Here is a 65,294-nt window from a genome sequence, read left to right on the forward strand (position 1 = left end):
ATAAATATATGTAGATTTATTGATTCAGTATTCAATCCCCAAATAATATTTTTTAATTATTTTACTTAAAGATTTAAAAAGTAAATAATAATAATATTAATCATCCAAATATTTTAATAATTATTAATCAAATTAATATTGAATTAATTCCTCACAACAACTCTTTTAAGTAGGCGCGAACTCACGGAAATCTATTGAATCATCTGGTCCATTTATACTTTTTTCATCGTTTACTAAAGCCACCAATTATGTTTCTCCAGTGATTTGGGAAAAAACCGAGGATGAAGGTGAAGTAATGTACCAATCACGTGCCAGAAGCATAATTTCCTTCAGATTTTATGCTACAAATTTATTGGGCAACAGAACCATTAAACTTACGGCGGGTAGGTAGGTGGGACGAAGCCTCAAAAGCAACCAACCAAAGGCCCACCCACTCCTCCCCCACCACCATTTTTCTTTGGAAGATTCTTTATTATCTAATTTCTCCTCTATTTTATTCTGTTTGATATCTTTTATATTCGTTTTATAATTATTTACAAATTTTAGTTTTTTTTAAAATATAATGTACTTTATAATTGTATCTAACGATTTTTATTTTTTTTATTTGAATTGTAGTACCAAGGATTTGGTAGCCGTTTGAGAAAGAAAGAATTTGGTTTCTTTCTTTTACTATTTTAATTGCTCATTTATACATAAATAAATACAAAACTTCATGCTCAGGTGTCCATTCTTGACCCACCAACCCCTCTCGTGGAAATGCTCGTTAACAATTAACCGTCCGATTGTTGTCCAAGCTGATCTAAGCTTCAATCCCGACCCTTGAAATAACATTGATCGCTGTACTAGTACTACTACGGAATGTTCATTTTATTATTATTAAAGAAGAAGAAAGAAGTGGTTCAAAAAGAAATACTATAGTAATAAAATTTCATTCGTATTTTAACAAAGCGGATGCGTTAGGTGAGCTGAGCTCTTCTCCCTTTTTCATTTCTGGCCATCTCCTCGCCGATTCATTTCTTAGGAAAGAAAAAGCTATATTTTGTCTACGTTATTTCAAAAACAGGTACGCTTGTCTCACGTCCTTGATCTGATTTGAATTTCATCCATTTAGCGTTTCTTTCTCACTAACCGGCCTTTTTCTGATTTAGATTTCTCGATTTGTTGTAAATATAATTGTTTATTTTGATCTGAATCATTTGTTAGTAATGGAGTCTATGATTTATTTATTTTTTAGAACTGAAGATCCTCAGTTAGTGAGTTGAGAAATGCACTTTTACAGAAATCAGTGCTCAGATTACACTTTTCTTCGTCTTTGATTTTTATGCAACTCGGATTAGCTTTGCAGTTAATGAAATCATTAACAAATAATGTCGTTGTTTGTTGATCAGAGAAAAGAAACGTTGAGGAAAGATGTTGGGAGTAGTAAGGCAAAAGGTGAGTTCGGGGACGTTCCTGCAGTCCTGCCCACCCATGTATCTTTACTGAAAGTATCAGTTATGATAGGCTACTTTTCTAATGTATGAATATTTTGCTTATTCAGATGTTGGGGCAGTCCTTTCCGAAGATTCGTCCGGCTGTGTCAGTATTAAGAAGCTACTCATCAGCAGCAAAACAGGTGATTCTTTTCACCTCTTACTTCGTTGATGCATTTTTATAATCATTGCTAGTCTAATGCTATTAGATATCAAATTGCATACTGCAAGTGTTAACTTGTATTCTATAGAGTAGTCAGTAGAGTAGCTGTGTTTAATCTTATGAACTTTCCTAGAGATTACTTGCTTCAATTCATAAAATGAGAACTGAGATCCTCATTTCAGATTAGCTTACACATGCACACAGAAATGGTCATGCCTGTAGTTGTGCGTGCATGTAAATTAGTTTGCTTTTCTTTCTGGTATTGATAAAGGTCTTTTGTAATTATTAGTCTATGCTAAAGGCAAGGATTAGCTTTCATTGAGTATTGATTTTTTTTTTGGGGGCATGTAATGAACTATACGCACAGATGACTGTGAGAGAGGCATTGAACTCTGCTCTTGATGAGGAAATGTCAGCTGATCCGAAAGTCTTTTTGATGGGTGAAGAGGTCAGAAAGTGTATACTGGAACTATTTTTAATAATCCTAAACCTGGCTGTTCTTTTTGTTTTTATGCACATGCACATGCTTATGCTTTATTTATTTATTTCTAAATATAGGTCGGAGAATATCAGGGTGCATACAAGGTTAGCACTAAGAATAAATTTCTTATTTTTCCATGTATATTAGAGGCAATAGAAGCATTGTTACATCTGTCTGAGGATTGGCTTTTGTTTCAATCTCCTTTAGATATCCAAGGGGCTTTTAGAAAAGTATGGACCTGAGAGGGTTCGTGATACTCCAATTACTGAGGTTATTTTTTTTGCCATGTCTATTCTCTTCTTTAGTCCTTTTTCTTAATTTCATTATTATTTGATCGTATTAGTGGTCTCACATGCTTATTATATGTTTGTTTATTGATGAATTCTAGTATTATTTTGCACTATTTTCTGATCAAAATTGTTTTTTTCATAGGCTGTTTTTGCTGGGATTGGGGTTGGCACTGCTTACTACGGCCTGAAGCCTGTAGTGGAGTTTATGACATTTAACTTCTCCATGCAGGTTAGAGGGTTATGTTTTGAATCTCTGCTTACACTGCTAGTCGTTTGTTGACTTACAGTATGGATAAATTTTGAAATGGCTTCTGAATGGATTGATGTGCATGTCATGGAAAAGAAAGAAGAGATAAATCGATAATGTACCGTCATTTTCCTTTTGTTTTAAAGTGCAATGGAGTTAAAATTGCTACTGTGATGTGCTGTTGAAGTCTTAGAAGTTTGTATAAATGAAGTATGCTTGTTTTCCTTGATGCGTGACAACTGTTAGAACTCATACTGGCTGAATAACTAAGGATAATATACATTATGCATGTGTTATCTTGATCTACTCTTTCTATATCAACAAGATGCAGCAATAAATTAAATTCTCAATGTGGTTGTAGGTTTACAATTGAAAAATGTAAATGAAAGTGATGGTTTATTGCATCAGCATGTTAACCTCTTTATCTGTAATTGGTTCTTATTCTTGTGGTTCTGATTAAAGACACCAAATTATGTTATTGGAATACAAGTTTGTTTAGCTGTAACTTATTCTCAGTTCTTGTTAAATTTTGTAATTGTCTCGGGTGATTATGTGCTTGCTTTGAGTCAAAACCCTGGCATTAAGACAAGCTAACATGAACTTTTCTCTATAGAAATATGAGATCTTTAGAGTTCTTCTGGTAACCATTTGCTGTGAAAGATGCCGTAGCTTTTGAAACTATGATTTGATTTCCCTTCTACTTGGATCTTACATTCCAATGTTCAAGAGTATAAGTGGTTCTGATATCATTTTAGTTCAAGAATATAAGTGGTTATGGTATCTTTTTAACTTTTGCAACATTGTTTATACTTGGACAACTGTATTTTGTTTAACCAATATGTAAAATTAGTGTGTTTGCTAGAATTTCACAAATTTAAAGCTAAATTAATATTGACCTTTCCATTGTAGGAAGCAACTTAAATGACTTAGGTTACTCTTAAACGTGCATGTAGGACTTTATTCTGGTGCACAAATTTCTCTGATCTGTTTCTGGATTTTATTGCAGGCAATTGACCACATTATTAACTCCGCTGCAAAGTCCAACTACATGTCTGCTGGCCAGATGTCTGTACCCATTGTGTCACGATAGGGAGAGAAGAGAGAAGAAGCGAAGGAGACAAAGAGGAAATTGGGGGAAATGGAAATCAAGGGTTAGGGATTGATAATGAATTGGGGAGGAGTTACCTGATTAATGATCACGTGAGAAGCACAAGGAGAGGAGAGAATTATCATCAGGAGAGCTGAGTCCAAGAGCAAGCAGTCAGCCCAGTGGGGAGCCCAATACCTGAAAAAAATAACAAAGCGGTTATGCAGGAATCTACAGCTGGCATTTAGTTAGGATTGTTGGTACCTTGTAAACAAATAAAACAACGTACTGTGTAAAGGCAATCAGGCATATTTTGAATGAAATCCTATTTCTGAATCTCTATTCTACTCTTTTCTCTACGCTTTCTTCTTCTCTAATTCCTTAAACTATCTCAATTCATCACAAATTGGTATCGAGAGCCTCGGATTCTGGCAAGCGGTGGAATGACCAAGAAAAATCAGAATATGGCAGAAGACTTAACTGGGTTGCAGAAGCATATGGAAGAATTGACAGCGCTGGTGAAACAAGGACAAGATGAGTCTAAGCCACCAAAATGGTGGGAGACTCAGGAAGAGAGGATTTCTACACTGGAGTCTAGATTGGCTACAAATCATGGATATGTGGAAGAAATTTTGAAGATTCTGACTGGTAGAAAGGAGGACCAAAATCAGTTTGAGGATCAGGTACAGACCCCGGATTCATCTAATATGAGTAACAAACAACCTATTAAGGTGACAGTAATCAATGATAAGACTAGGTTTACTTATAAACCGGATGAACCTGGTATTCTTAAGTCTAAACCAAACGTCTTGCCTGCTCATATAGCTAGCTTCAAAAATGATAACCAAATGGGGGAGAACAGTGCTGCTAGAACTCAGTTAATGGCTTTAGAAGAGGATAAAAGAGGTACAAGGGGGTCTTCTAGTATGTCAGGGATTATGCTGCACAGACCCAAAATTGAGCTACCTTTTTTTGAGGGAAGTAATCCAAGAGGTTGGTTACAGAAATGTAAAATATTTTTCATTATGTAGTATTGCTGATGAACAGAAAGTGGAAGTAGCTACAATGTACTTGACAGGTAAAGCAGAAATTTGGTTTGATGGGTATATTATGCAAAAACATCATGTGACTTGGCATGAGTTTGAGGCAGATTTATGTCATAGGTTCTGTGATAAAGCCTTTGTTGATATAGTAGAGGAGTTTACAAAACTAGTCCAGAAAGGGTCTGTAGAGGAGTATCAAGACAGATTTGAAGAACTACAACCTCACATGCTTCTGCAGAATCCTACTTTAGGTGAGGAATTTTTTGTCTCTTTGTTCATTAGTGGACTAAGGGATGACATTAAACATAGAATTAAAGCTCTAGACCCTAAAACATTGTCTGAGGCAAGCAGGCAAGCTAAATTATATGAGCTTTCTGTGGAATTTGAGAGCAAGAAGTTCAGACCTTTTGTTAAAAACCCAGCTTATTCAATTCCTATATATGGTTCTAAGCCTAACCAGCTGCTATCACCACAGAAAAATACAACCAATACTCCACAAAAACAGAACTTGATAGACTACAGAAGACAGAATAATTTATGCTTCAAGTGTGGTGAAAAATTTAGTCCAGGCCATCAGTGTAAGGTTAAACAGTTGAATATGATGATTGAGGAGGACAGTGTTATACCTTCGGAAATGTTACCTAATGATCTAGAACAACAGAATATACAGGAGGAGGAGAGCCTAGAGATATCAATGAATGCTATCACTGGGTGTATTGGTCATAATACATTAAGGATTCAGGGTACTATTCAAGGGAGACCATTGAATATTTTGATCGACAGTGGTAGTACCCACAGTTTCTTAACACCTCAGTGGGCTAATGCTGGTATTCTAATAAATACACCTTATCCTTTGGCTATTACAGTGGCTAATAGACAGCAACTTTATAGTTCAGCTAGGTGTAATAAGGTTGAATGGCAGATGCAAGGACATTCTTTTGGTCATGACTTTAGACTCCTAAAATTGGGTGGCAGTGATATGGTGTTAGGGGTTGATTGGATGAAGTTATTCAGTCCAATTTTGATGGACTTCAACAAATTGACTCTTAGTTTTGTCCACCAAGATGAAAACATTGTTATACATGGTCAGCAAACCTCAAATGTTTTGCAACAAATTTCAGGGGCTACACTGTTAAAAATGACAGCCTCTGATTCTGCTATTTTTTGACATTGGGTACTGTTATCTATGTCTGAGGATTCTAAGACTGTTCCTGCAACTCTACAACCCCTCTTAGACAAATATCAGTCTGTTTTTGATGAACCTACAGGTCTGCCACCTATAAGGAATCATGATCATGCAATTACTTTAAAACCTGAGTCTGCTCCTATAAATTTAAGACCTTACAGATTTCCACATAATCAGAAGGAAGAAGTGGAAAAACAGATAGCTACTATGCTCTCATCTTCTATTATTCAACCTAGTAAAAGTCCTTTTGCTTCTCCTTGTCTTCTTATAAAGAAGAAGGATGGGACTTGGAGATTCTGTGTTGATTACAGAAAGTTAAATAGTATGACTGTGAAGGACAAGTTTCCTATTCCTGTTGTGGAGGATCTCTTAGATGAATTACATGGAGCAGTTTACTTTTCTAAGATTGATCTCAGGTCTGGTTATTGGCAAATCAGAATTAAAGCTGAGGATATTTACAAGACAGCTTTCAGAACTCATCAGGGTCATTATGAATTCAAGGTAATGCCTTTTGGACTTACTAATGCCCCTGCTACATTTCAAGCTCTAATGAATGAATTGTTTAGTTCATTTATTCGAAAATTTGTCTTGGTATTTTTTGATGATATCCTAGTCTACATCACTTCTATGAAGGATCATATTACTCATTTAGGACTGGTTTTGGCGATATTGCAAACTAACCAGTTATTTGCTAAGATGTCCAAATGTTTCTTTGGACAGACTCAGGTAGAGTATTTGGGTCATATTATATCAGCTGCTGGAGTTTCAACTGATCCTACTAAGGTGGAAGCTATGAGGAATTGGCCTATTCCTAAATCTTTAAAGTCTTTGCGAGGATTTTTGGGATTGACAGGATATTACAGGAGATTTATAAAGAATTATGGAACTATCAGTAAACCATTGACACAACTGCTTAAGAAGGATAATTTTAAATGGAACAGTGAAGCTTTACATGCTTTTGAAGACTTGAAACAAGCCATGTGTGTTGCTCCAGTTCTAGCTTTACCAGATTTTACTAAGCAGTTTTATTTGGAAACAGATGCCAGTTCAGGAGGCATTGGAGCAGTTCTAACTCAGGAGGGCAGACCTATTGCCTACCTTAGTAAGGCTCTTAGCCCTAGACATGCTGCACTCTCCATATATGAAAGAGAGTACTTGGCTATTTTACTAGCAGTCTCTAAATGGAGGCATTATCTAGAGAGCACTCCTTTTATTATTAAAACAGATCATGAACCTCTTAAATATCTGTTGGAGCAGAAGTTAACCACTGCCATTCAAAAGAAGGGGTTAACTAAATTATTGGGCTTGGATTATGCTATTCAATACAGAAAAGGTAAATCCAACATAGTGGCTGATGCACTCTCTAGACAATGGGAAGATCAAGCTCACTGTTTTACAATGGGTACTACCTTGGTGATTCCTAGTTGGGTTCAACAGGTTGAGGACAGCTATAAGGAGGATTCAGTAGCTACTGAATGGATCTCTGTACTAACTGTCAATCCTAATGCAGATTCTAGATGGAAATACTCTAGAGGTATCCTTCGATTTAAGGATAGAGTTTATATTGGGGTTGTTGGAACTCTAAGATTGCAGATTCTTCAAACCCTACATGATTCACCTCATGGAGGACATTCAGGAATTCAGGCTACTTATCAGAAGATTAAAGCTTGTTTCTACTGGCCCAAGTTGAAATCTATGGTGGCAACTTATATCAGGTCTTGTTCTGTATGTCAACAGATTAAAGTGGAGCATGTTCCTAAACCAGGGCTTTTACAGCCATTACCTATTCCTCAGCAGGCTTGGGAGGTAATCACTATGGATTTTATAGAGGGTTTACCTAAATCCTGGCGAAAGAATTGCATTCTGGTAGTAGTTGATAAATTTACCAAATATAGCCATTTTTTAGCATTATCACATCCTTATTCTGCAGTTGATGTGGCTAAACTATATTTGGATAATGTCTATAAGCTTCATGGACAGCCTAAATTAGCTATTTCTGACAGAGACAAAACATTCACTAGTCTCTTTTGGGGAGAGCTAATGAAACAATTGGGGTCTAAAACACTATTTAGTACTGCTTACCATCCAGAGACTGATGGTCAAACAGAAAGGGTTAACCAGTGTTTGGAGCAATACCTACGGAGCTTATGTTTTTTTCAACCAAGACATTGGGCTAAATGGTTGTCTCATGCATAATGGTGGTATAATACTACCTACCATTCTGCCCTAAAGATTACACCCTTTCAAGCACTTTATGGGTACAAACCACCTACTATGATCTGTCAATGAATTAATGCGCAACAGAGAGGATATGCGAATGTTAGTTAAGGAACAACTTGAGATTGCAAGTAACAGAATGAAACAAAAAGCAGACAAGCACAGATCAGAAAGAGTTTTTGAAGTTGGGGATTCTGTTTACCTGAAGCTGCAACCTTATCGACAGACGACATTAGCCCTGCGAAAGAATTTAAAGTTAGCAGCGAAGTTCTATGGGCCATATAAGATTACAGAAAGAATCGGGGAAGTTGCTTATCGCTTGAGCTTACCTGAGACATCGAGGTTGCATCCTGTCTTTCATGTCAGTCTTTTGAAGAAACATATTGGAGACTCTGTCGTTTCCTCTACGGATCATCCTGTCATGGATACAGAAGATCAGTTCAAAATAGAGCCATATAGAATTTTGGGACGACGAATCATTAATCGTCAAAACAAACCAGTGACTCAGTTGTTGGTACGAAGGACAAACCTTGACGAAACACACGATACTTGGGAGGATTATACTGTCCTTCGCGGCCAGTTTCCAGGCTTTGATCCTTGGGGACAAGGATCGTCTCCAGCGGCGGGTATTGTCACGATAGGGAGAGAAGAGAGAAGAAGCGAAGGAGACGAAGAGGAAATTGGGGGAAATGGAAATCAAGGGTTAGGGATTGATAATGAATTGGGGAGGAGTTACCTGATTAATGATCACGTGAGAAGCACAAGGAGAGGAGAGAATTACCATCAGGAGAGCTGAGTCCAAGAGCAAGCAGTCAGCTCAGTGGGGAGCCCAATACCTGAAAAAAATAACAAAGAGGTTATGCAGGAATCTACAGCTGGCATTTAGTTAGGATTGTTGGTACCTTGTAAACAAATAAAACAACGTACTGTGTAAAGGCAATCAGGCATATTTTGAATGAAATCCTATTTCTGAATCTCTATTCTACTCTTTTCTCTACGCTTTCTTCTTCTCTAATTCCTTAAACTATCTCAATTCATCACACATTGTTTTTAGAGGACCTAACGGCGCAGCTGCTGGTGTAGGTGCCCAACACTCTCAGGTATAGTTTCTGCATTCTGTTACTCTCACTCTTTGTTTAGCTTATTTACATGTATTTACTCACCCCGTTCCCTAGATCATACTTAGGTTGACGAATGATTTTTTTCATATGTTCTGTGATTACTGCTTCATGCTTAATTATTTAAATTTTATAGAGGTGTAGCTAGGCTTCAATATAGGAAGAAGATGCTTGATTGATTATTTTGTTTTCTTGGTTACTCTAGTGTTATGCAGCATGGTATGCTTCTTGTCCTGGATTGAAAGTGCTGACACCATACAGTTCTGAAGATGCTCGTGGGATGCTCAAAGCTGCTATTAGAGATCCTGACCCAGTTGTTTTCCTTGAAAATGAGTTGTTGTAAGTGAATTGATGAAATATGATTCTTATATATTTGGGTCCCCATACCACTGTTTCCCCTTTCAGTTAGAATTTTGATGACAAACATTGCTCTGATATAATCATTTTGCTTTAGATATGGTGAACCATTCCCTGTTTCTGATGAAGTTCTTGATTCCAGTTTCTGCCTTCCAATTGGGAAAGCTAAGGTAATGCTATGATGCCCCAAAATTTTAGCATAACTGTTGTTATTATTACTATTACCGATGTTTCTGTAATCAGTGATTCTACATAACTCATGATGCTACGTTTTAATAGAATTTAAATTTAGTTTTTAATGGCCTACTAACAGATAGAAAGAGTAGGAAGAGATGTGACTATTACAGCCTTTTCAAAAATGGTGGGCCACGCTCTTAAGGTATGTCTTGTATGCAATATCTTTTTGAATATGTTGTACGTACTTATCATTTGAGATAGATTGTAAATGTAAGTAAACATGATTCCCTAGTGAAAAATAAACTATTAATCTAAGTGAAGAATGGAAAATGCCACATCCTCATGTTTTCATGTAGGATATGTATCCCACATTGACACCTATTTGACGTGACCAAATATGTTGTTATGTATGGCTCATAAAAAGTCTCGTTGTGGGGTTACGAATTATGTGGGTTGGGGGTGTGGGGGCGCAGCCCCCGCGGTACGGTACAGGGTTGATTTTGTAATTATGTACCAGGGTTTTCTATTATAAATAGAGATGTAACCTAGACCTAAAATATCATTGAATAAAACTTCTAGCGCCGCCTAGGCACCGAGGACGTAAGCACATTGCCGAACCTCGTAAAATTCTCGTGTTCTTTCGTTTTCTTTACCCGTTTTCGTCAACAATTGGTATCAGATGTCAGGAGCAAAATTCGAAGTCGCGAAATTCGATGGTCAGGGTAACTTCGGATTATGGCAAACGAGGGTGAAGGATCTATTGGCGCAGCAAGGGATCTTGAAGGCTTTGCGACCTACAAAGCCGGCGTCGATGGATGAGGAAGATTGGGAAGAATTGCAGCAGCGAGCGGCAGGAACCATACGATTATGCTTGGCGGACGAGGTCATGTATCACGTCATGCATCTATCGTCTCCAGACGAAATTTGGAGGAAGTTGGAAAGTCAGTTTATGTCCAAATCCTTAACGACAAAACTGTATCTGAAGCAGCGGTTGTTTGGGCTGAAGATGCAGGACGATCACGATTTGGCGCAACACGTGAATGTCTTCAATCAAATCGTTTCTGATCTGGCTCGGCTTGATGTGAAAATTGAGGATGAAGACAGAGCGATGATTCTGTTGTGTTCGTTGCCTTCCTCTTACGAACACATGGTGACTACTCTTACATATGGGAAAGAGACTATCAATGTTGAGGAGATTACTGCAGCCTTGTTGGCTCACAACCAGCGGAAGCAGAATGCAGGGGAAAGCTCTCAAGCCGATAGCTTATATGTCAAGGGTAATCGAGATCGTGGACGGAAGCCAGAGAAGGCAGGGTCCGGGAAGCGGAATTCCAGATCCAAATCCAGGGATAAGAAGACGATTCACTGTTACAAGTGCAAGGAGGCGGGACATATGAAGCGAGACTGTCCGAAGTTGAAAAAGCAGACCGATGAGAAGCGTGATGGCTCATCCAAGTCTGTGAACGTGGTCGAGGATGATACTTCTGATTGCAGTGAGGGTGATATGCTTTCTATTTCAACGACACAATTGACGGATGCTTGGATTCTTGATTCTGGATGTTCTTATCACATCACGCCAAATAGGGAATGGTTTTCGACATACAGGCCGGTTAATTCTGGTTCGGTTTATTTGGGTGATGATCGATGTTGCAATATTGTTGGTATTGGTGATGTCAGAATTAAGATGCATGATGGCTCCGTTCGGACGTTGAGTGGTGTTCGACATATCCCAGACTTGAAGAAGAATTTGATTTCCTTGGGCACTTTGCACAAGAATGGTTTTATCCCTAAGGCTGACGAGGATAGGGAAACCATTCGGATTGTTAAAGGAGCATTGACTGTGATGAAAGGCAAGATGACTGCAGGGAATATCTACAGATTGTTAGGGAGTACCGTTGCAGGTGGAGTTCACTCTGTTGAGTCCTGTGATGATACGACAAAATTGTGGCATATGCGCCTTGCTCATCTTAGTGAACGTGGTATGGCAGAATTACACAAGAGAAACTTGTTGCATGGTGTCAAAAGCTGTAAGCTCGACTTTTGCAAGTATTGTGTTCTTGGTAAACAGACTAAAGTCCGTTTCAAGACTGCGAAGCACACAACTCAAGGGATTCTTGATTATGTGCATTCTGATGTATGGGGCCTTCCACGACATCGTCTTTGGGTGGATCTAGGTACTATGTTACTTTTATGATGATTTTTCACGGAAAGTTTGGGTGTATTTTTTGAAACAGAAATCTGAAGTTTTTGAGAAGTTCAAGCTGTGGAAAGCTGAGGTAGAAAACCAAACAGGACGAAAATCAAGTGTTTGCGGTCTGACAATGGTACGGAGTACACAGATTCACAGTTCCTACAATTCTGTAAGGAGCATGGATTCAGAGGCATTTTACAGTGCGCAAGACACCACAACAGAATGGTGTTGCGGAACGAATGAACAGGTCGTTGAATGAAAGAGCCAGATGTTTGCGGTTGAATGCGGGGCTTCCCAAACACTTCTGGGCTGAGGCTGTTAACATGGCGTGTTACCTTATCAACAGATCGCCAAGGGCATCGCTGGCTGGGAAAGTTGCAGAAGAGGTATGGACTGGTCATGATGTTAGTTTTGATAACTTACGGATTTTTGGTTGTCCTGCTTATGTGCATGTACTTGCTGATGAGAGATCCAAACTTGATGCAAAATCGAAGGAGTGTATTTTTCTGGGTTACAAGAAAGGTGTCAAAGGATTCAAGTTCTGGGATCCAGTTGCGAAGAAAGTTGTGATTAGTAGAGATGTCGTTTTTGATGAACAGTCTATGTTGCAGCAGAAGCAAGACACGACAGTGGTAGATTTCGAGCAGTTTCCAGTTGAGAAACCAGAAACTTCTCAACCGACTTCTGGTGGTTCCACTACGGATGATTTGCAGGATTATAGTCTCGCCAGAGACAGTGTGAGACGGACGAATATAAAGCCTCCGAACAGATTGGGTTTTGAAGACTTGGTATCTTTTGCACTTACTGTTAGCAGTGATGATCCAGTTACTTTTCATGATGCCGTTACTAGTCAGGAAAACGACAAGTGGATGGCAGCCATGGTTGAGGAGATGGAGTCTTTGAATCACAATCGCACATGGGAGTTAGTTCCCCTTCCTGAGGGTAAGAAGCCGATTGGTTGCAAATGGGTGTATAAGAAGAAACCAGCAGTAACAGAAAAAGAGGGGAGAAGTTCAAGGCTCGTTTGGTAGCGAAGGGTTTTTCACAGCAGAAAGGAGTTGAATATGATGAAATCTTTTCTCCTGTGGTCAGGCACACTTCAATCCGAGCAGTACTTGCATTGGTAGCTAGTTGGGATTTGCATTTAGAGCAGATGGATGTTAAAACTGCTTTTTTGCATGGTGATTTAGAGGCAGATCTACATGCGGCAACCTGAAGGTTTCACTCAACCTGGAAACGAGCATTTAGTTTGCAGATTGAAGAAATCTTTGTACGGGTTAAACAGTCTCCGAGACAGTGGTATAAACGGTTTGACTCCTATATGATCAAGATTGGCTACAACCGATGTGAGTATGATTGTTGTGTCTATGTTAAGAGCCTTGATGATGGTTCTTTTATTTTTCTATTACTGTATGTTGATGATATGTTGATTGCTGCGAAGAACATGGATGATGTTATCGGTTTGAAAACTTTATTGAGTCAGGAATTTGATATGAAAGATTTAGGTGCTGCAAAGAAAATTATTGGAATGGAAATTTGCAGGGACAGAGACTCAAGGAAACTGCGGCTATCTCAACGGGGTTATGTTGAGAAAATGCTAGAAAGGTTTGCGATGAGCAGCGCAAAACCAGTTAGCACTCCATTGGCGAATCACTTTAAGCTCTCATCAGAACAGTGCCCCAAGACAGATAAGGAAGCTGAAGATATGGCAAAGGTTCCGTATCTAATGCTGTTGGCTGCTTGATGTATGCGATGGTATGTACTAGTCCTGATTTAGCTCATGCTGTTAGTCAAGTTTGTAAGTACATGTCTAAACCTGGTAAGCAACATTGGGAAGCAGTCAAGTGGATCTTTCGGTACTTAAAGGGTACTGTGGGACATGGAATTGTTTTTGGGAGTCAACGGATAACCCTTTGGTTGTAGGATATGTGGATTCAGATTATGCAGGTGACTTGGATAATAGAAGATCTACGACAGGGTATGTGTTTACTCTTGGTGGAGGGCCTATTTGCTGGAAGTCTACTGTTCAATCTGTCGTGGCACTATCTACAACTGAAGCTGAATACATGGCAGCGGCTGAAGCTGCAAAAGAAGCTTTATGGCTTACTGGTTTAGTGAAGGAGTTGGGTGTTCAACAAGGTGGAGTTCAGTTGCTTTGTGATAATCAAAGTGCTATTCACTTGGCTAAGAATCAGGTGTATCGTGCTAGAACTAAACATATTGATGTAAGGTTCCACAAGATCAGAGAGTTGGTTGCATCTGGAGAGGTTTTGTTTCAGAAGGTACATACTGATGAGAATGCCGCTGATATGTTCACCAAGCCAGTTACGACAGACAAGTTCAAGCATTGCTTGGACTTGTTGAATGTTTCGAGTTGTTAAAGAAGCAAGGTAACCCAACCCACATTGAAGTTTCCAAGGGGCAGGATATTCGCCAAGGTGGAGATTTGTTATGTATGGCTCATAAAAAGTCTCGTTGTGGGGTTACGAATTATGTGGGTTGGGGGTGTGGGGGCGCAGCCCCCGCGGTACGGTACAGGGTTGATTTTGTAATTATGTACCAGGGTTTTCTATTATAAATAGAGATGTAACCTAGACCTAAAATATCATTGAATAAAACTTCTAGCGCCACCTAGGCACCGAGGACGTAAGCACATTGCCGAACCTCGTAAAATTCTCGTGTTCTTTCGTTTTCTTTACCCGTTTTCGTCAACATATGTGTCGGTATTACTGGTGCCGGATACACCAAAAAAACTAAAGGAAAAGCAAAATTCTATCGAACATGGCATGGATGTGGCAATGAAGGGGCAAAAGGTTCTTGCCCATGGTAGTGAAGATACAAAAAAATGTCACTGCAAAATAGAAAAGGAAAGAGAAACATTTGAGAACAAACTAATCCTTTCCTTTTTGTCTTAGATGGAGTTTATCTTTGTGAACGAGACTTCATTTACTGATTGAAAGTTTGATAGAAGAAGTGAAAGGAAATGAGTACAATCTTCGGCTTTCTTAAATAGCTTATAAGCCTACTGGGCCCAATTTGTTAATAATATAATTCACTGCTGATAGTGACTGAGGTAGGCACTTCATTTATCTACTGCACTGCAGGCTCTTGTGATTAGGTCTTGTGATTAGTTATACTATCTTCTAATCTGTGGCGTCAAGAACTGCCTAAAATATGGTGTGAAATAGGTCCTTTCGATTGAAGGAATTAAATATGAGTGCAAATCTAGATATTAGAGCTTAGTGCTCTTGTTAATGGGCGTCCTGTATCATGCTGCACTGCTTAGTTCTTTCTCCTTGTTTGTATTCTCCTGGAAATCTAATTATATAGCATGTTGGACTTATAAACTAATAGAATATTTGTTGTTCAGGCAGCTGAGATACTTGAAAAGGATGGAATTGATGCTGAGGTAAAATATATAAGACGAAGAAGTCATATCCTTACAAGTTGATTTGATCATTCTTTAAAATGCAATGGCTGGTTTTGTTACGTACAGGTTATAAATTTGCGTTCTATTAGGCCGCTAGACAGATCAGCAATTAATGCTTCCGTCAGGAAAACCAACAGATTAATAACAGTTGAAGAAGGGTTTCCGCAGCATGGTGTTGGTGCAGAAATCTGGTTCGAGTTCTTTTCTTGTCGATCATTTAATTTCTGCTTACCAAACATTCTGGTACCTTTTATATTTACAATGCATACTTCTTTCACAGTGCATCGGTTGTGGAGGAGAGTTTTGCTTATCTTGATGCACCGGTTGAGAGAATTGCTGGAGCTGATATTCCCATGCCATATGCAGCGAATCTTGAGAGAATGGCTGTGCCACAGGTAATTCCATTTCCTTGTATTTTAACTTGTTTTTCTGACAACGAGGATCTTTAAAGCTGCTCCTTCTCCTCCTCAATACAACCTTTTGCAAAAACCCTCTAGTTCGATGGCCGCATGGATGCTATATTTGTACAATTATCACTATGTACCTATAGGTTAATATTCTTTTTCTTCTGTGAATTCTGCAGGTTGAAGATATAGTCCGTGCTGCAAAGAGAGCATGCTACAGATCTGTACCACTTGCTGCTGCTGCATGATCGAACCAATCTAGGTCAAAATTTCAGTTCTCGCCGTTTGCATGACGTTTTTTTTTCCTTGTTGCTTGTAGTGTTTAACTTCTACATTGCCTTGGGCCTGTGTATCTATTTCAGGGAATTAGAGGAATACGCGATTTTTTACCTTCTCAAGTGTCTTGGGGAGAGGCAGGTTCATTTAATAACCGAGACATTGTTAGAAAAGGCTGGAAATTGGGTGACTTCATTTGTGATGTGAACCCTGCTGAAGCCCAAGGTTCTATGTTTTTGTGATGCGAAGGGCTCTGCTACTGTTTATGTTGGTTCAGTTGAATGATTTTTAAAATGAATGCATTGATTTGATGTTTTGTTTGGGAATCACTACCAAGTAGTAATAAAAGGATCACCATTTACCCCTCTTTTTCCTACCCTATACTTTTCGTTACAGCTCTTAGCAGTAATGAAAATCGAATGAATTTAGTTGAAGTGGTTAAAAACAAGTTTAAGAAGTTCACTCAGATTGAATCAACAAAAATGGTTTTATATGTGATTTTTTAAAATTTTGCTTGTGATTGGTGAGATATGAGATTTTAATTGTTTTAGTTTTCTGTTTAATATTTATTTAACATTAAGGGTGTGGCTTTTTAAATTTCTTTTAGGAATGATTAAAACGACCAGAATCTAATACTCATTCCTTTTTAGTTTTTTCATTTCTTGGGATTATGTAGGTGTGACATAAGTCTTCGATCACTCAGAAAGTGTATGTTTAGAATGTTACATTTAAATACTTAAAGAAAATTATATAAATAATATAATATTTCAGTTTTTTATTTGATTTTGAGTTGTCAAAAGAAATTAATTTAATTAGACTCATATTAATTATTGAACTAAAATCCCAAATATTTTATAAGATAATAATTATCTTTAATTATCATATTCTTCATTTAAAACAGTTTTTTAATACAAAAGATATCATAGTATAGATTTTTTAGAATCTTTTGTTCTCTTCATTTACTCTTGAAACTATTTTTACCGACCATTAACATCATCGTATGAATTATCATTCACCTCCGTTTAACGAGAATTAGTCCCACGAATGATTAATGTGAAAGGGAACGAAAACAAAAAATGAAGAAAAAGAAACGAAACTCGGATGGCGGTGGCCGAAATTGAAATTGAAACTGAAACAGGGAGAATAACAGTAACAGAAAACACTTATTTCCTGGTCCTATACTTAACCCCCACGAAACACGGTTTATTGACCAAACCCTTTCTGCTGAGTGCGGCCATCTTTTTTCCGTGCTTTTCAGTTTTTTCTCTTAATATCCACAGTTAAATAATTAACAATAATGAAGAATTGACTTTGAAATTATGATACTGTTTTCTTTTATCTTTATTATATTTCCATATTGATTACAAAACCGTTTGGGGGTAGCGAATTAAGAAAAAGTGATGGATCGCATGCGAATAGAGTGATGGATGTATGCGAATGGAGCAAATTGGATCGGGAGGGTCATCTTTGTCTCTGTAGTATCTGATATAGATTAGTCGGTTAATAAATCGGATATCAGTTATTAAGAAAGAGTAAATTAGCTGATCACATTCTCATATATAATGAGGTAAGGGGAGGTAGGATAGTAGAATGCCCCCAATGCCAGGTTGAGAGTAACTTCCATGGGAGACCTCCGGTTATGAATTGTCCACCGTGAAACTCGATCTCACGACCACAAGGTTAAGAGTCTTGCGCTCTACCAACTGAGCTGGAGCAAATTTGTGTGTTCCTTATTTTTTAAAAATAAAATAATACACTCTTGATAAATAATATTACAGTAATTTCTTAATTTCTTGTCAAGTGTTTTCATAAATTAGATAGACAAACCAGGTTAGATAATGAAAAATATCACTCCAAACGAGTGAATTTCAATTTTTTACTTGCGTTAAACGTTATAAATTAAAATCGGCATAATAACAAAAAATGTTCCCAACATTTAATTAACTAGTTACTTTGGTCCTTTTTTTTAGTATTTTGGTCTCTAATATTTTATTTTTGGGCAAAAAGGTCCTTATGTGAATGAAAATTGTTAGTTAACAAACTATCAACGTTTCATAATAGGGGTATTTTTTTAAAATGAAATGTTGAAACCAAAGTACTTCAGAAAAGAATAGGGGTTAAAATGATTATTTAATCAAATATTAATAACTTTTTTACCCTAAAATAAAATATTAAAATACAAAACATTCTTTAAAAATATTATTATTTAATATAAAATAATTGAAAATATAAAATAAAAATAGAAAGTGGTTAGACGCCACCACCGACCACCACCGATCGTTGTAGATGGTGGCCATTCGGTCCCAAATTTCATGGGTCGTTTCGTCTTGATACCTTAAGTCTGAATCCACCCTCCATTTGTCATAACTTACTCTGAAGTCCACAAATTGGAGATTGAAAGTAAGGAAGTTGAAACGTTTCAGTCGAGGTTCATAGATTTTGAGACATTTTATGGTGAAACAACCACCAGATTCGAACTCAGGTGGTCGAGACGAACTGAACAACCACTATATACGACGGTCGACTATGGCCGACGGTAGCGTCCAACCATCTTATGTTTTTATTTTATATTTTCAATTATTTTATATTAAATAATAATAATAAAGGCCTCATCGTACAAAAAATAATAAAATAATTTAGAATGATCATAAAGGAGTAATTCAAAAATTTAGTGAGTAAATTAGAAAAAATTGAAAGTACGATGAGAAAAACAAGAGATAAAGTATAGTTCATTAAGGAATAGTATATTTTACCCTTAAAAAATATAGAGTCAAATTATCATTATAATTCATTAAAGAAATGGATTATTGACTTTTGACTACTCGTTCTGTTTTTATTTTCAAATCGAATTCTCCATTTGATAAAACATAGGGTAAATTACAAATTTAATATTTAAACTATCAGTTTTATTTTGTTTTAGCACCTAAACTTTCATTTGTTTCAGAATCATATTTAACATTTAATTTTTGTTTTATTTTAACACCCTACCATTAAAAACTTAACGGAACTACCACACATGACAATTTTTATGGATAAATTATATAATGTATCACTTAACTATCTTCTCACTGTTATTTGGTCACTAAAGTTAAACAAATTTCAATTTAATTACTCAACTTTTAAATTACTTTTATTTTAATCATTATAATTTATTTTATTAATAATTTTTGTGTGACATGAAATTTTTATTATTATTTTATTAATATATAATTAAAATATTTTTTTTGAAAGTTAGAGTGGTTAAGAGTAATTTGAAAGTTAAGTAATTAAGTTAAAAAATTAAACTTTAGTGACTAAAATAAAAGTGAGAAGATAATTGAATGAAAAATGATATAATTTACCGATAAAAATACAATGTTTTAACAGTTTGCTAAAATTTTAACCACGAGGTACTAAAATGAAACAAAAAGTAAACATTAAATATGATTTTAAACTAAATGAAAGTTTAGGTATAAAAATGAAATAAAATTAATAGTTTAGGTTATAAACGTGTATTTTACCCTAAACTATATTACTATTTATAATATATCTTAATAATTGGGGGGGGGGGTGGGAACACGAAGAAGTCAAGAAAGAGCAGATTCCAGGGTAGAAACCATATACGTAGGCGACTTGATTTTTTATAAGCTCTAGTACTCAATTAATGAAAGCACTGCGAAGTTGAAAGAAGAAACATAAACAAAGAGGAGAAGAAGAAGTTTGGGGGATATTTGTTCTGCAATTTTGGAAACTGAATCGAGCATCTTTTTTGAGGTAGAAGAAAATGAAGACTTCTTTCAGAAGACTGCGAGGGTTAGCACATCACAAGCACGACGGTGAAGCCAAGGAGCGAGCAGATATTTTAGCTTTGCCTCAACTCGACGAGCTCGCTCAAGCTTCCCAGGTCTCTCATCTTCATTTCTCTTTAAATTCTTTAAACCTTCAATTAGGGTTTTCTCTCTTATTGGGGATGAACTCATATAATTGAAGGATGGTGATTTTGTAGTTGATGTTAAAGCTTATTCATCTAGGTTGTTTTATGATTTGCAGGATATGCAGGATATAAGAGATTGCTATGACAACTTACTTGCTGCAGCTGCAGCAACTGCGAATTGTGCTTACGGTAGTTAATTCACATGTTTTCTTGCGTTTGTCAATATGTTGTATATCTTGTTTAATTTTCAGTAAAATAACTTTTTTTTTTGCTGGTAGTCATTTATGCTATGTTTAGAGATATGGATTTGAGAATTCGGATTTAGATTTTATTTGATATATAGATTATGAGAATGAAACATACATTGTATAAATCAGTTAAGGTTTTGATATGCTTAATGTTTGAAAGGTTTATAAATATGAATTTCAAGTTCTTAAATAATTATATGTATACAGAGTTCACCACTAAATATGCAACTAACACTTGCATGTCTTTTCTATTCTCAGAATTCTCAGAATCATTGCGTGATATGGGGAGTTGTCTTCTTGCGAAAACTGCATTGAATGATGATGAAGAAAGTGGTAAGTAAATATGTTTTGCTATACTTTTGATCTCAGTGTTGCCGATGAACATGACCAAATAACAGATGACTTTCAGTGTAAGACCTTACATTTGAACTCATTACCTTTCCAGTAAATAAGATTTTCCACCACAAACTGCCAGTTTTAAAGTACTTCTTGAATTTTAATTGAATCAAGTAAAAGTCTTAGCTTATTCAGTTTTTTTACATCCAAATTTGCATTGCATCCTTACAGTTAGTACCTTAAGTCACTCATGTTTTAGTAAGATGATGGTTTGTTCCTTCTGTAAATATGATAGCATAGAAACCATTTGACCTGCTTGGGTACATCCAGATAGAATGCATTTCATTTCTTATTGAATAAAACACAAGCTCTGTTATAGTAAACCATTTCAGAAATGGATGTCTGAAAATAAGCTGCTTTTGTTCCTGGGCAGGCAAAGTATTACTAATGCTTGGAAAAGTACAGTTCAAACTCCAGAAACTTATTGACAGCTATGTGAGTCCTCTTCCTTTGTTTTTGTTTTTTCAGTTATGATTTGGAAGTTCTCATTAAATCTTACTTCTTTACTGTGCTACTGGATTATCACTTTGCATCGTTCAGCGGTCTCATATAACCAAGACAATCACAGTCCCATCAGAGTCTCTTCTTAATGAACTTCGAGTAGTTGAGGTTTGTTCTCGAGAACTTCATCCAATTATTTGCACATTTTATTTGGTCTTATGCTGCAAATTTTGCTATTTTTGATTGTTCTATCATCTGAGATTTGCCTTATAGTTCTATATAGTCAATGTGGTGCTCCATTATTTGATCGTAATTGTTATTTCTTTTAATGTCCTTTACTTTCTTATTTTTGGACATTTACATACATACTAAGATGATGGCCAGAGATCTGACTAAAGCTTGAAGATTAAGTAATTAGATGTCTTCTTTTAAGATTATTACCCCACCTTTTTCCTACTAACATAAAACAATTTTGAAAGTTGGAAACCTGGGTATTGTCTGAAAAAGTGAACAACAGCAGGGAAAAGAAGCTTTGTTATATCTGTTTATTTATTAATTTCAATAAAGTGAACTTATTCACCAATCAACACCAAGAAATGCCTGAGTTCGACACCATGTTTTCTTTAATACATATGAATCCCTTGGGATGAAATCCAAAGAGTTCTTAAAAGGCCTACCCCTTGAAAACTTGCATCATATATTGGAATCATTATTGGCTTAATTACATTCAAACTCCTTAAGGGCTGAGATAATAATCCAACATTCAAACTTTCTTTTTTCTTCAAAAGCATTAATGTATCGCCATTTTCTTAGGTATTATGTCAATATTATTTTTTTTTGATAAGAATTTCATGCCTCATTAAAAACCCCCTTCTTGATTAATGGAGCTTGTAGAGAAGCTCCTTAATCAGCGGAAGGAGGAAAAGAGTGTCTTAGGATTTTATTGAAACAGAAAATTACATAAAATCCACACAAAATACAACCAAGAAAACACCCCAACAGAACCAAATAAGCTGAAAACACCCTTAAAACATCCAAACTAAAAACACAGAAACAACGAAAACAACAATAGTAACCCCCTAACAAAACACAGAAAAAGAAGAAACAACCATCAACAACTTAACTAACTCAGCCTATGCCTTCTTTAGCTAAGGCATCAGCCTCTAAATTGGCTGTCCTATTAACCCATCTATCAACACCTTCAAAGGCCTTAAGCCTATGAACAATATCTTTAATCAAGAAAGCATATACAACAGGACATAATTCCACCCCCTTTATCCAATCCACAGCGACCTTACTATCACTCTCTATAATCAGACGGTCCTTGATCCTCTCTCGATGGGATGCAAAGAAAGACAACCCCATAAGAATAGCCTTTAACTCCATCAACGTAGGAGGTCCTGGACCAGCAGTTTCCTTGAAATAGGCTATAGTAGAACCTGATGAATCTTTTAAAACACCTCCTAGTCCGCTTTTCTTCCAATCCCATGTAGTGGCAGCATCAACATTTAATTTAACAAAACCTAACGGAGGAGGAGACCAAGGCAGAGAGGAAGTAATCTTACTCGAGTTTAGAAACTAAGTCCCAAGAGAAGGATCGGAAATGAGTGAGTCCTTAGGAATAGGAACTTCTTTATACTTTGCTAAGAACCAAGAAGCAAGCCTAAATCTAGCTAAAAAGAAGAATTCTGCCTTATCAAACTTCCCCTTCAAACACCACGAAATTCCTCATTTCCAAGGTCCAAAGAACGACCCCTGGAATAAAAGGCCACATCAAAGAGTTGACTTTAATCCATCCCAAGCTAGAAAGAAACTTTTAGCATCCGTAGGTAAAACAGAACAAACCTCCAATAACTTAAAAACTTATTCCAATGGACCACACCACCGAACAAGAGAAAACAAATGAGAGGGGACTCATCCGACAACTTGCATAGGGGACATAATACATCTCAATTCCCTGAATACCTCTTTTGACAAGTTCAGTCCTAACAGCTTCCATGAGCGATCTGCCAAAGAAAACAGTCTACTCTTGGAGGCAGTAGGCCTCTCCAAATAAACTTCTTCCAGAAAGTACCTCATCCAATCCCAAAGTCTCCGATGAACATAGCCAGATGAAACAGTAAAAACCCATCTCCAGTCCCTTCCAAAGCACACGATTAGGAAAATCCGGAGAGAGCGAAAAATTCGAAATGATAGCCAGCAAGTCAGACCATTGTTCAAGTTCCCAGTCATGAAGAGTTCTTCTAAATTTAACATCCCAAGTCCAAACGGAACAGATATACTCACCGAATTCAGATAATTTCCCAAACTGATTTAAGGAAATAGTAAATAGTCTTGGGAAAATGACAACAAGTGGAAATCCACAGCCCAATCTTTCCAAAACCGAATATTTTTACCATCACCAACATGAAAACTACACATGCTTCTAAATTTAGTGCCAAAGAAGTCTTCTTTAAAATAATTATTAAGCAATTATCTCCAAATCCAGGATACTTTAGGAGGAACCTTACTGTCATGAGTTAAAACTGAAGAATCGAGTCTATATTTGGCACAAACAACTTCCCTCCAAACTGCGTCCCTATCATTGGCAAACCTCCAAGTCATTTCCTAAAAGCACTCTCATCAAGTGAGATTAAGAACTCCTAAGCCCCTTCACTTCGGCTTGCAAACATTGGACCAGCTAACCCAGTGGATTTTTCTAATGCCAGTTCCCCCTCCCTAAGAAATTTGACATGATAGAGTTAAGGGTTTTTAGGATCGAAGCTGGAATTTTAAAAATGGAAAGGTAATATGTAGGAAGCGAACAAAGAACCCCTTGATTAACACTAGCTCCTGCTAAAGAGAGAGATGCAGCCCTCCACCCGGTTAGCTTGTTAAAAAAATTATTAATGATGGTTCCAACTAGCTGCAGAATTCCTAGTAGCCCCAAGGGGAAGCCCTAGATATTCGGAAGGAAATCTTCCAATTGAACATCCAATAGAATTAGCCCATTCCAGCAGTTCCCCCTCATTAACATTAACCCCAAACAGTTTGCTCTTCTTCAAATTCAGTTGTAGACCAGAAACCACTTGAAATACTTAAGCACCTTTTGACATTCTGAATTTCCCTTTCGAAGCACCAGAAAATAATCAAATCATCCGCAAACTGTAAATGAGACACATATGCACCCCTGTTCTCTGCCAATCACCATTCCAGAAAATAAACCTTGAGACACAGACCTTCGTATCAATAGATTAAGTAGCACCCCTAGTATAGAGCCAGTTAAGCATATTATAATCATGTAATATTGACTTTTCCCCCTCTTTTGATACAGGAAATGAAGAGACAATGTGATGAAAAAAGGTCCAAGTTTATTTATTTATTTTTTAACTAATAGACACACAAGGAGTTCATCTTTCAAAGATAATGGCTTCTGATACTTGGTCTGTTATCTACAGAGATGTGTACGAGTACATGGCAATGAGACACAAAGAAAAAGGAAAATCAAAAGGTCGGAAAGGTGAGAACTTTTCCAGGCAGCAATTACAAGTAGCACATGATAAATATGATGAAGAGGCAACTTTATTTGTTTTCCGATTGAAATCTCTAAAGCAAGGACAATCAAGAAGCCTTCTTACGCAAGCAGCACGGCACCATGCTACTCAGGTTTCTTTTCCCTCCTATTTTATTGAAATTTCTTATTCCTTCTATTGTTGGTTATTGATCTATTTCGTTTTGCTTGAAAGCAGCTGAACCTTTTTAAGAAGGCCCTTAAGTCTCTTGAAGAAGTGGAGCCACATGTGCAGAAGATCACTGAGCAGCAGATATTGATTATCACTCAGTGGACTTGAAGATGATGGGGACGATGGTGATTATGATGAATTTTATAAAAATGATGATGACGATGAGGTGATATGAGCTGAGCTTTGACTATAGATGTTGGTTATTGATCTATTTCGTTTTGCTTGAAAGCAGCTGAACCTTTTTAAGAAGGCCCTTAAGTCTCTTGAAGAAGTGGAGCCACATGTGCAGAAGATCACTGAGCAGCAGCATATTGATTATCACTTCAGTGGACTTGAAGATGATGGGGACGATGGTGATTATGATGAATTTTATAAAAATGATGATGACGATGAGGATGATAATGAGCTGAGCTTTGACTATAGACAAAATGATCAAGATCATAACATGATCCCTGCTTCACGGCACTCCATGGAGGTGACTATTTAACATGTTATTTGTGGATAAGAAAAGCCAACTTCTTCCCTGCCAAAATGCAATTGTTGTTATGCTCTTTTGTGTGTTTCTGTAGAATGGATTTCATTCTTCGGATTGTTTTAAAGAAAGTTCTATGCACCTCGAACAGGAACATGGATAAAATATGATTTATTCTATTTGTGCCTCTAAATGAATTAACTTTTTTTTGATAGGATAAATGAATTAACTTTAGAATGGATTTCATGTTAGTTTTTCTTGAGCGATAATTTTCCATGTGATTTTGCAGTTGGATGAAGTATGCCTTAAATTTCCCCAAGTTGCAAAGGTAAAGAACTAGTTATATTACTACATACTGCAAGTTTGATTGTGTAAATGTTCAAATAGAGCAGTCAAGTAATCTGGTTCATGATAATAGTCAGAACTATAACTAGTTGGCTGTAGATGGAGAGTTCCAACTTTAATATGAAACTACTGGGGGAGAATACCACGTAACACTTCCCTTTTTTTTTTATAGAAACCACGTAACACTTCCCTCAATATAGTGCACAAAGCCTATAGGTGGGCAACCTTACTGGGGGTCGCCAACCCCGCTTGGGTTAGGCAAGAAGAACAACATAATAGAACTTGCACTTTTATACCATGTGAAAGCATCCAAACTAAAACCAATTGATTATAGATGGAGAGGCCCAAAATCTAATACAAAAGACCATAAGAAATCCAATACTCAAAAGGTGTAGGATAAAGCCACTTATAATTTTTTGAAACTAATCATACTATTACGTATCAGTTTTCATTGGACTAATTTAGCCGTGCAAGTCCAGTAACGGACTCTAATTGGAAGAGATTTATATGCATTGACGTTAGTGAATACAAATTATGTAATGCTTCCACAGAAGAAACATTATAACCTCATTTGCATTTTATTTTGTCACCTCCCCCCCCCCAAATTTGCAGCAAATATCTACTTTATTGCTGGTATATTTACTGTTCCTTTTGTTACAGGAAAATCCAGAAAGAACCCATCGTCATTCTTTTTCATTTGGAGAGGAAAGAAGGAATATCAGCCAATCAGCCCCTCTTTTTGCTGAGAATAAATCTGAGTCCTCTGTGAAAATTCAACCATTACCAGCACAGAAGTTCAGCTCATATGTATTACCTACACCAGTTGCTAAACAAGGCTCTATTGGGTTAGGTAATCCAGCTCCTCAATCTTTCAAGACAAGTTTGAATGAGTCTTCGAACAATTTGTGGCATTCATCTCCTCTTGAACTTAAGAAATATGAGAGGATTTCAGGAGATGTAAAAATTTCTGGATCTGCTGTTATAAACGCAGAGGTAGTACTGGGAGAGAGCAATAATCCTGCTTCGCCAACTCAACTACCCCCTCCTTTGGTTGATAAGTTTTTATTTTCACAAGTTAGTCCAACTGCTGCTTCTGATTCCAAGAAAATTAAAAGACAAGCCTTCTCTAGTCCATTGAGAAGTAAACCATCGCCCAGCAAACCAGTTTCAGTGGAACATCCTCAATTGTTCTCTGGGCCAATTTTGAGAACTCCAATGTCTCACATGCATGGAGTATCCCCAAAAACATCACCAAATACTTCCCCTACATTTGTGTCCACGCCTAAAATTAGCGAGCTTCATGAACTTCCTAGACCCCCAACCACTTCAGCTTCCAAGTCTTCAAGACCTTCAGGCTTGGTTGGTTATTCAGCCCCCTTGATGCCTAGAGGTCAAGCGTTCCCTGCAACAAATAAATCAGCAGTGTCAAAAACTGCCTCTCCACTGCCAAAACCTCCAGACGTTGTAACTCGCAGTTTCTCCATACCCTCATTCGGTCATAGAGTGATGTCATTACCTGTTGTGTCCAAACCTCCGGAAACAGCTATCAGTTCAGGGATGTCTCAAGATCTTGCCTCACCTCCTTTGACACCGGTATCTTTATCACGAATCCATCCATCATCAACTAATTTGAAGACCACTGATAGGTAATCAAAACACAATCCTTTTGTTTCCTTTGATCCATTTTGAATAACTTATGCCAAAACGATTGAAGTTCCTGCTTCTCTTTCCTATTCCTGACTGTTGGCTTGTGATTGATGCAGGAACTGATTGGTTATATATCTAATTCTAGTACTGATTTCATTCCTAACTCATGGGGGCCACGATTGTCGTTATCGTGACATGCAGGTCCAGATATGTGCATATATTCTTTGTCTACTTATTCTTTCTATATCATTGTTACGTACTTTATTCACTTGTGGTCGTGGGATCGAATCTCACGGTGGGCAATTCATAATTGTCGGAGGTCTTCCACGGAAGTTTCTCTCAACCTAGCGTTGGGGGCAGCCTACTACCATACCTCCTCCTTACCCTATTATATATGGGAATAGGGTCAGCTAATTTTTTTTTATTCACTTGTCTATCTGTTTTGATGAACGCTTGGCATGAATCAGTCAAATACATGCCATGTGTTCCATCATTTTTGAGGAATTTTGTATTTTTTTCCGAGGCAGTAATAGGTAATACAATTCTTTTACCCTGTGCAACTTACTATAATACCAAGTAATTTGGTATTGAGAAATTGGTTTGAAACAGGAGTCAGATGGTGTTGTATCAAATTAAGAATGGTAAGTTTTGTCAACTGAGAACTTTCCCTATTACCATTGGATTTGGATGAAACGTGTTTAAATTGGAATGGGCAAAGCTTAAATGTTTTCCCACGAACGGTTGCTGTGTTTTTTCTGCAAAACGTAATAAACCGGCATTCTTGGACAAGTAAGGTTCCTTGTCTGTTGCAAATGTAGAAGATAATCGATAATGATTAGATAGGGGCATATTCGATAATGATTAGATAGGGACATATCTGGTTGACATACCCCTATACCCCAACTCCTTAATAAAAGTCGTACAATGTCATAAGCTACTTATTTAGTCTATCGACTACATAAATGATTTTAGAATTACAACTTATTTGAATCAATTCATTTTTCTTTATTCAAATTTCAAGTTTCAATCGAGTTTAGATTTTCAAAGTTTAAAATAAAAAAAAACTGAAAATTGAATTTTTTTTTTAGAATTATTTATAAATAGAATATATGGGTAAATTAGTCTAGGAATCAAGACTATTAAGCTCATTGTTTACTAATTTTAAACGGCGAGTATATTTTACCAAAACCTGTCGTACATTTGTGATTTTTGAGCAAGACCGTGGTGCTGGACAAATTTTTTGGAACCAGAAATAAACAAATGCTAAATTGCATTTTCCGTGGAGTAACATAAGAAATATATACAAGAAAAATGAAGTCCATCTTTATCCATCAGGAGATTCAGAAGCTTTCACAAATCGACCTTCACTCGCTTCCTACTATCGGCTCTCGCCTTCCTAGATTCATACCGTATGTGTTTATCGTACCTGCTCATGCCAACCCTCGAATTTTAATAATCTGAAACCGGTTATTAGATGACAACAAACAAGCAAAACCACCAAGGAAAACCAACCTTCGTGTTTTCTTCTTCTCTTTGTATCGTTGCATGGCATTGCCTCTGTTCTGCGCCAGCAACTCCAGATCAGCCTTGGTAGGTGCTGCAGCTTCCCTTGCTTGGAGATGTTGTTCCATGAACACAGCATCGTTGGAACTGCAATAGCCTGTCGGTCCACCAAAAGTCGAACCCATTGACGGCCTTGGTTTAGGTAGGTTGTCGCTCTCAGATGTGGTTGCCCCCTGACTCACACCTGGGTTATTCGAGTTTATCTGCATTTTCAAATACAGAGAGAGATTTCCGAGTCATATGTTACAACAATTTCCAATCAAAGTTCTAACTTGTTATGATCTCATCCTGGCATATATATCAAACAAAAGGAGCATGGTGCAAATAAAACCATCAAGCAATAGAGTTAAGTACTTGGAGTTTATCACGGCTTCCATTTCAATATATGAATTCTGAAATTCCAAAAGAGAGTATTAACTTTAGATATATATCAAAACAGGCAAAGAACGAACAGTGTTTTCTAGAGCTGATCACCAACACCAACCAATCCTATCAGATTAGGATATACTACGAAAAAAATAGAAAGGGAGATTGAGGGGGTGTTGGGATGAGAACGTATCCCTACAAATTTTAAATTCTTATTTAATTTTTATATTTTCTTTGTATTTTTCATTGATGATCTAATATCACACCCACTAGAATTGTCTTAAACTTTTAATATAGTTTATACGCTGACGTAAAATCTTGCATTTGTAGCTGAAGGGATATTTATAAGAAACAGTGAACTGGTTGAGGAACAATACATTGATTGAATCCATATTGTCTTGTGAAGGAGTGTAGTTCAGGTGGCACGCATCTCCCAGCAATTTTGCACTCAAAGACGTCTCATCCATGAAATTCTTAATCATGAAAACAGCAGCATCGCTTCCACCATACCCATCTTCTTCAAATTGGGGTTCATCACCCCACAGCTCTTCCGACTTAAAATCCCATATCTGTAACAGTTTATAGAATCGATTTTCTGTTAATATTTTAAATTATACTCTTGTTAATATAAGTCAAAAGAAAGATCCAAGTACCTGAGGAGTTTGGTCAGTTGGATTACCATTCCACAACACATCTCCTCCATCCACAATGTGATTGCTCTCCGGCGTTTGCATCATCAGCAACGAAGTAAAAGGCGTTTGCATTTGTTGTTGCGGCTGCATAATTTCTAGTGGAGCCAAAACGTTGTCGTTGGCTTCCACATTCTGCACCAGGTCCTCAATCTCTCCGCCTCTTCCACCGCCATCGTCGTCGACAACGTCGGCCATTAAATTCCGTTTCATCAACTCCACAAGCTGTTTATACCAAACCTGCTTGTACTTTCCACTCCCGTGATTCTTCTTCTTCAACACCGTCTGCTCGTAGGGTTCCATCAAATCTCGTACGCTCGTTTTGTTCAACCACGCCTCCTCGGCCGGCATCGTCAACTCTTGGTTCCACATCTGATCCGGCGGTTTCTCCTCTTGGAGGTCGAACCCCCAAATGGAAGCCAGCTCAAGAGCGGAGGGACAACCGGAAAAACCATTAACGGGGATGCGATCGTGAGCGGCGGAGACAGAGCAAGTACCATGGGCATCATAATCACACTCTTGACAGAGCACCAAATTATCAGTAGCGCAACGAACGGAAACGGGTTCGGCGCAACAATTATCGCAGATCCGAGAGCGGAGGTGCTTGAGGGAGAGGAGGTTGGCGGAGTGGACGTGGTGGTCGCACAACAAACAGAGGTTGGCGGAGTCAGCGCGGCAGTAGAGAAGGGCTGTTTGGGCATTGCAAACATCGCAAGGCTGGGGTGCCTTGCAGTCGAGTTTTGGAGTAACCATAGGGAAATTCGGGTGTAAAATTGAAAAAGAAGAAGGATTTGAGAGCAGAGGAAGGAGGAGAGAGGGGACATATTTGAGCTTTTAGATTGGAGATAATTAATTTCTAAATTTGGAAGATAATGAAATTGAATTCAGCACATGAAGTTGGTTCCAGTTTTTGCTGCAATACTCAGTCCCCCCACTCTCTTTTTCTCAATATTTCTTATTTAACTTTTTTTTATTATAATTAATTTAGTAATTAAATTATTAAAAATTTGATTTGAGATTAAGACGATATTGGTCTAGTATTATGTTTGGAATTATTAAAATATAGTATTACATTTTTGGGTAAATTATTGAAATGGTCACTTATCTTTTTATATACTTTTACTGATCAAGTTTAAAAAAATTAAATTATGATCACTTATGTTATCTTATTAAATTTTATCAACGAGACATTACAGATCGTTAGTTAATTTAATGACGTAGCAGAAAATGTTTAACTTTTATTTTAATCTCCAAAACTTAAAATTTTAATATTAATTCAGGGGATTTTTTTAAATCAAAACAAATTAGGGACCTCTCTTGTCTTCTTTCTCCCTACAGGTCTTCCTTTTTGGTTTCTTTTTTTTGGGGGGGGGGTTTATTTTCTTTATCCGTACATGGGTTTCTTTGCTTGATTTCAATCAGCTAAGCTAGCTCGAGGTTGGTTTTGGTATGGCGTGGCCTGTAGGGCTTGAGGGATTCAGATAAGTGAAAATATACAGGCTTAAGCTAGCATGGAAGGTCAAAACTTCGTTGTTAATGGAGTGGTGAAGATGCCCATTGGCTATAGGTTTCGTCCTACGGATGAAGAGCTTGAGGTTCATTACTTGAAGAGAAAGGCTTTGAATCTTCCTTTACCTGCTTCTGTCATTCCCGAGTTCGACGTTATGCAGACGAATATCATTGTTAATATTGTGTGGGTTTCAGGTGACGTGAAAGAAAACAAGTATTTCTTTAACAAAAGGTATTGAAATGACACACAGCAGATGCAAGAGAGTATCTGGACAGCTGGTTGTGGTTACTGGAAGCTCATAGCCAAATAGAAAATCAATTTAGGCTTCTGTAACCAATCAAGTGATTGGGATGAGAAAAGCTTTGATTTTATGTGAAACGAAGCGTTCTAATGAGACCAAGACTCGGTGGTTCTTACATTTATTTCGCCTTGTTGGCTCAGCAGAAATCCTTTTATCCAACACATGTACGGTATAATCAGGGATTTATGTAGAAATATATGTCGGGTAGTATAAAGTTATGAAGTTTTAAAAATTTATATCAAAGTGTATTAAGTTTTAGAAATTTAAGAAGTGCGAAATTATAAAATTTTAGAAGACGACCGCACCCTAATACTCTCTCGGTCCATTCCTAAATATAATATAATAATAAATTTATGTTATAGCAGCAGTCATTAAAGTTTTCATACTTAGTTGGGCTTCTCTTGGCTATGAGTTTTCTATATTGCAGGTGTTCGGGAGAGAATGATTAGTTTTCAAGGGTAAATTGAGATTTTATCTTAAGATTATTTTAAGTTTTTGTAAAACGGTCATAATTAATATTTTATTTAAAGTTTATAGATTAAAATAAAAATGAAACATTCTATCAATGTGACGCATCTTTCGAGTAACGAGACCAAAATTTAATAAATGATAACAAAATGGACCAAAATTTAACTTTTTTTTTTGGATTGAGCACACAAACGTAGACAAATATGAAAGATAAGTGATCATTTCAATAGTTTACCTACACTTTTTGTTTCTAAAGGTGGTGGAGCCCAGTTATGAAATATCTTTGAAGCTTTTTGCTTGCGCGGATTACCGCACTGGACTCAGCTTGCTTAATATAAATCTGAAGTATAAATTAGAATGGACTTTTAACGTCTAATAGAAGGAAGAGAAGTGATCCTTGTGGATCTAGACCCATGACATAAGGAAATGGAGAGAACAAATATGAGTAGTTTGAGGTAATGTTGATATACGATAGTCTTAATATACGGTTAAGGAAAGATTCTATCGAAAATGTTAATAGTTTTTTAATATTTTTGGAAAACACTTCCTAAAACATTATTTTTTTTACCGGAAATGTTAATTTCGCTACCTTATTTCCGGTAAAAAAATAACATTTTAGATAACGCCCAATATTAATATTTTCGGTATAAAAAATAATGTTTTAGGTAACGCTTTATCGTGAATGTTAAACATTTTAGGTAACGCTCAATATTAACATTTTCGGTAGAAAAAAAATAATATTTTAAGCAGCGTTTTACCAGAAATATTAAAAAAATATTAATATTTCCGGTAACGTATTTCCTTAGCCATATATTAAGGCTGCCTTACAGGAGACATCTTTGCAGGTTGACCAACTGACCAAATGTGCTCGTTCAAAAATATATTTTCATAAAATTTAAATAATATAATGATTAAAATAATTTTATAAATTTTAATGTTAAATATTTGTAATTTAATATTAAAAGTTTAACTTATTAAAAATAGTACATATGACAAAATAATTTGATAAAAATATACATTTAAATAATATTATATTATTAAATTACTATCCAATAAATCAAATAAAATAATACAATATTTTTTTATAATATATCAACTAATATTATATTCTAATAATTTTATTCTGAAAAATAGTCTTCTATTCCATAAACTAAATCATTACTCGAAATAGGAAAACCTATAAAGGGCGGTCAGCCAGTGGGCCTGAATAAGATGCTAGTGTTCCGAAACGTATGTCGACACGGGTGAATCCACGAGATAATGTTCTCGAACTTTTTTATTCACGAGATAATGCACATCCCAGATTAATTGCTGAAATAGGGTGAATTTTACAGTGAGCTTGGAGGTCGCCATGACATCCGAGCGACCTTGGAGGTCGCCATGGCATCCGAGCGACCTTGTAGGTCACCATGGCATCCGAGCGATCTGTGGGGTATTTTGCAAAGGATAGGTCGCCATGCAATCAAATAGTGTGGTGTTTTCAGATTCAATTTTTAAAGTATTTTTTAGTCTATATTGTATTTTATTTACATTATTTATAATATACCTTTAGGCATCTTTGTTTCTCTGTTAATTTTAAGATTAGAGTTGTGTGTATATATAGAAATTTATTATTGAATTTAGAGAAAAAAGATTAATCATGAAGTCTAGCATTTGTATTGGAATGTCCAGCGTGAAACGTTGTTGTAGGTCGCCATGCACGTAGGTCGTCATGCACTCCGGGCGACCTTGTAGGTCGCCATGTACTCCGGGTGACCTACCCTCGCACGGTTGCCCTCGGATGCCCTCGCATAGCTCGTTCGGATGGCCTCGGATGCCCAGCGTGTTGGGGCGTGCATGGCGACCTGGTAGGTCGCTGGGCGTGCATGGCGACCTACCCCAGGGACTGTAGAGATCACCCTATCTGAGCAATTAATCTGGCTAGGGCACTATCTCGTGAAAAAAAAAAATTCAACGCATTATCTCGTTGATTTTGCCATGTCGACACCTCCACGGCTCCACCTTCTGAATGAACTTTTCCGCCCATTCCAAGGACTGCAAAATGCTAGGAAAAAAAAGTGTGAAAAACACATGCAATCCAATTATCTATTTTATTCCATCTTTCTTGAAGAAGCTTTGGCATAAGAGTTCTGACCTTCACGACTCCAAGTCAAAATGGAATAACCACAATCCAAGTCAACTGACATCCAACCCTTTTACCGGAATTCAAAGAAACCATTATACGACTGGCTTATCAATGGTGATACGGGTTGATGCTGGAATCCAACCTTTTACCGGAATTCAAAGAAACCATTATACGACTGGCTTATCAATGGTGATACGGGTTGATGCTGGAATCCTAATAAAAACATGATTTTTCATGGGCCACAAATCGTATATTGCTTTCAAGATTTTGTTCTAATTCTTTTGTCGCCCTTCGAGGGGTAAACCCCAAAAGAAAGTCAGCCATAATGATCCACTAACACTAGCAACATATCCAGAGAAGCACGGGGGGAAAAGATACTGAAAAAGAAAACACGCAGAATGGGCGTAAAATAGCCCTTTCGAAATGGCCAAGAGTCACAGTGGTGAACATGCAAATGCAAATAATAAACAATCAATGAAATGTGAGCGGTGGTTTAAGTATTTCTTGGAGTTTGAAAATTGGATTGGATCAATGACTAAAAAGACAAGGGTGGCATCGTCTGAGCCATGCAAAAAAGCGGAATATATTCCGAGACACGATCGATACGATGATCCGATTCGAATGTCAGTCATTGGTTATATAAATAGACGCCTTCAGCCCTCAAGCATTGCATTGAAGGATCATCCCATTGGAGAAAAATGAAGAAGATTAGGGTTTCTGAATTTCATGAGGAAGAGAGGTCCTACATGAGGATCGGAGTCTTCTTGTATTGTAGCCAAGGATGACTTGCCTGCGACCTGGCACGAGTTTTGAAACTCAAGCTCTGGGGTGGTACACAGGCAGTCTCCTTGGATAATAAATCGGGCTCTTGTCATTCATGCCGGACCTTCTCTTCTTTTTCTTCCTTGTGCCACTTTCATTTGTCCTTTCGTCTGCAGTTAATTGCCAGAGATTTAATGTATTATTTTATGTATAACTTGCATACACGCGGAAAGCAATGGTTTCACTGGTTTTTGAAGGTTTGATTTAATGACAAGGTTAATAACTTTGAGATATAAGTTGCAATCCATCATGAATGCCTGTTTGAGTTCAATTTTTATAATGTGCTGAAATAATTGTTATCTTTTAAAAAAATTTAAAGATTTTTTACATTTATTTTACATATAAAGGTTTGAATGGCTCGCACTGCACCGTTGATTTATACTCCTACATATAATTTTTTTTTTTTTACATTTATTAAACCAGAGCCTGGCTTACCGGCAAAACTTTCGAGATAATGTTCTGAAAGAAATTAATTCACGAGCTAATGCACTCCCAAGATTAATTGCTCAAATATGGTGAAATCCACAGTATTGGCCGTAAGTCACCATGCACTCCGGGCGACCTACAAGGTCGCCATGCACTCCGGGCAACCTACCCTTGCTCAAACAGAGAGAATGAACGTTCAAACAGAGAGAATGAACGTGTTGCATGGCACATGCACGCCCCAACACATAGGTCGCCATGCCCTCCGGGCGACCTTGTAGGTCGCCATGCACTCCGGGCGACCTACCCTCGCTCGGCTTCCCTCGGATTCCCTCGCATAGCTCGCTCGGTTGCCCTCGGATGCCCTCGCATAGCTCGTTCGGATGGCCTCGGATGCTCTCGGATGGCCTCGGATGCTCTCGGATGGCCTCGGTCGGATGGCCTCGGATGCCCAGCGTGTTGGGACGTGCATGGCACATGCAATCTCTTGTAGCTCGCCGAGAAGACATGGCGACCTAGTAGGTGAATTAATTTTGGGAGTGCTTTATCTCGTGAATTAATTTTTTCCAGAACATTATCTAGAAAGTTTTGCCGTGGCTTACCTTTCTTCTCCCTAATTCTTTTCCTCTCAGATCCAATGTTTTGTTTTGATTAATTCGGATCGACCCACGCCGCACAACTGATTTTGGTGGTGAAGTCTCCCAATTAGGGATGACAAAAAAAACTCGAACCTAACGGAGAAAACCGAAAACCGAACTAAACGGGGATGGTGAAAAATCGTTTATGCTAAACGGGGACGGAGAAAAACCATTTATGTTAAACGGGGACGGGTTTAGTAATCCCCGCCCCGATTACTCGGCCTAATACCCAGCCCGATAAATATTAAAAATAATTATATATATATATATATACTATTAATAAATTTAATTTAAATTAAAATATATATATATATATATAATATTTATATATTTAATTTAAATATATATATTCGGCCTGATACCTGACCCGATACATGTTTAAATAATCGTTTATACTAAACGGGGATACCCGTTTCCCCATGATTTTCCCCGATTTCCCGATGGGGATCCCTGTTTAAATCCCCGTGGTTTTTTAAGCGGAGACGGGTACGAGTTTTTTAAACGAGGATGGGGACGGGGACAAGGGACCAATACCCGGCCCGAACCAGACCCGTTACCATCCCTACTCCCAATAGGGATTTTTTACATACACGGATTCGAACTCGAGACTTTGCTTGAGTGATATCAAGTTGTTTACCACTTAAACTAATCTCTGTTGGTATTTTTTTCATCTTTGATTGGCAAGACCAGGAATTAATTTTAATATTGATAGTCGTTGATATTTTATTTTATTTTTACCTTTTTATATCATAACTTAACTTTTTTTTATCTTTTAACTTTTAACAATTTTATCTTTATAACATGTTTTCATCTAATTTTTGGCATATTTTTTATCTATCTTTTGGCACATTTATGACTTTCTTTATTGGTCGTTTAGTTTTTTTATCGTGGTTAGACTTGACGTTATCTCGATTGATGAAGATGGTACTTATTTTTTATATCTTCCCTACTTTGAACTTTCAAATTGGATTTGGATACAAAATTTATATTCGTGGATAGTTTTCTCACTTCGTTTGGCTTTGATTTACAATTTATCAATGATATTTCAATAGTTTGATCCTCTATTATTGGTCGTTTATTGATGCTGAAAGATATGTTTGTAATTATCTTTTGTTAGAATTTTTTGATTGAATTTTTAACATTTCCCTTATATGGTCATTGAATGATCTAAAAGATTAATCTTTTATGCCAATAGTTATAGGAAAAATTCCTAATTATATGTTTAATTTACAATTATGAGTGTAAACCTTTATTATAATTTTAGATATTTACTATTTCTAAAAATATTAGCTAATTCTACATAAAAAAACAGAAAGTGAAATTTAATGAATTATTTTAAGTGATAATAATGAGCATTGTCTAATCTGCAATTCACAATATAGTAAAACTCTCATTCATATCACATGTCCTTGTATAGACATAAGCTTATTTTCAGAAAATATAGAAAAATACGTATAAATTAAACAGGTAGAATGCTTTATCATGCAGGCAAAGCAAAACTCTTCTGCCACCATTGCGGCATATCCACCACAGCACAAGCATCTGATTTCTCAAAACTGGCAATCTGAAACAAAACAAAACAAGCAAAAAATAAAAGGGTTAAGAATTTTGTAACCAAGCAAAAAAGAAGAATGGATAAGTGGTGAAAAGACTCGCCTTTTCATTGCAGTTTGGGCAATAATGATATTTATGCCAAAGACAGTCCATTGAAGGGCAAAGGAAGCAGATTCCTAGCATGAAGGGCATCATGCATCCCACCACCGCTGCCAGGCTAGGTTTGGATCTGAATTATCACACAGATTCAGAGCAGGATCACACTAACATAATCCCTACTAAATATTATCATACTATATGACAAAGGCCTAACAGGGAAACAAGACATGCCTTTTGTTTCGCCCAAATTTGACGATAGGTTAAAAATTAAGAACTACGATATCTCGGTTTTTTATGAGGAAGAACGATGGTTCTTAAATAGTTTTTTTTTAAAACCATGTTTTATAAAAAGTTAAAGGAATGAATAAATAAATTTGTAATATTGCTTTTTATTTATATGAAATTTGGTTTTTAGTTATTTTTAATTTTATCGATAATAAAGTTTAGATATTATTATAAATTTTGTATACGGATATTCGTATTAAAAGATAATATCATTGGGGTCAATATTATGCTTTGTTTTTATATATAAGCAGAAGGATAAAGAAGGGATGGTTCAAAATCGAATCAGAAATTCAATGGAAATAAGATTAAAATAATACTTTTTAATATATTATATGTTTGAATTCATTGAGTGACCTAAATAGTAAAAAATTATTGTTCTTTATAGAAGTTTTAAGTTCGAGCAATTAAGTAAAGTATATATGGTATCAATAACTAAAAAAGATTACTTATAATAATCTTAGATTATTAAAATATATATATATCACATGTTTGGTAGATACTATTATCAATTTATTAATAATATATTACTTTTATCAATTTATTTAATTCAATAAAAATAAAATATTAAATATTAAAAGGGACGGAAAAAATTTTGAAGTTAAATTTTATTTTGAAAATTTCAAAAACCAAAAATTTTTAGTGTGGTTACTTTTACTATTATAGTGCCTATAAAGGTTTTTATGTATATTGTTTTAAAATTAAAAATTAATATTACAATGACTGCCAAAATAGTGTCTTTGTTTTGTGTGTTTTAATTTTAGATGGTAATAAACCACAAATTTCAGAAGCAAGACAGGAACCAGAGACGAGCAGGACAACTGTGATCATATAATCGACCCTCACCATATGCATAAACAAATACTAGCAAGTACTAAACTATGCATAAACCAACAAGGAGATCACGTGCAACCCAACTGTGCAATACGGAATCATATATATCGAAGAAAATATTAAAAGGGGACCGAAAATGAATCGGGAAAAAAAATACCTGACAAGGGTGAGTCCCGAATTACCACAGTAAGGGCAATTGAAAGGAGCAGGAGTATCACGATACATGGTTTGCTGAATCGGAATCCCCTTTGGGTCCCCGTATATCGCGTTCGGCGGTATCCTCCCCTCCTGGTAACCATCCACCCTTGGCCCTGCATAGTATGGGACTCCGACCACCGGCTCCTCCGTCTTCGACATATTATTTAACTTCTCTCCGCAATTACAATTCTCCGTCAACTAATTCGAGCTTTGATTTTAGAAATAATCAAAATCTCAGGTATTTTATAATGGCCCATACGCCGTTTGAAGCTGCCAATGCGATGCCGTGTTGATTTATTGATAGATTTTCCGCGTTATGTTATGAGAATTGAGAAATGAAGTTACGAGGAAGGTGGGCGTGACTTCATGTTCTAGAAATGGAAAGATATAATCGTTTGCGTTTTTCAAAGCCCAATGGGCCCAATAAAGTACGATTCGCCTCCTTTTCTTTTGTTATATTTTTAATTACATTCCTATTTCGCTAATTAACGTTTTGGGTAAAGTACATTTCTATTTTAGTTCTGTATTATCAAAAAAACACATTAATTATTTTTAAACATTTCTTAAACAATTCTAAACTTCTAAACTTAAAACAATGAGCTAAATGCATCATACATCCTCAATCTATTACTCATTCGAAATTGATATCCAATTTTTTTTAACATTTTAATTTCAGCCTCGAGCTATGATTCCCATTCTAAATTGATCTCAAACTTTTGAATATTGCAAATTCATCTCCAAACTATGAACCTCATTCTAATTGGTTCCCCTAGCTTTTGAATATTCTAATAACTTCCCCTAAAATCATCCAAAAGATTGGGGATGAAATTGGGACATTCAAAAGTTTGAGGAATAATATGTAATAAGAGTCATAGTTTGGGGATGGATTTGAAAAATTCAAAAGTTTAGGAACTAATTTAGAATGAAAATAGTATTTAAGATGAAGTTAAAATATTTAAAACTTTAAAAATTAATTTAAATTGAGAATCTTAGTTTAAGGATGTATAGTACAAGAACTCTAAAATAATCTAGAAAAAAAAAACATGTTACATATAAGTATAAGAGTAACTTACACAAACTACCACAATTGTTTAAATAAAATTTTGTTTTTCTCGTTAAAATTTTAAAAATAATAAATTAATCATTGACATTATTGATATATAACAAATCAATCCGCGAATGTTTATCATTACCGTATATAACAGAAATCTGACATGATTGATCAGCCGCTCACTTAACGTCAAGCGCGCCACACTGGAGATCTCGTTAGACTTCCGGTTGACTCACCTCTTTAACTTCAGTTTCTTCCCTTACCAAAACAAATTATATCTATGCTTCAATTTATAGGTTTCCTTGCTCCTCGGCTGCTTCACAAGAAACAAACATTTCGCTAACTTCCTCAAAAGATTCAACTTTGCTTTCTTCTCTTTCCACTTCCCCTGCACGAGAAAATTAAATGCCGCAGTTTTTATTTGTTGCCTAAAACAAAACACGTAGGATTCTAGTTTGACGACATAGAAGCAACACGCAAGCTCTTCTTTTCTCAATAATTCTTCTTCTTCTAAGCTTTCTTCGAACAGAATGGACAGAACGACACCAATTAACGACTGAGGAACGAAGCTAGCATGAAATTAACCACGCGCCACCCCTCCAGGAGTGCTTCTTCTCTGGACTAGAAGTTCTCTCAAGTCCTCGGCGAAAAAAGGCCGATAACAAAATTCAAGACGTTTTTGTTTGCTTGCATGGCCACTGCTCGGCTGTTTCTTATGGTGTGATTGGTTGGGGGAATAATTTCCATGCGAATGAAATCGATATTCTGTCGTTTGGTTAGTCGGGAATGTCATTCCCGATAATCTTATATTACTAATAGTCAATTTTTTTAGGTATATTAACGGAAATGTTATTATCTCCCTTTCCTTAGGTATTATTGGATTATCGGTATTTTGGACTAAAATACCCTTAATTTTTTTTCCAAAAATATCATTATTCTGTAATTAAATAATAAAAATTCTACAAATATTAAATTACAAATTTATCTTAAATTATTTTAGATTTACCAAAAAAAATCTATAAAAATTTTATATGAAGTTCAAGGGTTAAAATAAAATTTTACCCTTTCATTAAATCTTTTTATATTTTTAATTTTGTAAAAAAATTATATAAATTTTATAAATTTAAAATTTTAAAGAAAATATATAAATATTTTTCAACTTATTAAAAAAACAAATATATAATAAGGATAATTTGGTCAAATATACATTCTAATAATATTTTATTCCTTTAACCAAATACGATAATATTATATTTATGCTAAACCAATTAAACACAAAATATAACATTTCAGTAATCATATTCCCCGGTAATCTTTTATTCTCACTAGTAATCTTACGTTCCGAGAACCAAACACGCTCTTATGAGTAATCATCATTATTTTTTTAAAATTTAAATTTAGATTAGAATTGAAATTTTACTTGTTTCAAATTTAAATTCTACTCTTCGAAGAGTAGAGATGTTTTTCTTTTCTTTTTCAACTGATATAATATGGGCGGTTGAATTTGACAAGACTGATAATTACGTTACAGTTGGAGATTGAAGCAGTCTGATTGTGATATTTAAGACAAAAGGATGGGAAAGATGTGAGATTTTCTCAGTTTTATCGCAACTTTATCTTCAATACATAAACCTCGGCTTAGGTTTGTTTTCATTGTTATACACAGTTTTTCGCTTTCTAAAGCAGAAAACTAAGAGCAAAATGTGAATATCTACTTCAATAAAAAAGAGTTCTCTTTTTACTAAGAAAACACATGGTTTTACTGTATCCATTTGCTTTTTTTTCCCCTAAAAAATTTGGCCTTATTTTGCTTTGTAAGAACTTTTGGGAATGTAGAAATGTAAATACCTCAAAGCAATTAGCCAAAGTAAAAAATCAAATGGAGACGTAAGTTCCAAAAGAAAAAAAAAATCCTTATTTGTCTTTGTAATATGATTAATGCTGCTAAAATCCAACGATTTTAGTAATAAAAAATTATTATTATTCTTTGAGATCATAGTAATAAAATAATTTTTATTATTCTTTAGGATTTGAAGTTTGACGTGTGCCCCATTTCTTAGTTTCTTCTTCGGATGGTGGTGGTGCTTTTGGTCGTTCATGGGCTACTTCTTCTACCTTAGTGTTGACTTGGGGTGTTGCTGCCATATTTGGTAATATGGGTTACTGCTATCAAGACGTGCAATATATAAGTGAGAGGATTCAAGAAAAAAACTTTTCTTGTTATTTTCTTTGCGTTTATGTATTCTCTAGAAAACTAATCCTTTTGGGTTTTAGAAAAGCAAGCAGGATATTTCCAGAAGGGGTATTTAGGTAAACGGATTTGTATATTCTAGCACCTTCAGTTCATGCCTCATGGTCAATCCTGAGTAAGACCAAACATAGAAGTTTCTAGTTTAATCGGCTGTTTTTATATCATCAGGACTGACACGTGGGAGCATGAATTGATGACGTGTCGCTTAGCTGACTCATACCGTTACTTCGCATGATCTCGAAACATTTCAATCTCTCTCTATATATTAGGAATTACAAATACAAATATAACTAATATGCTAGATCATTATAATTTATTTATAGTTAATTGTAAATATAAATTTATAATTATAGGTAATAAAAAATTTGAACTCATCTAATGAATTTAGTAGTTGAAAAAAATGTTATTCTTTTTAAATGTTATAAATTCAAACAATTACATTTACAAATATATATACATTTTCAAATAATTAAAATGTTTTTAATTAAAATTACCTTATATTTACGATTAATTAAAATTTTAGAATATACCCTAGTCTTAATTAAGACAAACGTGCACAAACCATACATTTAAATAAAATTCAAAAGAAATATAAGTATACTTGTTAGATATAGTACGATGACTGTAATGGTAATTTTACCTTTAAAATTATACATTAGAAAAAGAGAAATAACGATATATATCACAACTGTTCGGTTCCCTTTGTCTTTTACCTGTTCGTTTCAATCTTAGCTAGAAAGAGTTGTATTCTAAACTCAACAAAAGGAAGCCTTCCTTCAATCGTGCTCATTTTGCACTCTTCTTAACTAGATTAGGATTGCATGTGTTCAGCTCATAATCTTATAGGTTGATGACTTTCTTTCAAGCCGCACTTTTATTTATATCTCTATATCATGATCTGTAAATGTCGATTTTATATATTCTCATTGTCGGAACCGTCTTTTGGTTGGGTCCCGGAATTAGGTTTTGACTTGGATTAAACGAATTGGAGTCGTCACCGATCATTTATTTTAAAGCAAATGGGTTGATCGGACACCTTATTTCTTACCTGATCTGCGTCTTACCAAAGATGTATCGGATTCGGGAGTCAGTTACAGTCAAGGAAAGGTTAGTACCCTTGAACTACCCTTTCGGTACTACGCAATTTTCAGTTTCTTAAATTAAGAAAATTGAAAGTTAAATTTTAAAGGTAAAATAACGATCCCCAAATTGCTCACCATAGATTAATTTGAAATCATCCTTAAATAATATGCAACATGTTAGATAAAAAAGGCAACAAAACAAAAAAATATAAATGAATAAAAAGGATAAAATAAAAAAGTAAATAAAGCTAAAAAGGATGATAATAATAAAATGAAAGAAAATATAAAATAAGCAAAATGAAAAAGAAGAAACATAAATAAAATAGAAAAAATGAAGAAAATAAATAAATAAATAATAAAGACGAAGAAAAAATGAAATAAATAAAATATAGGTAAATATAGTAAAAGTAATATTTGTAATAATAAATAAATAAAAGCAAGGGAAAACAAAAAAATATAAGTATAAAAGGAAAAAAATAATGTATATATATATATAAAGGTAAAAAAAATAAAAGATAAAATAAAATATAATATGATAGTAAAAAGAAAAAAAAGAATATAATATATATATATGTACAATTATAAGATATAGTAATTAAATAAAAAATAATTAAAAATATATATCTTAATAATAAGTATACAAATAAAAAAACACGTATATAACAAAATAAATAATATAAGGATTAAATTGAATTAAAAAATGAGTTTGGTGGCCAAATTAAAAGAGAATTGGGGTCAAAGTGGGCGTTTTAAATTAAGATGGACGAAAAATGTAGTTTATCCCTTTTGAAACAGAAACACGCGGGTCGTTTAGACCTATGGGTCAAGTCAGGCGTATGATGGGTCTGATATATAAGTAAAAAAAATTTTTGACTCTCATTTGAAATGAAAACAACCCCCCAAAAGCTTTTCTCTCGTTTGTTTATACGCTGGGGATGAACACTGCCGTGGGGTTCATGTGAACCCAGAAACTGGTTGTCGCGTCGCCTCGTCGTCCACCGTTCATCGGCGGAAAAAATATTTTTTTTGTTTTCTAAAAGCTTTTCTCTCCCTCGATCTAAAAATCAAAATGGTTTTTTAAAATCGACCTCGGGGTTGTGTAGATCTAGGAAAAATAGATTCGAATGCCACCCCCTTTTCATCGGTCGTTCGATTTCGGTTGCTTCCGAGCCAAATCTCACACAAAATCAACATGCAAGGGCATCAAACGAATGAATCAAGGTAAAAACAAAACACTACCTTTTTATTTCTCTCGAAACGGTACAATAATGCTTCGATTTTACTACTTTTTCTTGTGGTATTTCTCTGGTATTTCGTATATAACTCGTGTGTGAATTTTGTGGTAAACTCTCGTGTTATTTTCCTCTCCTATATTCGTAGTGTGTTGCATTTATTTATAATATGTAAATGCCTATTTTTAGCTAGAGATTAGAGTCCCACTTGGACTAAAACGCCTCAATCTGACATGGTTTGTTGTGTTTGTTGCTTTGTGGGTGTTGGTGCCGAGAGAACGTCGTCGGGAAAACCGGATTTGTTGGTCGACCAGATGCCTGAGGCATGAAACAAGCGGGAAGCGGCACTGAGATTGCTAGGGTTCTAGAAACCCTAGTTGTTGTTAGGTCTGGGCTACTTGGGTCACGTGGCTGTTGCAACCTTGGACCACTGTCCCCACTTGTAAACACACTGGGCTTGGGCCTGTATTAAAAGAAAACATGCTATGTAATTATAAAGCATGACGTGTATACATTATATAATATAACATATACACCATATATTATAAATAACATGCAAATTAACGTATAAATGTAAATGCCTCACGGACGAAATTAAGTGTCTACAGTTGCCACTTTTTGTCCTTTTTCGTGGAACGAAAAATGGGACAAAGACAAAAGGACACAAATTTCGTTCGGTGGAGTTGAAAATTGATTATGATATTTCAATTAAGAATAAATCTCTGTCGATTTGAGTTGCAGATGGCTCATTCGTTGTGAATTCGAGTCCATCTTGAAATGATATGGAATTGAAGCCGTAGTTCGGAATTTGAATAGGAATGCAGCTTCTTATTGACAAATTGTAGTCAACTCCGGTCTTCTTCTCGGTTTAAAGACCTTGGTTTGAAATTCGACTGGAAAATAATTCTTTGAGTTCACCAAGTGGTTGATAGGCACTCAAGCTGAAACTCGAAAGATCTTCGTTGACAGATAGTTTTCCTCAACTTAAGCTATGCTGCAAATGATGTGCCTTTTAGCTGGGTGAAACTGAACTCGAAGGTTTGGTGTTTTAAGAGAAATATTTTCGAAGGTTTTTTTTAAGTGAAACTGTCTCAAAGGTTTTTTGCGCTTCAAGAGAAACTATCTCGAGAGAGACAAAATTTGTTTAAAGGAAAACAACTTCAAAGATTTTGTTTCAAGGGAAATCGTCTCAAGAGAGACAAAATTTGTTTTAAAAGAAACTGTCTGAAGGGGGACGAAATTTGTTTTAAGGAAAACATATTCAAAGATTTTATTTAAGGGAAACCGTCTCAAGAGAGACAAATTTGTTTTAAGAGAAAATGTCTCAAGATAGACAAAATTTGTTTTAAGAGAAACTGTCTCAAGAGAGACAAAACTTTGTTTCAAGGAAAACAAATTCAAAGTTTTTATTTCAAGGGAAACCGTGTCAAAATAGACAAAATTTGCTTTAAGTGAAAATGTCTTAAGAGAGACAAAATTTGTTTTAAGAGAAACTGTCTCAAGAGAGACAAAACTTTGTTTCAAGGAAAACAAATTCAAAATTTTTGTTTCAAGGGAAACCGTCTCAAGAGAGACAAAATTTGTTTTAAGAGAAAATGTCTTAAGAGATACAAAATTTGTTTTAAGAGAAACAGTCTCGAGAGAGACAACACTTTGCTTTGAGTAAAACAAATTCAAAGTTTTTGTTTCAAGGGAAACCGTCTCAAGAGAGACAAAATTTGTTTTAAGAGAAAATGTCTTAAGAGAGACAAAATTTATTTTAAGAGAAACTGTCTCGAGAGAGACAAAACTTTGTTTTGAGTAAATTAGTCTTGAGCGAGGCGATCCCTTGTTTCGAGAGAAACAATCTCAAATGTGATTGATACTCTGCTTGTTCATGCATGTTAAAGAAATCCTTTCAGAAGCTTTAGTCATTGACTTAAGGAAGTCAAATATGCGAATGACATGTTTGTTGTGACACTAAATCACTTTATCTGGCATTATATCCTTCTTCGTGAAGTTGAAATCGTGGATGGCTCATTCGCTGTGAAATTGAACTTTTAATTGGATGTTCTTCGTCGTGAAGTTCAGATCTACACTTGTAAATTGCACTTCTTTTGAGTTCAATATATTTCGCTGAGAAGTTGAACTTGACTCTAGCATGAATCTGCAAAATTATGCACATATGCGATGCTCTTATGTATGCCTAAAATGTATATGCAAAATATGTTATTTTAGGGTTTGGATAGAAATCTCAATCCCTGGTTGTCAGTCTTGATGACTATTGATGCTGGAATCTTGAATTTCTTATTCTTGATCTTGGATTCTTCAATAGGCTTAAAATATAATGTTGATTTGTGAAGGGGATAATTTCATGAGCAGTCTTCATTCTCTCAGTTTGTCTTCATTTCCACCAGGGTGTATTCTTGCAAACCTCAACCTAAGACAATTTATTTTCCTTTCTCCAACAAATTTTTGCCCCAAGAATTTGGTTTCTCTTGTCCCAGTTTCAATCTTGAGCTTCGGAGAGATATTCGTTGATTTCCATGACATGCTTCCAGAGAACTCGTCTTGTTTGAAAATGCTTTTTTCTTTGAATTTTCAAAATTTTGAAAAATATCAAAAGGAGTTTTGAAAAATATTGCCTCCTAGGTTTTACAATTTAAGCAAATCATAAAACTGGAGTTCATTGGTTATCAAAAGAATTAAATGCTCTTTTAATCTTTGATAGCTTAAACCTTTGACAAATATCAAGATCGAAATGTTGGTTTAAAGGTGGGTTATTAAGGTTTGTTTCATCGATTCGGTCATCGTGAAGATCATGGTATACCCTTTTTCTTGATTTGACATTTTGATCGGATGCGAACAAAATGACACAATTAGTATAATCAATGGCTAGACCTTTCAGAATACTTCTGTTTCAGTTCTCTGAAATCTTCCATTTATTCAAGTTTTGTAAGCTCCTCTAACAAAGGTAGTGTAGAAATATCGGTCTAAAAATGAGATTTTTGAGTACTCGTGTATATTTGACTATAACCGGTGTTCCTTAACTCCCTTAGTCCATTTTTACCGAAACTCCTTTTTTAAATTTGCCATTAAATGACTAGCTAGATCCATAAAGCCGGGGCGTTTTACCAATTGCTCTAGAGGGACAGCTTAATATGTAAATACCTTTATCAGGTTAGCTGAATCTTATCCATAAAGCTGGGGCGTTTAACCAATTGCCTTAGAGGGATAGCTCAAGCTTTATTGTATAGTATAATCATCTTTATCAGGCTAGCTGAATATTATCCATAAAGCCGGGCGTTTAACCAATTGCTCTAGAGGGACACTCAAGTTTTATTGTATATAAATAATATTATAATGTGGGTATACGGGTCCAATTTCTTAAGTTTGTTAAGAAGAACTTGTTATAGTCTAGGTGTTTTGGAAGGTCATAAAATCTCATCGTTAGAGTTCAATTCCCAAGCAACTGACCGAAACTAGATTCACATACTTGGTCATTCCATCTGAGAAGATCATGATCATCATTGAACGTCTTAAACAAAAGTATAAACCAATTAGTTTTGCAATCTCATGTTCTAGTTGCCCCATTCAGTTCGCTCCTAACACATACCTGAATACCAAACCTTTAACGGACTCTTCATGAGAAGAGAAAACTAGTTCGGTCCCTGTAAGAGAAGAACATGTAGTCTGATGTATCTTTTAAATTAGGACCAAGGGGTCTTTGTTTTATAGGGTTCAATCTTGTCATTTGTCAAAGATTTACAACCTCAATTATTAAAAAGCTTTTAATTAAGGTGATATTCAATGAATTCAAGATTAAAATTTGCTTATTTCCTAAGAAGGAAATATTTTATTTAAAGTGTTTAAACGTCAAGTGACTTAAAAACGTTCACGCACAAGAAGTACGAAAGAAAAACAAGTTCAAACAAGATGATACGCTTAAAAGTGCAACAAAATTCCTGATGGATGCCCCATCCGACTCTCAATTAGAATACCCCATTACATATTGATAGTAAATGCCCCTAAATCGATCAGATCTTGGACCTTACGTTTCAATGCCCCACAGTTCTCAGTGGTATGTCTGGAGCTCCCAATATGATAGCTGCATATGGCGTTAACATCATGGCCTTCAGGATATGGGGCTTCTCTAGGTTTGGATTGAATCGGAGTCACAAGATTCTTCTCAACTAGCATTTGGAGCAACTTCTCATATGTCATTGGGATTGGATTGATGCGAGTCTTTTTATGGAAGACATTATGAGGTCTAATCCCCAGATTAGTCAGTTAAGATTCCCTTTCATTCATTGGTTCTATCTGAGTTCGTTTAGAAGTACCGGATGGTACAGCTGCAGTGGTTGAGATCGTAACACCTTTGTTAGCGTTATAGGTGTTGACATTGTTGATCTCTCGCTCTTTGTTCTTCATGGGAGGCTTCTCACTGGAGTCTCCTCCTTCGATCTTTCCTTGTTTTATGGCTAACTCAATCATCTCACCAGCCATAACTAGATCTGAGAAAGTTCCCGATGTAATTGCCACCAGGTGCCCGAAGTAAGGCGTCTTCAAGGTCTGTACAAACAACTTTCTAGTTTCCTTTTCATCCAAAGGTGGATGAACTTGCACAGACAGATCCCTCTATCGTTGTTCGTATTGTCGGAAACTTTCATTGTGTTTTTTCTCCAGGCTTTGTAGCATAACCCGATCTGGTATCATATCGTTAATATGTTTGTATTGCTCCAAGAATGACTTGGCTAAGTCTTTCCATTTCTTAAAATGAGTTCGGCTGAGCTGGTTGTACCACCTAATAGCTGAACTGGGCAGGCTCTCTTGGAAGCAGTGGATCAGGAGTTGGTCATTTCCCACATACCCTGTCATTTTTCGACAGAACATAATGATGTGGGCTGAGGGATAATTGCTCCCGTCGAACTTCTCGAACTCATGGACCTTGAATTTTGGAGGAAGAACCAAGTCAGGGACTAGACTGAGCTCCGCGGTATCGATTCCAAGGTAGTCTTCGTCTCTTTTAAGTACCTTTATTTGGTCTTCCAATTACTTGATTTTCTCTTCATCTTCTTTGATTTGTCCTATTCGTCTGAATTCGGTATGTGGTAATAACTCGGATTGTTCTCAGGGTTAACTACAGATGATGAGGGCTTCGCTTTTGCAGCATATGAGTCCCTTCGAAGTTCCAGTATGATCCCAGGTGAGACATCCACTTGTGGGGTTGGTGGTATAGTAACTCTTTCAAAGAAACCTACCCCTGGTATATTGGCTTGTTGGAGACTCGATAATTTGGCCATAATTTGATCGACCAAGGACTTCTGGTTCTTCTTGATGGACTTTAGGGTACTTTGACTGTTCTGAGCCATTTTCTCCTCCAACTCTTTATGCAATTTTGCCATATTCTCTTCGATTTAAATGATTCTGGCCTTCATTCTCCTCGTTTTCAAGCGGGTGTTATGCAGATGGGGTGTGTCCAAAGCTTGAGGTGGTGTATCCAGTATTTATTCCTTTTATTGAAGCATTCTTCCGTTAGTTAATGCGAATGCAAAGAAAATAACAAAATGTAAAATGTGTTTAAATGCATGATGCATGAAATGTCTGAGGCATTGATGCATGAAATGTCCGAGGCATTGATCCAAAAAATGTACATGTTATTATGAATAATCATTATTGGGGACAAAAGTGTTTTATCTTTTAAGTGCCAAAAATATCATGATAGCTTCTGACATGCTGACTAGTCTTCTGCGTTCGTCTGTCACCGGTTGAACAACTTATCATACCGCTCCGGCTTATCTGGTTGAACCGTGCAAATATTGAGTTACTTTTTGTGTTGGCCCAAGAAATCTCAAATGACTACATCTCAGGCATTTATCTTTTTGGTAGATCAACACCTCTTTCGAATGATGTGAATGATAAAAAAACAAACATGAAATCAAAAGAGTTAGTAAAATAAGAAAAATAGTAATGAAAGTAAAAAGGTAAAAAGGAAAAGACAAACAACACAGTTAGGGTAAAAACATCTTAGGTTTTGGAATGTGGTTTCGGGGTAGGCTCTAATTCTCCACAGTCTCCCGATTTAGGTTCTAAAAACGGTACCCGAGTTCTCCTTATCGGTGCCCCATTGGGCTTGCCAGACCCTTAGTCCTAAGCCCATCACAAGCTTATGTGAACTAAGTTAAACTCGAGAGGACACATTCCCTTATGTCTATGCGGTGAATAAATTCACACGAAGACATAAGGTATATGAATCCTGAAGGCTACTTGCTAGGCCTGTGTGGTGAATAAATTCACACGAAGGCATCGCTTTCACACCCACTTAAAGCATGGTTTGGAGCTCGGGTATAGAGCCTTAGAGGAAAAAACGAGTTTGGAAGACTGAAATCATTAGAAAATAGTTAGTACAACTATTTACTCGAAAATATAATCAAAGATAAGCGATAAGGATAGAAATGTTACCTTAAAATTCAAACTCACCCTTTTTGTAAAAAAGACAACTGAAAATTACCTTAGCTTGACTCACTTACATGTGTCCCCAGCAGAGTTGCCAAGCTGTCGGAACCGTCTTTCGGTTGGGCACCGGAATTGGGCTTCGACTTAAATTAAACGAATTGGAGTCGCCACCGATCATTTAATTTAAAGCAAATGGGTTATCGGACACCTTATTTCTTATATGATCTGCGTCTAACCAAAGATGTGTCGGATTTGGGAGTCGGTTACAGTCAAGGAAGGGTTAGCACCCTTGAATTGCCCTTTCAGTACTACGCAATTTCCATTTGTCTTAAATTAAGAAAATTGAAAGTTAAAATTTAAAGGTAAAATAACGATCCCCAAATTGCTCACCATAGATTGATTTGAAATCATCCTTAAAAAATATACAACATGTTAGATAAAAAAGGCAACAAAAATGATAAAATTAAAATGAATAAAAAGGATAAAATAAAAATGGTTTTTTTAAAAATCAAGCTCGGGGTTGCGTAGATCTAGGAAAAATAGATTCGAACGCCACCCCCTTTTCATCGGTCGTTCGGTTTTGGTTGCTTCCGAGCCAAATCTCACGCAAAATCAACATTCAAGGGCATCAAACGAATAAATCAAGGTAAAAACAAAACACTACCTTTTTATTTCTATCGGAACGGTACAAGAATGCTTCGATTTTACTACTTTTTATTGTGGTATATCTCTGGTATTTCGTATGTAACTCGTGTGTGAATTTCGTGGTAAACTCTCGTGTTATTTTCCTCTCCCTTATTAGTAGTGTGTTACATTTATTTATAATCTGTAAATGCCTATTTTTAGCTAGAGATTAGAGTCCCACTTAGACTAAAACGCCTCAATCTGACTTGGCTTGTTGTGTTTGTTGCTTTGTGGGTGTTGGTGCCATGAGAACGTCGCCGGGAAAGCCGGATTTATTGGTCGAGTAGCTGCCTGAGGCATGGAACAAGCGGGAAGCGGCGCTGAGAACACTAGGGTTATGCAAACCCTAGTTGTTGTTAGGTCTGGGCTACTTGGGTCACGTGGCTGTTGCAACCTTGGGCCACTGTCCCCACTTGTAAACACACTGGGCTTGTATTAAAAGGAAAACATGATATGTATTATACGCATGATTATATATAACATACGGTCTAACACCATTTTATCATGATTCTGTTATTTACGGCATTCTGACATCTATATATTTAACGGAAAGTATAAAATATAACCGGTTAATATATGATTAAAAAAAGAATATAATTAATTATAATAATTTTTTTTACTAAGTATGTATCTCTTCAAATAAATTATGTAGCATTTTAAGTTGAAATTGAAATATTATGTTATCTATAATAAGATATATTATACAAATCACATAATTATTCTAGTTGTAATATAAAAAGTTATTGTCAAAAATTTACTATGACATTTTCGGTTGTAACCGAAATTACTATTAATTATATAAATTTTTAGAGTAAACAAGAATAATATATTATATTAGAACTCACTATAATATAATATTCTTGATTATAATTAAAATTATAATTAATTATATTTTTAAAATAAATATAATAACATTTTAAATTAAAATTTGTTTCATCTTTAATTTTTAAATTTCTCTATTTCACAGCAGAACTACCACGCATCTTATATTATAGCGAAACGAGAGGATTAGGTTGAAACATAATTTAATTCACATGTAACATGTGAAACTCCAATTCGCTGCGAATGCTGGTACATCAACCAGTTTGATGGCACATTGGAAGCACACACAATATTAAATAAAGAAAAGTTCAATTACATTTCAATTTATCGAATTAGCTATTAATATTTTTATTTCTATTTATCGAATATATTTTCTTCTTTCCAGCAAATGAATTGAAATTCAAAAAAAAAACAGAAAATGATTATGGGTCAAAAGTTTTGGAAAAAATAATTAGAAAATAAAAGAAAACGTGGAAACATGGTTGGACCTACTCATCAGTACCTGTCAAATTATATGCTACACATTTAAATATCTTTAGTTTGATCCTCCAATCACATCACATTAAATCCACATCCATCACGAGAAAGAAGTGCAATACAAGCAAGCAATGACCCAACTAACATAAAACTAATTTCTTTTTTCAATTTTTAATATTTTAATTTCTTTAAAAAAATTATAAATTTACCATTTCTTTAAAAAAATTATAAATTTACAATTTCTTAAAAAACTATAAAAAAATTATCTAAAGAAAATTTTACGTTCGTCTCAACATATTCTTGACCCAACTAACATAAAACTAATTTCTTTTTTCAATTTTTAATATTTTAATTTCTTTAAAAAAATTATAAATTTACCATTTCTTTAAAAAAATTATAAATTTACAATTTCTTAAAAAACTATAAAAAAATTATCTAAAGAAAATTTTACGTTCGTCTCAACATATTTCTATAATCATTCTAATTTCATATCAAACATTCTAAAAATCAACGGTCTAATAATTAATTTTAATTATTTAAACATGAAAGAGGACAAAATAATTTAATATGTAATTGTTAATCAATGAAAAAAATAATACATTATAAGAATTTAAAAAATTATATTTTTAGATTGACTAATATATTATGTATTCATTTAAATTTTATTTATTTGTAAAGAGAAATGTTAATTAGTACATGTAATTTTGTTAAACGAATTTTTGTTCATAAAATATAATATTATTTTCGGGTATAGAAATATCATATTGCATAATAATATAATATTTTTTAGTTAACACCGTTTAAGAATAAAAGGGATAATTTCATTCTCATTCTTATATTTCTTAAATAATGTTACACTCTTATCAAAATATTAGTTTTAAACAATTATATATAATCAGAATTAAATTTAAATAAAATATTTTATTTATTTTTAAATTATATTCAAGCTGAATTGAACGAGTCATTTGACTCATGGGCATTTCTAATTTAGAAGAAAATTAGCTTGCTATATTAATAAATTTATTAATACAATTATCTGAAAATAAATATTTTCATAGAAATGTTCTATTATCTAAAAAACAAGAGGTTTACATTTTTTATTTTTAAATATTATTTATCATTAATAATCCTAAACCATTACCCGTAATCGTATAATGTTGCGAGATTAAATGGAATGGTGATAGCCTAAAATCTTTTATAACAACACCCCAGTAATATAACATTATTCAGATCAAACACATTCTATTTCTGGGGAAAAAATCTCACCAATAATGTATCTTACAATAATTCTATAAACCTAATAAATATTATAAAGTTGAATCATGATTTTCACATGTATCCCACTCTATTATTTTAGTTGGAGCCTATGCTAAACTATAGGATTAGTGACACCAAAAGAAGTACAATAAAATTTGTACTCTAATTTAACAAAGGTCGGTTCTCTTATCATCACCGTTAATATTATGTTCTAAATCATTAACACTATTAAAAGATTCCAATTGTCGGTTGATTTTTTATATATAAACTATAAGATTTAATTGCATCCCATGTCCTTAAAGTATGTCACTCATTATAAATTAGTCCCTAAACTTTAGATATTCTGATTTCATCCCTAAACTATGACTATCATTTTAAATTAGTCATCAACATTTCAAATATGACATTTATTCTAATTTGGTCCCACACTTTTTGAACATTCTAATTTCATCCCAAACTATATGTATATACTATTCACATCCCTTGCTAACCAAATTGTTAGGCCAAGTTATATTATTATATGTTTGAGAAAAAATTAGGTTAAACTATGGTTTAAACTAATTACATGTGTGGATGAATTTGGAGATGAAATCGGAATGTTCAAAAAGTTTGGGGACCAGTTTAGAATAAAGGTCATGGTTTATGGATGAAATTGAAATTCTCCAAAATTTGGGGACCAATTTAGAAATAGGGTCATAGTTTAGGGATGAAATCATAATATTCAAAATTTTAAGGACTAATTTAGAATGAGAGTCATAGTTTGTGGATGAAATTAGAATATTCAAAAGTTTAAGGAACAATTTAAAATGAAAGTTATAGTTTGGGAACATATGATGCAATTAACTCAAATTATAATTGTTGATATAATTAAAAATAACAATATAGTTGACTAAATATAAGTAAGAACTTCAATAAAAATTAAGGTTGTAAGTCTTATTAACCACTCCGTTTAATTTACAGAACAAAATACTTATGCTTTATCAATGTTAATAATTCCAGTGGATGCACAAAATCGATAAATAATAATTGTCATACTTACTGCAAATCTTTTTCTGGAGTCTTATATCTCCGATTTGTTACAACAATTTAAAATGATTAATAGCAATTTTACATAATTTATAATTTATTATCTGATAATAAATTTATTTAATTTGTCAATTTACGAGTAATTATCGTGATTTTACAATTAACGTCGATATTAAAAATCAGTATATAAATACACATGACAAGTAGAGAGATTATTATTCTTCATCTTCTTCCGTTACCAATTATTTTTCCTTTTTAGATTTTATAAATTATACGATCTTTTGTATGTAATTTTATTACGAATCATCGAATGTGACTTTTTGTTCAAACTAAATAGAGTGAATCACTAATAGTTAATATAACTTATTTGTTTCGGTAACACTCAAAGTCAATGCACAAACCCTCATCACAAGTAGAAAGGATACTTATTCTTATTCATCTGCTATTTTTATCTTTAAAACTTTATAAATCCATTTATTTAACCAACAATAATCAAATTATATTGGTATAACTTTTCATTCAAATTAAAATGTTTGACCATCAACAATTGATATAATCCATTTATTTAACCAACAATAATCAAATTATATTAGTTTAAACTAAATTCACAAATTGAATAATCAGACCAGTAGTAATTTTGCGGTTTAGTAGTTTAATTTAATACAATAATCAAACTAAAAAGTTATAAATATTTGTAATATTTTTTGTTGCAATTGAAAAATTATATTGTAAGAATTTAAATCTTACAACAACAAATATTACAAAGAAAGTAACTTTTTCAATTATAATATTGTTTAGTTAAAAAATTATTCTATTAAATCTAAAAAGTTATCATTTTCATAAAATTTTCAATTATAATCAAATTTTTTATTTTTTAAACATTATATTAACAAATTATATTTAAAATTTCTTCTATCTTACACTGTTTACTGTGCAACGTAGATCTGTTCCTTGAAAGGTGACACATATAGCATGTGGAAGTCGTGCCCCTATATTTTTAATATTATTTATAGCTCTCTCTACCTAGTCTTTCCCTTGCCGCGCCTCTTTATATTCAACTTTCTCCGCTTCTTCGCCTGTCATAAAATCTTTCTTCACGAAATTCAACCAAGAAAAAAGAAGAGGCTGTTTTCTCATTTCAAGTAAAGCAATATGTCGAAACCTAGCGTAGAGCTTGATTTCTTTGGCATGGAGAAAGAGAGCTCCTGCAAATCTCAGTTCCAGAAATTCCTCGATCGCCGTCGAAGCTTTCGAGGTACGTTTAAATCTACATATTTTGTTTCTTAGTGGATAAATCTTGAATGTTTTGAAAAGAAGATTGTGATTAATCTTTAATAGGTCTCCAAAGCGCCATTTCGAAGATGAATCCCGAGGTTATTAAATCAGTGATTGCCTCTGGTTTGACGAACCCGCTGAGTCAGGATCAGATTGACTCGAACAAGTCGTCTTCGGTCCCTTCGAGTCCTAAGGAACCTCAGTCTCTGTTTCCTGCATTACCTCTTGCCCCTGATGCCAGGTACTTAATTAGTTTCTTAATTTCAATATAAATTTGGTTTTTTCCACAACAAAGCGGTTTGAATTTTAAATTTCCGACGTGAAAAGTGTGTATCCTCTTTTATTCAGGGCTGCTTCTGAGAATGGTCCCGAAACAGCTCCTTTGACCATTTTCTACAATGGAACGGTTTCCGTTTTCAATGTACCTCGTGATAAGGTTTGTTTAACAATGATCATTTTCTGATATCCGTGAAAAAATAATTATCCGAGAAAATTAAATGAAAATTGTTTTATTGTTAATATCAATGGTATTAACCTGTCCACAAAATTTTGATTAGGTGGAGAGAATCTTAAAACACGCGGTTGAAGGAGTCTCAAAAAATTTTAAATCGATAGATTCAAAAGTCAGGACTCCAACAAGCGATCAACAACAGCTTCTTGAAACTCTTGAAGGAGGTCAGTGTCTGCTTAATTTCCTCCCTTTTTTGCATGTAGAACTTGCTAAACTCGTGTAAAAATTAAATATAATATTCATGCTAAGTAATGATTGTTTGGATTTTTACGCAGATCTTCCAATTGCTCGCAGAAAATCTTTGCAGAGATTTCTGGAAAAGCGCAAAGAGAGGTAAAAAAATGTTCCCGAGTTTTAACTTGTAGAGCTTAAATGCTGGATCACAAAATTACGAAATCTGGTTAAAAAAATAAATTATATATTTAGTCATATATCTATTAATGTAGTTTTATTCTGGTCACTTAATTATTCTTTTTAGATCATATCTAATGTTATTTTTGGTACCATATTAATCATATATTGTTAAAAGATTAACAAAAATCATCATCTTAATGGTTTTATCTATTGTTTTAACGTGAGTAATCAAAAGTAAATTAAAATGTAATATTAGATATAATTTTTTAAAAATATAATTAAATATGTAGAATTGATTTAAAATGTAACTGTTATATATAATTAAAATTAAGTTGGAAGAATAGATAAATAATTAAATACATAGTTTACCTTAAAATATACAATTGCTGGTTGAAATCATTATGTATTTTCAATCCATTAAAATAATAAGTTTATTTAATTTGTCTTCAGGTTGACTTGTGCATTCTCATATGATTGCTAGTTCAGTGCACCTTAAAATCCGTGTTTTGTTGACGTTGTTGGAGTTGATAGAGCCACTTTTAATCTAATTTTAGGTTTCTATAGTCATGTTGACAATGTCAAATAGTAATATTATTATATACGTAAAGAATGGCTAAATTAAGAGTCTAAATTAAGAGTCGATCTTTGAAGTTGAGAGGAGCACGTTTTTGGTGAGGGTGTGTTTTGGTATTTTCATTCGATGCCTGTAGGGATGGCAATGGGTCGGGTCGGGTCGGGTTTTTGGGCCACCCGACCCGAGAAGAAAGGGTTTTCACCCGTGACCCGACTCGACCCGACGAAATTAAGGTTTCACCAGACCCGACCCGAAATAATAATAAAAAAAATTTTATTCAATGAAAACAGTGATTTAATTAAAAAAAATTATATATGGAGGGACATTATTGTAATTATCCCTAAATATATAGGATAAAATTATATATATTTTTCGGGTCGGGTCGGATTTTTTTCACCCTAAACCCGACCCGACCCGAACAGTACATTTAAAAAAAACCTGACCCGACCCGAACCTAAACTTTTTTAAAAAAAATCTTACCCGATCAGGTCGAATCAGGTCGAAATCCGTCGAATTCGGGTTGAGTTGCCATCCCTAGATGCCTGTGCTTTCCTACCACTTTCCTATTGCTCATCTCGACGACGGTGTGGGCCTTTTGATGCCCTTTTTTAATTTTTAATCTCAAGTAACGATTTCTGCTGACTTTTCTTGGGTAACGAGTTTCATTCTTTACTTAATTAAATTAATTTTTTAGTGCTGTTGTTTATGTTTAAATTCTCTGTAAAAATTTGCAATTTTTGATCTATATAGATTTTTAATTTGATTTAAAGTGTTGATTTTTTTTAAAAAATTTATCCAAATTTAAATAAAAAAGTTAAAGACTGAAACCATAAAGAACTGGAAAGTTAACATAAAGAAGAATTATTTTCAAGAAAAAAAAGGGGAGTGAGTAAATTTTATTAAAATAATTATAAAAATAATATATTTTATATTTTATTATTATCTTTGAATAGAAGAATTGGTCTCTGCATTTATTCTGGCCCAATTTGAGTAAAAGGACTTTTATTAAATAATTAACCAATTGCCCATCTCTAATTGACCAAGCAATATTATCATAAGATGATGGCGATTTTTTTGCAATACCGAGCCAAAAAGTAGAACAATTAGAAACCGACCCTGGGCAAAGAACACCCATATTATATTTCTCGCGTAGCAATTTGTCCACAGTTTTTCTGACGAGAAAAGGAGGGCAGAATAAACTTTCCGAATTCTGATAGCTAATATTCCGAATACCCAGGCCACCACAGATCAAAGGCTGGCATCGAGTGTTACAATTGACTAGAGCAAGGCAAAGGTGAGAAGCATTCGAACCTCATAAGCGACAAACGATTTGCTTAGTTTTTTCACTGAAGTATAGAGGAAGCCTACAACTTGCATGACATAGGAAGAACTGCTTAGCAAATTTGATATAACCAAGGTGAGACGCCCGACAAAAGAAAAGATATGTATTTACCAAGTTTCTTCTGTATTTTTTTCAAGAATAAAATCAAAACGACAGTTACTAGCACCGGTACGTAAGGGTGCGTAGAAATATCTGATCCGAACAATCTAATCTGTTTATTAGATGATCTGAACTGAAAATTCGGATTTTAGATCCGATATTTTATATTGGATAATTTGGATTGGATATCTGATAAAAAAATTGGATAATCAGATTTAATAATGATTGGAAATTTCTTGATTTTGGATTGTCTAAATATCCGAAAATAAATGGGCCTTTAGCCTTAGGCCCAAGCTGCAGTCTCCTTTCACCAAACTATTATAAGTAATCAAACCCAAATTTTTTTAGGACATTTCTTCAACCCATTATGAGTAAGCAACTACAGCATTTCGTGCTAAATTTCCCTTTCCGTTGTAATTTTTATGTAATTTTGATAAAATGTTGATTGTACTTGTGGATTTGCAGGGGAAAGGAGTGGAACCAACCAACACAATCATGTAGTGGACGTGCGCAACCATTCCTTGGAATCAAATATCCAGCAGGCAGACCCATTGCTTGGGTTGTTGTGAAGAAGACCCTTAGTCGGATTAAGAAATCAGTGTATCTATTCTAGGTTATCGGACTCTCTCAGTATGGAAAAGACATTCATCCAGTCGTTTACCGAGGCCTTCACAACAGCACTGACTGCAGCTATTGATGCCTTCCGGGTTTACCGTATACTTGGAACCATATAACATGTGCAGCTCTTTTTAGTTAAAAACACAATGGAAGCTTCTTCAGCCATTTTTTTAGTTAAAAATGTTTTTAATTCTGTTTTAAGTAGTTAATTTGGTCACCCTCCCGATTCTTCTGGGTTTAGCTTGTCTAATCTGGATTGATTCGCGTCGCACATCTGACTTTGGTAGACGAGTCTCCTAACGTAATTTTTTTTTTTGCATACACAAGGCCTCAAACCCAATATCTACTTAAATAATACTAAGTTGATAACTACTTGAACTAATCCGTTGATTTAAAGTAGTTAATTCATATGATTATAGGAGTTTTGATTTAGAATTAGTAGCTAAACCAATAGAGAGAATTTCGGCCAAATCTAAATATATAAACCAAGTGTCCATCTACCCAGCCCGGGCCTCTGTACGCTTTGCACTGGTCAGTGTCCAATTTACTAGAAATATCATTTTTTTTATAATATATTAATTCATTCGAACCTTTCAAAATTCAATTAGATGGACAAGGTCTGTTTTAAAATTGTTTATTTATATTAGCATGTTTAAATTTATTTACTTTGTTATATATTATAAAATTTAACTGAAAATAAAAAAAAAAATCATTTTATATTATGTGAACATGTAGATGAATATTTTTGATGTAAATGTAATACAAGCATCGTTATAATTTAATTACAAGTAACGAACTACTCAACCTATGGATTCTTTTTTTGGACATTGCTGTGGCAGTTGGTTCTTGCCCGTCTTTGTTCATTAAATTTATTTACTTAGAACATTTATTGAAGATGATAATACAAAGATCTCAAAATATTTGAGTACATTATACTCGTCCATAAAGAAATATGATTGTAAATTATATTATTGGTCTGGTCGTATCAGAGTGAGTTTTAAATTCCTCTCATATAGTACAAAGAACAAACAATGATGGGAATTGGGAAGAGTCAAGGAGGAACGGACCCACCCAACAGGCGAGAGCCTCCCATGAAGGTCCGTTATGCACGCGCAGTCAGGCAAGTGGGGCCCGCGACAGCTCCCCCACTCGCACGTCCATGCAAAGGCGTGGAATTTTATGGCCCATACCTTCCGTTATTTGTTTGAATTCCAAGGAGGCGTAGCCCTTTCTTCTGCCTATCCACGGAATTAAATTAAATATTAAAATTATTTAATCTTAAAAATAAAAAATTTAAAATATATTTAATTTGATGAATATTTAATTTAAAAATAACATTATTGTAGCTGAAGATACTATTTTTTTCTCCATTTTCTATTATTATTATTTATTATTATTATTATTTTATATATTATTATTATTATATTTATTATTATTAAATAAATAATTATTATAATTACAAACAGGCCAAGTTCGGCCCAACCCAGACGAGCCCAGTTACAAGAGACCAAACCCAAACCCAGATGGCCCAATAGTAACCCTAAACCCATCTAGGGTTTATATCATCACCAGCAGCCGCCTCCACCTCAACCGTTGGATCTGGTAAGATCCAACGGTCCAGAAGCTTTCAGAGGAAACCCTAGGGTATCACAACCCTAGGGCCACGTCCCAGCCACCGCTGCTTCCAGAAGACCACAGCTATCGCCTCCAGATGTTTTTAGCCGCCCCACGTCGACGTTCCAGCTGCCGCCGCCCTCAAAGAAGCCTCCAGAAGTGCCACTGAGCCATCCACGTTGCTACCCTATGGTGAGTCACCACCATAGTTCGGTGACTCACTGAGGGCCATTCCATTACCCGGTTCGATGAACGTCTCGACAAGGCTATAAAGCCTCGGTTCGCCTGAAAACAGAGGAGGAGAGCAAGAACAGAGAAAAAAAAGGAAAAAAATAGAAAGCAAACCACAAAACAAAAAGAGAAGAGCGAAAGAAACTTACCGGGGAAGACAACACCTCGATCGGAGTCACCACCGGCCTCCAAGCTTCACTAAAAACCTTCGAAACCCGAAGGTATTTTCCTAGATTTGCTCCGATCGGGAGCTATTTAAGAGAAAGGAACACCGAAACTGTCATTAAGACGGTCCGATCTACGTTTTGGTATAAAAATAAAATTTTCCGGGCACCGGATGCGGTGGCCGTCGGTGAGGATTACGGCGGCAGACGGCTGCCAACCGATGACCGGCTTCCCTCTGGTGAGGGAAGCTAGAGAGAAGCGAGAGAGAATTCTCTTCTCCCTCAGTTAGAGAGAGAAGAGAAAGAAGAGAAATGGAAACGCTAGCCCTTCGGGCCAGCTGGAAGGGGAGTATATACCCCTTCCCAAACGATGTCATTTTGGGAAGGGGTATATCCGTAATTTCACTTTTGGCCAAACCCTTTCCACATCCATCTTAGTTTTGTAACATTCCATTTTAGTCACTGAAATCAAATTCTAAATGTTTTAATTTGGTCTTCTAATTTTGTTTACTTTATAATTTAATATCTAATATGTTTATATAAATATTTTAGATAAAAATACGGATTTAGTCCTTTAATTTTAATAATTAATATTTTAATCCCGAGTACATATTTTTAATTTATTTTAATCTTACATTCGAATTTAATATAATTTTATTATAGTCACCAAATTAATAAATGGATAAAATAACATGTTTAATCCTGTAATTTTAAATAATTAATTATGAATTAGGTATTTAATTCTATTAAGTTATAATTTAGTCACTAATTTCAATTTTTATAAGTTTTATTTATTTTAAATATATAGTTTTAATTTTGTTCATTATATGTTAATTTTATATGTTTACTTTTAATTATTATTACTATTATTATTATTATTATTTAGCCATAAATATATATATATATAATATTTATTTTATTTATTAAAATCTTATTTAATTACTTTTAACTTATTTTAATCTTGTTTTAATATTTATTTTTCAAAATTAAGAAAAGGACTGTCTTAAAACACATAGAAGTCCATTTTCTAATATTTTTACTAAATATCCTATTTTTATAAATCCTATATTAACTTTTAATAAATGTTTTATTTATTTTTATATCAAAGAAAAGAGCTGTCTTAAAGCACCTAGAAACCCTTTTTCTGATATTTCTAAATAAATAAATATCTTATTTATATTAATATATTTTCATAAAATCATAAATTTGAAATAAAAAAGATTATAAATTAAATATATCTTTGAATTTTTAATTTCTAATAATAATAGAGACAATTTATAATTAAAAAGTACCAATTTTGGGCGTTGTAGGGGTGCTAATCATTCCCTAAATGTAACCGACCACGAATCCCTTTTTATTATTAAAAAGAACGAATCTTTGGTTAAAACGCATATCAGTTTATCTTTTAATCGATGTTTTGTTAAAAACTCTTTTAAATGATGATTTTTAGGTATTCGACCTACCTGATCCAAAAAGCCGATGGCGACTCCCAAATTATTTTTAAAAACCATTTATTCACATCACTTTTCCCGCCAAGTAAAAAATTCGTGCCCGGACGAAAACCGGTTACGACAGTAGTAAAAAAAAATTCGGGGTCAAACCTTTTTCATTCTCTGACACTTATGTGATTATATTTAAATTAAATAATTGAATTTGATGAGTTATGGATGATTTAATTTTATAAATTTAATTTTTTAAGTTTAGATCTAGATAGAGCAAGCATGTTTACTGAAAGAGGGAGCCAAAATCAATGTAAAATAGTGTTTAAAATAAATAATCTTGACTCGATTTGAATAATTATTATAATATATCTTTAAATATAATTAGGAATAATTATTAATATTTTAATATATATTTTCTAATTATCTTTTTATCTTATCAAATAAAAAGATATTTGCATCAAGATTGAATCAAAAATAAATTTTTATTCTAAAATTTAAAATAGGTAAAAGTATTACTAAATATTAAAATGAGTGAAAATAAAATGAAAATCTTTCATTTTTAGATCAAAATCGAGAGAATAAAAGGTTGATCCATTCCATCTCGTTCCGTGCCCCTCCTTAGTTTTGTTATCATTTATCTAAAACATACGCATTGTTGTTTCTCATTTATCCATGTATCTAATCTATCATAATTGTTGTTATCATGGTTTTATGTAATATATACAAGAAAAAACATAGCAATCATCACAAGCATTGCATGCATAAATACATAGCAATCATACCCATGTATGCATGCATGCATGCATGTATAGCTTTGTACGGAAAAACACCTGGGGAGATGTTATCATTAGCTTCTGGTCTGGCATGAAGGCCACTTGACGTGAACAAATGCTAGAATGAAAAAAAAAAACTAACATTTCATTAATATGTTAATCAGATTCCTTTCTAAAATTTCTTCCTTTTTCTTTTTAAATTTTTTCAACTCTGAAAACCTGATGTGACAAAGATTTTGTCGTTGCCGAGAAAATCCATTACTTCAAATGACTTCTCGGGAGTGACAGGTTCAAATGAATGGGTGCTTTTTCTTTTAGCTCGGTTACAGGAACTACATACGCCTTTAGTTTTTTTTATATAATAATTAGGGAATATAAAATTTAAATTCGACGAAGTTTTGATATGATTTAATTATATAAATTTGAGTTTTTTTAAATTTATATTTCAATAAAATAAAGTTAACATTTTCTAAAAGATGAAATTAAGTTCATGTTTAAGATAAAAAGTCGCAGAGAAAGTGAGGAGTGAAAAGTAAGAAGAAAATGATAATGAAGGTCAAGTTGAGTGTAATTTCAAGTACCCTTTTTCATACGATAGTAAAAGTAATAATAGCGATGATGAAACGGAAGAAAGTAAAGATGTAGGTTTGTAAAAGAAAGAAAGAAAACAGGTACCCAGAAAACAAGAGTGTTTGATCATTTCCCTTTTTTTTTTATTTGTTTGGGTGTCCAAAGTTGACTGGGAATAAGAAATTGAAAGGAATAGGAAGAGGGGAGAAATGGAA

At 34.7% G+C, this 65,294-nt stretch overlaps 5 protein-coding genes across 7 annotated transcripts; 3 read left to right on the forward strand and 2 right to left on the reverse strand.

Moving 5' to 3' along the window:
* The first annotated feature begins 923 nt into the window (after nucleotides 1-923).
* Nucleotides 924-16,515, forward strand: LOC120171965 (pyruvate dehydrogenase E1 component subunit beta-1, mitochondrial-like). Of its 2 annotated transcripts, none has more exons than XM_039179563.1 (17): nucleotides 924-1,011; nucleotides 1,361-1,434; nucleotides 1,541-1,615; nucleotides 2,003-2,083; nucleotides 2,194-2,220; nucleotides 2,324-2,386; nucleotides 2,549-2,635; nucleotides 3,660-3,728; nucleotides 9,230-9,286; nucleotides 9,510-9,643; nucleotides 9,759-9,831; nucleotides 9,975-10,040; nucleotides 15,400-15,438; nucleotides 15,526-15,650; nucleotides 15,740-15,854; nucleotides 16,043-16,134; nucleotides 16,228-16,515. In XM_039179563.1, the coding sequence occupies exons 2-16, from the start codon at nucleotides 1,411-1,413 to the stop codon at nucleotides 16,109-16,111; spliced, it is 1,104 nt and encodes a 367-aa protein (XP_039035494.1). In that variant the 5' UTR covers nucleotides 924-1,011; nucleotides 1,361-1,410; the 3' UTR covers nucleotides 16,112-16,134; nucleotides 16,228-16,515. The 2 variants fall into 2 exon arrangements, with proteins under 2 accessions (XP_039035494.1, XP_039035488.1); XM_039179557.1 differs by having other exon boundaries at nucleotides 16,043-16,125; nucleotides 16,226-16,515.
* Nucleotides 16,516-19,686: 3,171 nt separating this feature from the next.
* LOC120171979 (uncharacterized protein At2g33490-like) lies at nucleotides 19,687-27,554 on the forward strand. 2 transcript variants are annotated; one of them, XM_039179571.1, is made up of 11 exons: nucleotides 19,687-20,022; nucleotides 20,169-20,241; nucleotides 20,559-20,633; nucleotides 21,070-21,131; nucleotides 21,237-21,305; nucleotides 24,451-24,479; nucleotides 24,575-24,782; nucleotides 25,092-25,334; nucleotides 25,621-25,659; nucleotides 26,337-27,322; nucleotides 27,440-27,554. In XM_039179571.1, the coding sequence occupies exons 1-11, from the start codon at nucleotides 19,903-19,905 to the stop codon at nucleotides 27,444-27,446; spliced, it is 1,911 nt and encodes a 636-aa protein (XP_039035502.1). In that variant the 5' UTR covers nucleotides 19,687-19,902; the 3' UTR covers nucleotides 27,447-27,554. The 2 variants fall into 2 exon arrangements, with proteins under 2 accessions (XP_039035502.1, XP_039035508.1); XM_039179577.1 differs by lacking the exon at nucleotides 25,621-25,659.
* Nucleotides 27,555-28,606: 1,052 nt separating this feature from the next.
* Nucleotides 28,607-30,771, reverse strand: LOC120171997 (zinc finger protein CONSTANS-LIKE 14-like). The gene is made up of 4 exons (XM_039179586.1): nucleotides 29,906-30,771; nucleotides 29,630-29,821; nucleotides 28,836-29,089; nucleotides 28,607-28,749 (listed from the first exon to the last, which is right to left on the reverse strand). The coding sequence occupies exons 1-4, from the start codon at nucleotides 30,692-30,694 to the stop codon at nucleotides 28,674-28,676; spliced, it is 1,311 nt and encodes a 436-aa protein (XP_039035517.1). The 5' UTR covers nucleotides 30,695-30,771; the 3' UTR covers nucleotides 28,607-28,673.
* Nucleotides 30,772-37,544: 6,773 nt separating this feature from the next.
* Nucleotides 37,545-39,451, reverse strand: LOC120172006 (GSH-induced LITAF domain protein-like). The gene is made up of 3 exons (XM_039179594.1): nucleotides 39,155-39,451; nucleotides 37,885-38,011; nucleotides 37,545-37,792 (listed from the first exon to the last, which is right to left on the reverse strand). Exons 1-3 carry the CDS (start codon nucleotides 39,352-39,354, stop codon nucleotides 37,709-37,711), a joined length of 411 nt encoding a protein of 136 aa, XP_039035525.1. The 5' UTR covers nucleotides 39,355-39,451; the 3' UTR covers nucleotides 37,545-37,708.
* A 17,104-nt stretch (nucleotides 39,452-56,555) lies between these two features.
* LOC120172028 (protein TIFY 9-like) lies at nucleotides 56,556-58,145 on the forward strand. Its single transcript, XM_039179608.1, has 6 exons — nucleotides 56,556-56,767; nucleotides 56,851-57,028; nucleotides 57,136-57,223; nucleotides 57,345-57,462; nucleotides 57,574-57,631; nucleotides 58,103-58,145. Exons 1-6 carry the CDS (start codon nucleotides 56,665-56,667, stop codon nucleotides 58,131-58,133), a joined length of 576 nt encoding a protein of 191 aa, XP_039035539.1. The 5' UTR covers nucleotides 56,556-56,664; the 3' UTR covers nucleotides 58,134-58,145.
* Nucleotides 58,146-65,294: the final 7,149 nt, after the last annotated feature.

This window comes from Hibiscus syriacus, unplaced genomic scaffold (assembly GCF_006381635.1).
Source record: "Hibiscus syriacus cultivar Baekdansim isolate YM2019G1 unplaced genomic scaffold, ASM638163v2 tig00003041_pilon, whole genome shotgun sequence".
NCBI lineage: Eukaryota > Viridiplantae > Streptophyta > Magnoliopsida > Malvales > Malvaceae > Hibiscus > Hibiscus syriacus.

Bases quoted from the DNA above. Each gene is read 5' to 3' on its own strand.
- LOC120171965 (XM_039179563.1), top strand. From the start codon at position 1,411: ATGTTGGGAGTAGTAAGGCAAAAG. The intron at 1,616-2,002 runs GTGATTCTTTTC...CTATACGCACAG, and splicing joins ACTCATCAGCAGCAAAACAG to ATGACTGTGAGAGAGGCATT. The intron at 2,387-2,548 runs GTTATTTTTTTT...TTTTTTTCATAG, and splicing joins GTGATACTCCAATTACTGAG to GCTGTTTTTGCTGGGATTGG.
- LOC120171979 (XM_039179571.1), top strand. From the start codon at position 19,903: ATGAAGACTTCTTTCAGAAGACTGCGAGGGTTAGCACATCACAAGCAC. The intron at 21,306-24,450 runs GTTTGTTCTCGA...CTTTTGATACAG, and splicing joins ATGAACTTCGAGTAGTTGAG to GAAATGAAGAGACAATGTGA. The intron at 24,783-25,091 runs GTTTCTTTTCCC...GCTTGAAAGCAG, and splicing joins CACGGCACCATGCTACTCAG to CTGAACCTTTTTAAGAAGGC.
- LOC120171997 (XM_039179586.1), bottom strand. From the start codon at position 30,694: ATGGTTACTCCAAAACTCGACTGCAAGGCACCCCAGCCTTGCGATGTT. The intron at 29,090-29,629 runs GTATTGTTCCTC...TTGAAAATGCAG, and splicing joins ACAATATGGATTCAATCAAT to ATAAACTCGAATAACCCAGG. The intron at 28,750-28,835 runs GTTGGTTTTCCT...TGGCATGAGCAG, and splicing joins GAGAAGAAGAAAACACGAAG to GTACGATAAACACATACGGT.
- LOC120172006 (XM_039179594.1), bottom strand. From the start codon at position 39,354: ATGTCGAAGACGGAGGAGCCGGTGGTCGGAGTCCCATACTATGCAGGG. The intron at 38,012-39,154 runs GTATTTTTTTTC...GTGATAATTCAG, and splicing joins TCGGGACTCACCCTTGTCAG to ATCCAAACCTAGCCTGGCAG. The intron at 37,793-37,884 runs GCGAGTCTTTTC...GTTTTGTTTCAG, and splicing joins GCCCAAACTGCAATGAAAAG to ATTGCCAGTTTTGAGAAATC.
- LOC120172028 (XM_039179608.1), top strand. From the start codon at position 56,665: ATGTCGAAACCTAGCGTAGAGCTTGATTTCTTTGGCATGGAGAAAGAG. The intron at 56,768-56,850 runs GTACGTTTAAAT...AATCTTTAATAG, and splicing joins TCGCCGTCGAAGCTTTCGAG to GTCTCCAAAGCGCCATTTCG. The intron at 57,632-58,102 runs GTAAAAAAATGT...ATTTGTCTTCAG, and splicing joins CTGGAAAAGCGCAAAGAGAG to GTTGACTTGTGCATTCTCAT.